Source organism: Enoplosus armatus, chromosome 9 (genome assembly GCF_043641665.1).
Source record: "Enoplosus armatus isolate fEnoArm2 chromosome 9, fEnoArm2.hap1, whole genome shotgun sequence".
NCBI lineage: Eukaryota > Metazoa > Chordata > Actinopteri > Centrarchiformes > Enoplosidae > Enoplosus > Enoplosus armatus.
Window position 1 is genome coordinate 18,622,903 of NC_092188.1, and position 72,089 is coordinate 18,694,991.

Consider the following 72,089-nt stretch of genomic DNA (forward strand, 5'->3'; position numbering starts at 1 on the left):
GGAGACTGAATATGCGTTGCATTTTTTGACAATGCCTATATTTTGGGATATCAAACTGTTGAGTCCATAGGTGAAACACTCTGTGCCTCTGCCAAATGAAGATTTGGAGAAAATAAATCCAACAGGACCAATGAGGCCATGATGTAGGAGAAATGTAATGAATCCAAAGGCTCTATGACTGCACTCATGATTACTTTTCATCTGGCACCACCTGCAGGTTTTCACTTATCCTGTGAAATATCTCAATATCTACAAAACTGCGCAACCAAGAGGCTGACCATTTGTGGTTTTAAGTGAGATGTCTCAACAACTATTGGATGGATGGCCATGATATTTGTTTCAGACATGGATGTTCTCCACAGGATAAATTGTAATAACTTCAGTGATTCCTGAGCTTTCCATCCTAGTTAAATTTTAATTTATCCAATACTGGTTAATTATCTGAAAAACGAATGACATTCCCATCAGCCTCATGTGTACTTTGTGTTTAGTGCTAATTAGGAAATGTTAGAATGCTATTACACTAAACTAAGATAGGGAACAGTACACCTGCTAAACATCAGCATGTTAGCATCTTAGCTCAAAGCACTAGGTTCATTTTAGTCTCTACAGACCTGGAACAAGCTTTCAATTTGCCCAATTCACACATTTCTGGAGAATTAATTCCACTGGGTTTGTTTTTTGCTTTTTTCTTCCTGACTGACGTCAGTCCTCTGACGATGGTTCAGAACAAGTTCTGCCTCTGAAGATTCACTTGATCGATTATCTTGGTCACTTTCTTTCTCTTTGAAACCCACACAGGCACCCACATATACTCACACACCACACACACACACACACACACACACGTGCACACACAGACCAGCTGTAGGGTTTAAAGTGCAGCCATTAGAGGTTTTCTAGTCCAGTGTAAACATATGAAACATATGTTCTCTGGACAGCTGGAAGTAATAAATCCATGAGAGTGAATGTTTAAGATAAACAGTGATCCTAATGATTCCCTTCAAGTGCATAGTTTATTCATACCTGTAAGTGTGTTACTGAGAGTGAATGTATGTATATCATACTTAACACCATAGTTGACAATTTGTCACTAGGCATTTATGCATGTATGAAAATATGATCAAATGGTTGTATTGTATAACTATTTAGAAAAATGTGAGCTAACTTATGGTTAAACAAGTAACTAGATATTTAGGTTGAATTAAGACACTGTAACATTGTATTTTATTTTATTTCTATTCTCTTTAAGAAAACTGTTTGCTTCATTCAAGTATTTTTATTGAAGCTTGCATTAATCCTGATCACACGTTTTTACTGCTCATTTATTATCTCTTTATCTGCGTGTCTTTTTGCAGAGTCTCTATAGATCAGTCAGTCAGATTCCATTATACACTTCCAAATTTTAACATTTTGAAGATGGCACACAAATGCATAGTCTGCTATGGAGCTCATGAACTGAATGCTTGAGTGTTATGTCATCAAACTTTTCTCCCCTCGCTGCTACTTAAGTAAGGAAAACACAGAAACCTGGTAATCTCCACACAGCCTGACTAAATGTTGATCAGTGACTTTGGGTGCTTTCAGCCTGACTCACTAAATGCACCACCTGACTCTGTGATGTCAGAGCAGATATTAAAAGTTTGAGATACTGTAGTTCAGGATTTTTTTTTTAAATAAGTCAATTTTAAAAACACAACATGCATTTACTTTTACTGCTCACCATGCATATCCGGATGTAATAGTAATCAAATCTCATGCTAATTAACCACAGTCAGAGCCTCTATCTCATTCATATTTATATTGTCACAATATGGACATGAATCTTTTATAGTTTTCATTCTATGCGTTTGAAGCAAGACTTCAAAACACTTGTGCAAGAAAGATTTAACTGTAAAAAGAATTATGAATTATCATCGAGTCTTCAAAAAGCTCTAACACACATGCAAGTGCGCACTGCTATGCTACACTGTGGGTTTACACACAGAAACAGTAATTCTGGAAGCAAAATAAACATTTACTGCCAACTTTTTCACCTTAAAATTGCCTAAACCCTGTCTGAAAGATGAGGGCCCTCCAGGCACTTGTCAAGTCATCAGCTGTGTGTGACACTTCTGCTGCTTCATCTCTGTCTGTTTATGAAGACTCTTCCAGGCTGCTAATTGGCTGGTGCTGCTACCAGTTGTCTTTATACTGCACACTAAGGAGACACAGACCATCAGTTATTTACAGGTGCTGTCATCACATTGAAGGTTACTGAGATGTTTAATTGGAATATAATCATATGATTGGTTTGTGCTTACATGAGCTAATATTTAGAGCACCTATTGAACAGATTAATGCAAGAGACAGTTACACATTTTATAGTCTTATAGTGACTCTATGTAACTTCAGCTGAACAGCAGCCACTGTGGCCAGAATTGATGATTACAGGAAATTGGTAAATGCTAAAACAATACAGCAGTAGCACAAGTAGAGAAGAGTCATGAATTCAGTAAAATGACAGATACACAACAAAATGTATCTAAGGTTTGCTAACATCAGCTAGCCACCATAAGCTACTGGTCATACCAGACCAGGCAAGACTGCTGCTTTGCAACAATTGTGAATGCAATGATTTAAATAATGTGGACATAATACAACCAACAATATTACAGAGCTGCATTCTGCCATTAGAGCGGGTTTTAATTCTCAGTTACATTCCACTGTATCACCCCCCTGCTGTATACGTACGTGAGCTAAGCTACTGCCTGTATGGATGTGTTTTGGGGTTTTTAACTGTGTTGCAAAGCAAACAACATAATGGCTACATGGCAACCTCCACCTCCTTTATTTTCATTTTCAGTCCAAAGTCTGATGTGCTTTTCATTCAGTCTAAAACGGGTTACTGTAACTCTGTCAAGTGATTATTGTGTATTAGGTAGGTATTGTATATTCCCCTCTCTGCATTTTAAGCCATTATACAGATCTGAGTTCATTCTTATTCATTTATTACACATATCAAGTGTCATACATAAGATACCTTGAATCCACCAGTTTACTCATGTTTTACAAGGAAAAGTGTGACTTCAATATGATCATGTGCATCAGTTGCTGATTGTGAAAAGCAAAACATAAGCCATTTTCCAAAATACTGTTGGATCTTTAGGGATCATTTCTCACACTTTTATGTAATCACTGTAATATTGTGATCGAGTGTTCGAGACAATATGAGCACAAGATAACTATCTCCAATTTATCCATCAGCAGCAGGTCCTGAAGGAACAACATAATGAGAGTTAATGTCTTCCGCTGCTGTGGCCTCTGAGTGTGAAATGTGTGAGGCGGCGCCACTCATTACAGTTTCATTGTGACATTTGTAACAATATTTACATTAGATTATTAGAATTTGCCAGACAGCAAATTGAATCAAGTCAAATGAAGTAGAATTGCATTTCTCTCAGTCTGCCTGGGAAACAAGCATTAGCCGACATCAGATGCTGTCAGCTTTCTCAGGGTAAAGCCATTTTGTTTTCCTTGTGATAAATCCTGACAGCTTGTGTGGAAAAAAACCTGATACTAATCTGAATGACAACATAACACCTAAAACATAATAAAATCCCACCATTTGTGCCATGTTGCAGCTTTTCTCTGCCACTACAGAGAGGAATAATTGAATCTGATTAAACATGATTATACATGAAATCCTGGTAAATTAACCTGAAAGTGAACAGCACAGAATGAGAACAAGACAGAGAAGACTCCCCCTGATATGGCATGCTAATCTCCTTGCTGCAGTCAGACCTTTTTTCCCCCCATTTTCTGGAAAAGAAAGTCGGAGCAGGTCTTCACTGGCTGCATACCAATGTGCTGCCAAACAATGTCTGTAACAGTCCTGTCATGTGTATACAGAGTATACATGGCACATTTGTATAGTGGAGAGTTATATTTAAATCCAAACCCAAGCATTGCTGGAACCCAGCAAAGAAAGAGGATTAATTAATTGCCTGAGTCAAGATGTTTTGCCCACACAGTCGTCCTTCTTTCCCTGTGTGTGTCCTTCTCTGATCTGGGGTCACATTACAACCGCCAACCCTGGCCCTAGATATGAAAACATCACTTTTATCAAGGTATGCCTTGGTTTCTGTGCTCATCCATGCCAGAAAGTATAAAATCTCACTTATAAAGTATATTTTTTATTATCATATCGTACAAGAGATGTGACAAAGAACCTGTCTTGTCTTTGTTTTTCTATCTTTGAAATGTTTTGGATTGCTCACTACTGAATGTGTTAAATAAATGGTACTCATAGTCATAACCTCAAATTTTCTGTTAATTGTTCAGAGAAGAATCAAATGATGTGATTTGATGTAGGCAGAGACAGAGAGCAGAAGGTGGAGACTGCGAGACAGGTGATAATGGTGATGGTGGGGATGATGATGATGACAGTTGGATTCAAATCCAAAAGTTGACTTTGGGCCGCCATGATGTAACCAGCTTATATGTGAAGCTCCTGTTTTTATTAAGAATGTGACAGTGATGACATTTCCAGTGCAAGGTTATATTTAGCGGTCTCTGCTCGCATCACCTGCGTCATCAGAAGGATGTAGAACAAGATGACATGACATGGAGATGTGGCTGTTATTTGTTTGTGTGTGTGTGAGGGGGGGTTATGTTTGTCAGAATCAAGTATTTAGACATGTATTACATACAGTGCTAAATACACATTAAATGATTTAAGACTTGATCGAGTTAGAGCAAAAAGTGAGAGAAACGTTGTAACCGACGCTTCAGGTAACATTTAACATGGTTCTATGAATTCACCCGTTTTTGTTTATTCTCAAACAAACAGCCATGTATGCAGTTGATACTCTCAACAGTGAAGGAAACACACGAAAAAAGGTTTAGACTGACATGTCAATTTCATTTTTAAACTTTTTTATATCCTGTGTAAGACTGAGTGAAGCTGACAGAACAACTACTCAGAAATGTCAATACGGAATGGTTATCTGAAAAATCAACATAAACATAAACAAGGTTGTCTACTTTCAGTAGGGAAATAGTGTGTCTACCTTGCCATGGCAGATTTGTTATGCTGTTATACTACAACATTTTATTTTTGTGTGTTCAACTCCAGTTTTTGCATTTGCTTATGTGGCCAAAGAAGAAACGTAAGTATTTCTTTGTAAATCAGAGTCTTTAGGAGATATTTCATTTCCTGTATTAAGTAACAACCCCTATGTGAACACTGGTGAGGTTATTGTGGGGAGTGGGGATGGGAGACATAGTCACTGTGCTGTTATGACGACAGGGCTGCCAGGTCGCGTTGATGTCATTAAGGCAGCAGGTACACAAGTCTGTTTCGACAACAGGAGACTAAACACTAGAATCAGGTATAGATGCTGCACATCCGTCTATAGCACTGAAGACTATGTGCAATACTTTCTCTAGTTGCTGTAGTTCCTGAAATGTTGCTTGCTTATCATCAAATAAAGAAAGAGAGGGATGGACATATAATAAAAGTCCTTATAAATATGTTATAGTTACCAAGCCAAATGAGCCCTCGGGGTGGCTGTAGGTTGTTGTATAGTTTAATATCTTAAAGGTCTTTGTCTTCACCTGAAACAGACAAACCTTTCATCTTCTAAATGGCCAATGTCACTACTTGTTGGGCCTAAAGACGCTGTGATTATCCCACAGTGCATAATGTTTCACAGTTATGTAAATTGGTGTCGTCCATTTAGCTGCTGAGACCACTCACAGCATCAGATGCAAATGTAAATGGACTCAAGAACCACAAAAGCTTCATATTGTGTTTATCATCATCACCACTGTGTCAAAAACTGGCTTCGTGTTTGAGATTCTACGCAAGAGATAAACCTGCACATCAATGATTTGAACCTAAATAAACAACAGGCTGTGGAAATAAGTATCGTTAGGGATGAAAACATGCAAGGATTTGTGGAGGTGCAAAATTAAGATGCAGGGTGGATGCCAGCTGGCAAAGAGAGTGAATGAGCCCAGACTGACCAATCAGAACAACCCACCAGAAATAGTGGGAGAGACATCCCAACCACTATCACTACAAATTAGCCTTTACTCCTCAAATATCATGGTAACATAAAAACAAATCACAATTTTAACAAGGAAAGAGGTTAAAATGGGCAGTAAAAGGGCCCATATAAAATCCTATAAAAAATCTGCAATGCCCAATGAAATCTGCACATTATATACTATGTTTATTACAGTATCCACAACAAACTTTATTTGTCATCATGGAAAATTAATTTTTGTCCTGTTTAATAAGTCAATATAATCAAACTGTTAATGACTACAGCTTTTGTACGTTGGGAGTAAACAAGTGAAGTTTTCTGGTGGTAACACTGCGACGCCATGATCGCATTCAATAAATCCTAATTTTGCCAATTAATAATGACAATGTGATATTTTTATTGTGTATTAAACACACACAGATTTTCATGTCTGCCATCTACATTTCATGTGGTAATAACTGAAGCTTGTTGGCTTTCTTATCTGCCCTCCTCTCTGGCCAGGTGGCTCCTGCTGATCTGTGTACTTTATACACATTAGAGTCACATTTTACTCTGTATGTGTGCATGTTTTATGGCGCCTATCTCCTGTGGTTGTGTCCTAATGTCTTAATGGCTGTTTGCAATGGTCAACAACAGAGGAAAGGGAAGCAAAGAAAGATGGACAGGAGAAGACAGAAGAAGAGAGAGTGCTTTATGTGTTCACAGTAACTTCGCTCTGGTGTCTGGAGTGTGTAACAGTTTACGTAACATTTGTGGGGTTAAAATTTCAGCATTTGCCCGTGCAGAACCTGCGTATACAGTAACAAATCAGACCATCCCAGTCTGATGAGCAAATGCTGACAACAACTGACTGCAGGAGCAGCTCACGCTTACTGTATCTATAGCAGGAGATGCATGTAACCTACAGAGAGCTGTCAGGCAGCCTGACAGGAGTGACAACCTGAAGTAAACAATGTCAGAAAACGCTCTACAAACAAACAACTTTATTTATCTATTTATTTATTTATTTATTTATTTTCTGTTGCAGTTGTGCTGCCATAACCACTAAACCCCTCAGAAACCATTTTATAGAAATGTTACCAATGTTACATTGTGTAATTTCTTTTTTTGGCAAAATGGGAACAGAAAAGAAGCTGTAAAAGAAAAATACTGGCATATTATCACCTTATAAAGGTTGCTATGACAAAGGTGTTAGCAAACAGTGGCTTCTTTACACATCCCGTAGAAGCCAGTAGAGCCACATTAGCATTCATTTGGCCACCTGATGAATGTAAGTTCAATATTTACTGTCATCTTGTGTTATTTTGGGAAATAACTGGCTGTTTCGCAGCTAAATGCTCCATTATGTTCAGGTTGCTCATTTTGTCTGCCATTTGGTGCTGAGCATGTAGTCTACAGCTGGAGTTAGCTTAGAGTTTTTTTTGTTTTCTTTTTACTGAAAACAGCTGTCTGCTACATCTGGAAATGATGCTGATGAGAGCGGTGAAAGTTGAAAGCTGCGAGCTGTAAAACCAAAGCTGGAAGTTGCTAAACTGCTCTGCAGAGCTGAGGGGAACTGCACAGGGTTCAACCCTACGAGGGATACACTACTTTCATAGTCGATATATACATTGTTGATAATAATCTTGATTAGTGCAGCTTTAAACATTGCTTTTACTGAGCTAATAACAATAATAATATAAGTTGAAATATAAGAAAAAACAGTGATATTAATGCATGATCTGCTGAGGGCTTAAAATACATTGAAATACAACCTTCTGTTCTTTTTGTCAATGAGAACATGCTGTCTTCTTTTATCCATCTTTTATGCAAACAGTTATATACACAGACACTGAACCATTATCCTCTGTTTTATAATACCAGGTTGAGATGTCGGTCTGAATCTGTGTGTGTGTGTGTGTGTGTGTGTGTGTGTGTGTGTCCCAGACAATAGCTCTGAGGCCTTGCACGATGATTCTAATTGTTGAGAGCTGGAGACGTTATTGGACTGTTTGCATGATGACTTTTGGCGTCATGATTACCATTTTCAGGATGTGCGACACCAACCTAATGTGGCATTCTAATAAGAAATGTCCACCCTGTAACTATTGAGCAACGTTAAAACCAATACCCCACCATCAATTTAAAGCCTCCAACTGAAAGAAATACCACTTTGTCTGAGAGAGATATAAAAAATAATACTGGCTGTGTTTCAAAATGATGTCAAACCACTGAGGAAATGTATTTATCTTACTGTTTAGACTGCACCATATTAAACATTAAGAACACACACATTTCAAGGTATGAACATAGGAAAGATTTTGAATGTTTCATAGAGACAAAATGACAAAATAAAATAGATGTACTTATCTGAATGTGTGTGTGTGTGTGTGTGTGTGTGTGTGTGTGTGTGTGTGTGTGTGTCCTAACCCTCATAGTGAAAAAAGTATGACATAATCTGCTACGTAAGTTCATGAGCACCGCTCTGACGCCAACACACTCACCCCCCGGCCTTACATAGACAGATACATACAACAGCACTGCAACACACAAACACTTCAGTTCACACCGTTATAGACGGATAGAAACATATAAAAGAAACTGACCGACACACACACATAAAAACACACATGCATTCGGCTGCTTGTTTTGTGCGGCCACTTGACTTGGAGTTCATGGCAGTTGTTAGCATGCACAGGCACACTGCTTTGCTAATCAGGACTGCTCACATCATGAGTACACTCTCTTCCTCTCCATCTGTCTTTGTAAAAACAGGCTGGGTCACAACCACAGCCTACACCTGTCTCTCTCATTACAGTATGTCTCTTTTGCTTTGTAGCAAAATGTCAGAAAGATGAGAGACGATGCTTACGGCTGCCTTCGTAGCCTTCATTGCTGTTTTACACTCATGTTTTTACACAAGAGCTTTAACATACTGGGTGCTGGAGCTAAAATTCTCAAACTTCCACTGCAGTTTTGTCCAAAAGCCACCATGGGCCAGCAGTACGAAGCTTCATGACTTTCAGTCGAGAGGATTAATCAAACAGGGTCCTCAGTGTAATGTTCGGGGCATCTGCATTTTCATGGCCGCTGCTATTAAATCAGAAGTGGCTTCCACTTTAACTGCCCCGATACATCCCATGAATAAAAGAGTATTTGAATTTTGAGAGGTTGGTTAAATCATGATATGATAATTCAAAAATGAATCTTTAAAAAGATACACCACAGATACAGAGGTGAATTAGCAAAGATGAACAGTGGATGTGTTTGCACACAGTATCCAACTGAATCAGGGAGGGAGTGAATTCATATCCACCCTTTTTGTCAAAATTGTAATTTGTTTTAAGAACCTTCAAAAATGTTACCCAAGTTGAGAAACAGCTGTGGTGGAGGGCTCATAATGAATAAAACTATTTATATTCTGAAATTATTGATTTGACATTAATCTGAGCCCTGTGCTTCAAACTGTCCTGTGCTAATATTTATGTAGCTGATTTGAAATGTTCTGTGAATTCTGTAAATGGCATTATCAGCATATAATTCAACATTTACATAGCAATGAAAAAAATCATTGTTGAACAAATGTGTGTCCTTATTCTCGTGCTCGATGCTATGGTGGAGACATGCGATAGATGCACAACAGTTTCATAACCTTACAGCAGGTAGAGGCAAAGAGCCCCATGTGGATATGATTAAGATATCTTTTACACTAGATGTAGTCAAAACACAGCAGGGTTACATAAGCTGCAAAAATAATCAAAACAGTTGTTGATGTTTGATTTTGGAGCACGTTTTGGGGGGAAAATAATTTTGCTCTTCCTTCCTTTAACATTGTCTGTATCGTACATGTGCAGGTTGAGTGTCAGCCCCCCAAGATTTTATTACGTCAGTTTTTTTCCCCTTTTGTCTTGCGGAGACGTGCGATTAAAGATCAGAAAACAAACCTGTCATCTCCTCTTTAGCTCACATTCAGCTGACATCTTTGTTGGATTTACAGCATGTTGCATAAGTAGACGCATGCAGTCTGGTATTGATCTTTTGTGTGTGCGGTTGTCATTAATGAAAAGTTCAACAGTGTTAAATGTGATTTATGATCCCACCTGTGCCACTAATGACCCCTACCCATCATGCTGCTCAGCATTCTCACAGGAAACCATTATGGTAATAATCATAGGAAACAGCAGGAAGTGTGTGTAAACTTGTGTGTGTGCTAGACACGAGTGTGTGTTCCCATTGATGTGTAGGTCCGTCTTTGTCAGCAGAGCAGTCATTGGGATTATAGATGGAGCTCATTATTCATATGTACAAATAAAGGGCAAAGATACAATTTTGTCCCTGTTTTGTGAATATTAGTGATTAATAGTGATTGATTAGTTATCTATGTATACTTGTGTGTGTGTATGTGTGTGTACGGTGTGCTCTCTGTTGGAGGCAGCTTGATAAGAGGCTCCTGGCTGTATTTACCGACCAACAGAAGAGCTATTGATTATTATTTGATGATTCCCAGTCTTGGCTTTTGCTGTCCTCTTAAAAACAGTTCTTCAGCATTTAGAGTCAAAGTGATACACAGCTGCTGGTGATATCAAGTTATACTCTGGCTGGCTTGATCAGTTGTTAGATTGTGGGTTGGAAATTGAACCAGGTGGTAAATACAGCACTAATTTGCAGTTTGAGAAGCAGCAACATATGGTAATGAAACACCCCGAAACATTTTGTCTGGGACACAGAGAGTGTTGCTCTGTTAAATAAAGTCCTGATACTTGAGTCTGGGAAATGACATTGAACTAGAAATGCTCTTCTGTCCCTCTTGAACTATACATTTCTCTCATTCTGGTGACTAACGTCACTGCAGGGTTTCTCCTCTGCAATTTCTTAAGCCATCCAGATCCTGACACATCTCATCTTGTCATCAATTTAAGTAGATAAGGCCTTAACAATCCTAAAATACTAATAATACACCACTCATCAATACATTGCATTTGGTGTGAGACATGACATTTCGCCTCCTTTTCTTGAAGGTAATGTTTTATTTCATGAAAGTTTATACATATTCCTGATGTTATTTTCCTCATCCTAAAAGGACATAACATGGCCAACACACCATGAGGTTCACTGGTTTGCACTGGACCAAGAAAAGATGACCTCTCCATTGCCTCACAGTTTAATCTGATCCGTCTTGTAAATATTAATTAAATGTTTCTATAATAGTTTTCACAGCTGTGAAAGTTTCAGTTTCAGCAGATTTGTTGCTATGGCGATCTGACTGGTGATTATGATTATGTAAAGCCTTGCTTTCCTGTGTTTTTTTCTTCAGTCTCATGGTATAGATTTGAAAGAATAGATTTGGCACAATTAAGGCTATTTTTACTGACATGGATTATAGTCCTGGTTTAATAAGATTAAATGGTTAATCCCCACAGAGACTTTACAGAGAGAAACTGTACCCCCAATCAGCCTGTGTGTCTAAACCCGCCTGCAGAGATCAGGAATTAAAACATTATGAAATCAGTTTTTTTTATGGTGTCCTGGTGATGAATTAGTTCTCCACTCTCAGGTCAAAAGGTGCTTGTACTGCAAGTGAAATAAACTCCACCTGTGTTGGGCTGAAGAATTGAATTCTGAACTGATAGCATTCAGCACATCAAACATCATAGTTTTGAACGGTGCTTCGGTCAGTTTCTCATCATCTCTCATTTGCTTAAAATGTATGCAGTAAATCTATTTGGAACATTATACTATTATTATTTCTTCTGTCAGTGAGGTTCTGCACACTAAAATGTTTAAGGCAGTCACAAATGTTAAAGCCTCAGTTATGTTAAACTCATTATAACTTGTCTTTAGTATCATGTAAAGGATTTTACAAAAACAAAACAAACTGACATGAAGCACTTTGTTTTCTCAGATGTGATCATATCGTGACAGCCTAAAACTAGCAGCTATAAGATGGATGGACGGATCCGCTTGAAGTGACCAATGGATGATGATTAGAATAAGAGATAGAAACATTTGGGTGCACGGATGATGAAGATTAGTTCCACACAGATGGCCTAGAAGAGTAAATTTACAATTTGATAAGGAACACTGCCTTGATTCTTTACTCTAGGGTAATGAATTTTCAGCTTAAAATTTACAACAGCTGAGTGGAAGAAAACAATTAATCAAAAACGTATTTAAAATACAAAAACATCATATATTATGGAGTTTTAGCCACAGAGGTTAAGTGTCATTACTGTACTCTTTTTTATGTATATCATGTGAAAAAATTGCAAGTCACACTTTAACTGGAAGTGTTTTGTCCTGTCAGGCGCCAACAGCATTGTGACTAATCACTACTTAGTGGGTAGGACTCTTAATGATTTCTGTGCAAAGACAACTACATAGTCGGATAACAGCCTGTTAGTTGCTAATGGTGAATCACAATATGTCATGGAAGATGGCAGGTGGTAAGAGCAGAATGGTGGAGCAACAATTATTTGCAATTTTCTGCTGAACATCAAGTAGAAGTAAAACAGAAACTGCAAAACTGAAAACCACGCACAGTGAGAAGTGACTACTAATGTCCTTGTTTTGATGGCCTCTGTTTAGCCAGCAACACACTCACTTCTGGTTCAGTTAAAACAAAACGTCCTTAAATTTTCTCTGGTGGTCTGAAATCATTCCTGTTTTCCTGTTTAAGGGCTTCTGTTCAGAGGTTAAGAGAGTTGTGGAGGGGGAGACGTGAGGGAAAGACACTGCATGAGGTGAAAGGTACAGGAGCCCGCTCATCATCACACGCAAGAATTAAGGTAAGTCTACTTTACAACCCTTCGCGCTCAATCACTGCAATTTATGTCAAAAATCGTACTCCTTCTCGGAATCATAACTGAGGCAAATAAGAAAACAAAGACATGATACACATATTTTTAGATTCAGTATGATTTACACTTTCTGAGGATATGCTGTATATTACTTATACTGGATATACTTTGTCGAACATCAGTGTAAATATAATGAATATAATTTTCATGTGTTTCAAAAACCTATTGATGAAATAAATAAAATAAATTCCTTGCAATGAATGTTGCTGTTGACAGCTGGACCAGGATGTTGGTGGCACAACATTCATTTCAGGTCAGGCCATTTCATCTATCCATTTTTGTACAGGACCTGTACCTCAGACCTGCAGTTCTTTGCTGACAAGCTGTGTACTTTCTCTTCCTCTGTTTCCCCCCTAGCTGCTCTGTTTGTCTCCTGACAAGGTAAAACCCTAATGCTTCACTGAAACAGCTGGTGCACAGAATTAAAAAGACTATGAACACTATAACTAAAAACCTGCTGAGAATGTCATGTGGGTTTGGGACACATTGTCTTGTTTTCTAGCAGTCTCTTGTGGTATTCTCTCTTGTTATCTTTTTTATGTCCTCTGTCTCTCTGTAAATTATTTTGTAATGAGCATGTGCTCAAAACACACTAAAAACGTGACTTTTTTTGGCATAAAAAACACATTGGGGCATGTTTGATATGTTGATTGATTTGCTATACTGTACATACACTTTGTCACTTTACCCCCAGGAACGATTGTAATTCATGTCCATGTATTGTCTGTAAAGAACTGTGGTACTACCCTCGCCTTATTGATTTGCTGCACAACATACACACGATGGTTTTTTTCCAAGACATTTTGCCTTCCATATTGTATTCTATCTTCCAATAACCTTGACTGTACCGAGTTCCCTCTCTTCCTCTGTTTCTCCCTCGCTGCTCCGTCTGTCTCCTCTACATCAGTTATCAGCTAATTGGTCGCGGATTATATGAATGAAATAACAATCTGACCCAAAATACTGGAAGCACCATTTTTGGGCTTTCTGTTCCCCAAGGGTAATTCTCAGTCAAATTGTATTAACACACAGAGAGATTGTTAGTCAAACTGAAAGACAGACAAGGTCAACATACAACACTTCAGCCTAATGTGGCAGCACAGTGATTATACCACAGTGTGTGTGTGTGTGTGTGTGTGTGTGTGTGTGTGTGTGTGTGTCTTTTAAATGACTATCACTGTCAGTGTCAGATGAGTGTTTGTTGTTCTTAATGAATGACAAGTGACTCTGCAGAGTGACTCAGACCCAATTAAACCTCTCTCCTTCTCACTGTGCCTTTCTTCCTCGAGCCTCCCCAATCATCCGTCTCATCCACCACAACCTGATGCCGTGTGCTTCAAATCCTCTGCACTTGGACCAGCAATCCTCCCTCTCTTTGACCCTCATTAGCAAATGTGTGTGGAAAATAACAGACCTTGAAAATAAAAGACCATCTCAGTCTATAACAAGGTTACATTAAAGGTGTGATTAAGTTAGCCTTTGGTCAACAGTGAGAACAAGGGTCACATGAAGTTTAGGAAACACACCAGCCAAATGTTTGATGCCCACGCATGTCTGAAGATCAAACCCACTCAGTCGTGACAGAAATATGTAAATCTGTTTTGTTCCAGTGACTGAAAGCCAGATGCTGTCAATTTGAGTCCAGAACGGTCCACATTTCTGTGTCCTCAGTTTGTTTTCTCTCTAATTAACAAATTATCTCGAGGGTGTATAAAGTTATTAGGAGACTGTTCACAACAGCCACTCTCAAGTACAACTGAGATGTGTGATCATCACATATGTGACGTTATGAGATCACTGGTGGGCAATTAACTAACTTTAGCTAAAACAGCTATTCGCATTATGACAGGAATTTCATCCTTCTCAGACCTTTCCTGGGGGAACGGACATTAAAACCTGCTTCACGCAATTCAGCCTGCAGAACTGCTGTGTTCGTCCAGTGTCTACTTTATTTCAATCTACCATGAAAAGGATCCATTATATTATGACTAAACACTTTACACTTTTGCAATCTCAAATTGAATTTAGCCTTTAAATTGAAGGAAACTGAACCATTATAAAATTAATTAAAGAATTAAATACTTCAATTCTCTATTCTGCTGAGAAGAACAGGATATTGACCAAATCAGTTGTCTCTGATGATGAGAGATTGTATTTCAGAAGATTGTGAGGAGTTCTGTAAGTAAAGCAATGGTAATCCTCTTTTCTTCTGTCAGTGTCAAGTGATCAAACTGCCGTCCGATGTATGGACAAAACCGTGATGTCAGTTCAGTTGAAACTAATGATCATTTACATTATTAGATTATTTTCTCAATAAAACGTTTGGTTTGTAATGATGGTGACAAGCTCAGCACAACAGTGCCTGGCTAAGAAGTAGTCTGGCACATAACCCCCACACCACAACTTGTACTGATTAAATAAACAACATACAACACATTGATTAGTGCGCTTTACAGGTTCTTTGTACAGATCCTAGCTAGCGGTTTCCCCTTGCTTCAAGACTTTGTGCTGTGATATGCTAAGCTAACTAGCTGTAGCCTCATGTTCACCAAACAAATATGAGAGGGGTATCAATCTTCCCATATAATTCTAAGCAACACAGCGAATAAGTGTATTTCCCAAAATGTTGAACTGTTCCTATAAATGTGCATGTCCTAATGCTGTAACACTGTCTGGCTTGCAGAGCTGCTGTCGGTCAGTGAACAGCGAGCTGGATTATATGAGTACAACACAGCTACGAGGTAAGCAAACTTGAAGCCCCCGTCTATCTGAATATTTGACTGAATATAATGCTATGATAAATAACACTTTAAGAAAACCGTTAAGAAAACCAATCCATCGTGAGAGAGCGGGATCATTGAGGAATATTCGTGCTGCTCATCCAGCTGCTCTCTATCAAATTACATAGAGAGCAGAGTAACAATAGCTTGTTGATCCAGTCATTCACATACAACGGTCGTCAGCATTATGATGACTGATCACCAAACCCACACTAATGACAACTCCATCTGAGATGTGTGTGTGTGTGTGTGAGAGTGTGTTTATATATACAATGAATGTATGACTAAGTGCACTGTGTCTACAGTACTTACGTGCATGAGCATATCTCATCCTAGTGGTTATACAAAGGTCATTGAGTGTGTGTGTGTGTGTGTTCACCATTCTAAAAGTAAAACTAAGGCCATATATAAGACGGATAGCTCATGAGAGAGTGTATGTGCAGACATCATCAGACTACAGGCTCTGTTGAATGTAAACTCAACATCTGTGGAAGTTATTGTGCTTTCCTCATCCTACTTGCAACACAAATACCCCTGTGTAAGCATGTGTGTGCACATGTTTAAACAGCAAAGCTACTGTGAAAACATGAAAAGTGTGTTATTCATGACCTCAACGTCTCTTCTCTGTAACAGTGATTCACAGGCACATCTTTATATTATAAACATTATACATTATATTATATTCATCACTAAGGAACCCACCAGAGCTTTTCAATCACTGGCTGGAGACACATAAACATGGCATACACCAGGGCTGTGACGATGCAGTCAACTCACGATTCGGTTCAATAGAAAAAAGTAAGCATGAAATCAAACTAAGATCTCAGAGTTCTTATTTATTCCTCCATGTAATATTGTGCCATGTTGGGTTGTTATTGTTTTTTTTGTCTTTTGCATAAGTACAATGTTGACCAAATGAGTCAAAACAAACAACAAGGATATAGGGATTTCTTAGTGTAAATGAATGTTCATTTCAGTTCAGCTTCTTAACGTAGCCACACATGATGTATATCACCTCAACTTTTCACCACAGTCGCTCTGATGCTACATGCTGTATGAAACTGCTCCAACCATGACCTCAACCGCTCAATCTCATATGTCCATATGAACAATTTCACGCTCATTCTTACTGCATACACCAACACTGAGCAATGTCTTACTGCTAATTTAACTCCCTCCAGCTCCCCAGCCACCTCCTGTATTAGCATTTAGATTTTTATTTAGTTTGAGTATTTCTTTCAACATGTGTACATGTTCATCAAATTATATGAATTTGGGGGTCTGTGAGCTTTTTTTTCTGGAGCTTCCCATGAAAAGAGCCTGTCAAAAGCCAAACTCATGTATATTATTGTTGCAATAAATGGTTAAAAACTTGACGTGAACATCCTGACTCAGCTGTGAATCAACAACAGTTAAACGATGAGATGAACATGATTCTAATTGGAACGTGTTCCTCAACTGAACAAGGTCTCAGCCCCCGACTGCCACTGGAGGCACCTTAAAAAAAAGAAAGAAAAAGAGGGCATCACCTTGCATTTGTAACAAAGTGCAGCAATAACGTCATACCTCTTTCTCTCCAAGCCCTTTGTGATATTACATGCATCTCTTTCTCTCTCACTCCCTGTGGCTGGTCTCTAAGGTGTCATGTCTTCATTTCCCCTTTTCAGTCCATCTTTTGAATGGTGCGTCTCTTGTCACCTCTTTATTGGTGCCATGCTGCCTGGAGGAACACACACAGTGTTCAGGTGCAGATACAGACGGACCCACACACAGTGACACTTCACACACCTTGTGGGAGGTGAACAATATAGCCAGTCCCTGCCGGTTAATCACAGGATGGAGAGGGAGTCGCTCTCCCCTGCACCTTTTGGTGGGCGTTAGGGCTCGTATTGATTTCAGCCATAAGGACAGATAGAAAGCTGTGAGTAACAAAGTATGTGTGTGTGTGTGTGTGTGTGTGTGTGAGTCAGTGATCTGTCCTCGCTCTTATTTCATTATCCATGTGATGATGGATCACATACCAACCAGCCTACAGAAACCAATCTATCCTGCAGTGTTGCTACCAGACTCCATGAAGCAATCATTTTATCATATCAAGTAGCATTTTTTACTGTTTGCTAACAGTATAGGCAGACAATACAGCAAAAAATGCAATGCTTTAATATGAGTCACTTATTCAACAGTACATGCAAACATTTTGATGGAAAATAAGATTGGGTTCATCAAGGCACCACTGGAGAACGAACATTCTCACTCTCAAAATGGCAAAAAATATAATCATATTTGTACATACACTGGAAAAATGATAAGTGCATAGGACGAACAACATTAAAGCATCATCATCATCATCAGTGAAGCATTACAGCAGGTGGGAGACAGTTATGGGTAAATGATGACAAAAGGTCAGGAAGGGCAATTCTCATATTGTTGCTATAGGTGAAACATCAAATGTCACATTTTCAGGATAAACAACCTTGTTTAGAGCTTTTCCACCTTCACTGAAGCTAAAACAGGCTCACTTACATTCATGTTTTTCATTTGATACATTGTTCAGTTTCGTATCGTTGTTAAGGTAAAAATGAGGAAAAAAAGGGCGTCAATCAGAATTAAAATTCTATTTTTGCCAATATTTTACTTTTAAATTAAACTTTAAAGTGACCCAATAAACCTCAAAAATCTGCAAGGAATTGGCCCCAAAGACATTTTTAGGGAACTGGTTCTCATAAACCTAAATTTTTCTGTCTGTATGATCAAGAGTATTTTAGCCATCCACTTGAAAACATGGCGTTGAGGAGGATATCCACAACATTAAAATGTGTTGCAAGGATGTAGGTTAATCAAAGGTAAATTGAAGCTCCTTTTTTTGTAAATGCAAGAAAATCTACTTCTATTCCACATCACAAGTTACCTTCAATGTCTATTGAAATTGTAAAGGAATAGTTAGTTTCAAAGTACCTTTAAACTGCAAGCAGATGTGAAAAATGTATCCATGTCAGACCTTTTATCTATACACAAGAGATTTGTCTGACTGTGGGCTGTTTTTTTAGAAAACATGATTTTTAATGCTGTTTGAGAGAATAAACAACTGCCTCATTAGCCTGTTTAAGACCAGAGAGAAGCTGCAGCAGAGTGATACTTCTCTCATAGCCAAGGCTACCAGTGAAGTTGTGCTGTGCCAAATAATAAATGATGGAAATGATGGGGAACAACATAATAAGCACCTCCCTAATCACCTCACCATAAAATTATTTATTTAGATAACCAGGTTTCACTGTTTTCCATTCAAACCAGAGACTTGAAGTTCTTGTCACACTGGTACTTTATTCAGGGCAGGTCACCAGTCTTTTCATTACACGGCTCATCTATCAAAGCTATTTCCCTGATTTTCCCCCACTGCATTGCATACAAAACAACAAGTGTTTTCCAGGCAAACTGTCTCTAAATTAATTCACATGTGTGTTCAGTGTAACGTTGCCTCACTTAGCTCTGTTTCTCTTGGTTTCTGTCTTGTGTTTCTCAGTATATGTGTAAGTAGTTGCGTCAGTGTGTGTGTGTGTGTGTGTGTGTGTGTGTGTGCAGCCTCTCATCTCTCTCTCTCTCTCTCTCTCTCTCTCTCACACACACACACACACACACACACACACACACACACACAGCTTCCAACACATATTCTTCAATCAAGCAACAAAACTGCTCTATTTCCTGCCAGTGACAGACTGCCTCAGGCTGGCAATATAACTGTCTAAACTAGCTGTCAAAATAAAAGGAGAAAATAGAAGAGAGGAGAGGAAAGATCTCTCTCTCTTTTCTCTGCCTCCATCTCTAGTATCTCTATCTTTGTGAGACACAGAAATGAGAATGAAGGATTGAGGATGTACACTGTAAACAGGGTGGGGCCTCTGAAGTAATTCAAAATCTGTCACAGATAAAAGTAGCCCAGAAAAGGTGACATTGATCTGAACTCTGGCATTGATTGCCATTACGCTCAGAAACATTTGAGGCTGACTTCCCAAAAGTGCCTTAATTCAACAGGCTGGCAAGACTCACTGCACCCGGATGATGCACCTGGAGAGGGTTTGTTGGCTCAAACCCCTACATTTGGATCCACTTCAGAACATCGCCTGCATCATGTACAGGTAAAGGGTTGGGGAATCACTCTTAAATCCATAATACATCTGATCAAAGTCAGTTTGAGCCCCTTCGATTGAAGTACCAAACACTGCACTCCGATATCAAACAAGCAAGGATCATTTTGGCCTTTGACCCCAGGCAAAGACAAGGTAGCCATGTTGCGCTCCTTCTCCATTCCTGCCGCTTTATCAAGTAATGATTGATTTTGGAGAATATTCTGGTCAGATCTCTCAATTCTTAACATTCCTTCAGGATGTTTTATAAAAAAATGTATAATGTGAGTTTTCTTTGAATGCAATGAAAGTCATCAGTCAGTAATCACAAAATCTGTTTTTTTAAAGTGTATTTTCCCTTTACTCTATAAATTATGTTCTATTTTCAGTTCATTTGTTTGTCAGTGTGTTAGATTGCAGCATGTTTGAATAGCTTTTTTTTTTTTTTACAGATTGTAATGAAATCTAGCGGAAATGTCTTCAACAACAAATCAACGACTAGTTTCTGTTGTAGATTATAGATTTTTTTTTAAATGAGGTGATTACGGGATCAACAAAGAAAAGACTTTGATTAGATTGTATGAATGTACCTAATAAACTGATAACTCAGTGTAAGCCACACATTATAATGTATGATATATGTGATTGCAAACCAAGCAGAATATGAATATGCATTAGGAGCACATGACACACACTTATACCCTTTCTGACCAACAGTACATGGAAACACATACAGCAGTAACACTACACTTTTTAATTTTAGGTGTAAAGAGATTTTAGTTTAAATGTATTCATGCACTCTATGTGATGCTTTGGAGCACATAATCATCTTGTTCTTTCTGCTTTTTTTCAGGTTTATTATAAGTTATGCAAGACAAAATCAGTTGGACCCCAGGACAGCATTTTGTAGCTAATAATTCAGAACAGTTCAGGATGTTTCCGCAGACATCCAGGAACATTTAATAACATTTCAGAATGAATATTTCTCCTAATAACGACCAAGAGCCACAGAACTCTCTATCATTACTGCTGTCTCTCACACACAGAGACACAGATAAAGACACACATGCAACTGATATTGCGAAGGTTTCACACACAAAACACACACTGTTTTCATGGCCCGGAGAGAAGCATTAGTACTGATGAAAGGATCTATTAGAAAAAGCAGTTGAACGTAGTCTCACGTTATTTCCCCTGAGACACTCATGCATCAATAAGGCCGCGCAGTTCTGCACAGCAGGCCTGAACTTCCAGATTATAATTATTATTACTTCTCAAAATAGTGATAAAATGTAAACATATCTCGTTACTGTAAGCTTTTTTCCAGACTTTGATAATCCTGCATCCTATGACAAATTAGGTTTACTGGTTAGTTAGAAAGTTTCATTGCAAACTGTAGAAAGTCAGAGAGAGCAGCAAAGTTCAGTAACATTATTTCCTCTGAGTTCAACAAGCAATATCACACAGCAACACGTGTGGACAAAGTCTGTTCATTGGAGTCATGAATGTTTAAGAAGACATCAAACACAAAACTGTCATGTGTGGTCTAATCTCTTTGAGGCTTCTACCTGCCATTTACCTTCAGACTAAAATTGACCAGATATTTACTCACTTTCTCAGCTTTCCTTCAGGCTGCTGAGCTGCCTCACAGAAAGACACCTGAGAGAAAATGTTGTATATTAACACATCAATATGATTCTAATATCAAACTAATTAATCATCTGCTCCATGAAGTTATTAAGATATGAGTGGAAAGTCCAAAACCAGAAATTAATTTGGATGAATAATGTCTTTTTAAACTTTAGGCTTGGACCAAAGTCTGTGATGTTCCTTTTTAGAAAAAACTTGCAAACCTTTCTGTGAGGCCACCAAACCCAGAAACAGGTCCACCTCGAGGCTTTTGTCCATCAGATTCTCATTCAGCTGAGAGACTTCAGAGGTAATATCTGCACTCAAAACAATCCATATGATGAAAGACGATTAGAAAATCATGATAATTCTATTATTAAATTACAGCTAAATAAGCTTTTGGTGTTGCCTGAGGCAGTCTGCCACAGATTATTCAGTGTGCTAAAGCACTTGGTAACCGTTTTCACAAGTGACAAACATGTTTTTTAAGATGATTTGATTAATGTTTTTATCATCATTTCTGTCCCGCCCACTTTCCCCTTCCCCTCGTGTCTGACAATACAGGGCGAGCCAGTTGATTAGAGCAGAAAAGAGGGTCCATCTACTGAAGAGGTTTCTGTCCCACACAACAACAACGCCACAATTAACTCAAGTACCATGACTCACTACTGGGAGGGAGAGAGACAGAGAGAATAAACATGAGCACATTCCTTAAAAAACTGTGTGTGTCTATGCATGTTTTCCTTCATGACAGCAGCGATGCCATTATGACTCACAGGCCTGTGTTTAATGCTTCATGTGGACATTTTCAGATTGACAGAGACAGATTGCTCATTCCAGAGGGCCAACTTTATGTTGTATGTCAACATGAGTCCTACATAATCAACTTGGCATAAAGATAAATCACATAAATACACTGAAAAGAGCCATTAACCATGTTAATGGTAAGACAAGCAGCAAATACTTAGCTTGTTGAAGTGAAGCAGTAGTCCTCCTCGGCATCACAGGGGAGGGTGAATCCTTCAGACAGACTTGAGGTGTGATTGATGTGCAGCAGATGATCTGACAAACAGCTAACAGTCTGCAGCTATGGCAAAAGATTCTAAATTTGAGATATCTTCAATCTCCAATTACATACTGAGTACTAGCCAGAATACAACTGCAAATATCTTGAATTATAGTTTTCACAGCAGACATTTTGACTTGACATAGCACAGGTGGAAAAGCACAGGTGTCACTAATAACATTAATCATGGCTCTGCTCTATTCAAGTGTCCCAGTGAGCCATGACAGCGTTACACAATACCAGGACCCTGAAACTGAGGCAGCTAAATGGAATTTAGCCGTATTATTATTATTCATATATATATATATATATATATATATATATATATATATTATTATTATTATTTACACCTGTGCTTTTCCTACTGTTACTGTAAAAATGTCCTCTGTGAAAAAGGCCAATAACCCCAAGAGGCCGTACAGGAGACAGACTCACTGTGTGTGGTTTGTGTGAATTTGAATAAACGCCATTTTGAAGGGGAATTTGTATGATATTTCATCACAGCGTCAACCACAATAGGTGCGAGATACTAGCTTTGTATCATATGTAGCTCGTCGGTAGAGTGGGTCAGATCAATGGAAGGGTTGGGACATGGGAAAAAATGTAAGTAGCTTTGGACAGAAGCGTGTAAATATCTATTCAGTGTATAAATATAATGATGTTGATTGCAGGTGGGGGTTGGACAGGGATGGAGAGGACACTGGTATTTGGCCCTGTGGCCCCCTAGTGGTTTAATGTGAACATGAGAGGAGGGATGTGAGAAAGCAGCTAATAGAGAAGTGTGAGATAGATAAGTAAACAGAGACTGTAGCTTCATCACATCTGTTATTAATTTTATACTCTAGACTCTTCTCCCCAAACGACAGGCAGAAGCTGTCTGGTGAGGCTTACAGCTGCACTTCTGTAATGAACTCCGCTGGGAGGAGAGTGTCATTTGTTCAGGAGTCCGTTTGCCCAAAAGCACACTCGATATATCTCAGACAGCACAGATTAGATTTTGAAAAATGGTGGAAGAGTTAAAATAGGAGACATGTAGTGGAGCAAGAAAAAGGAAATGGTTTACTTTATTTTCTCAACAGTGCGCAGCAGGGAGGAGCAGGTGTCACTCAGCAGATATTATTCGTGAAGTAAACACAGTTAAATGATGTGGTGCACAGCATCAGCCAATCAGGAGGTTTGAAAATGGTGAACAATTTCAAAATGCTGTGGTTGAGCACGTGTCTGTTACAAGTTAGACAGGTGCCGGTGACAGTGTTTAGGTGAATGCCCCGTCAAAAGTTAAACAGCTGCTAATGACAGTGTTAGGAAATAGGCTATTGTTAGCCTCATTAACATACTGGAGTAGAGCTAAAAACACACAAGGCACAGACCCAGATAGTCCACCAATACAGTCACTCATTCTCACAAACACACACACCCACACTCTCTCTCTTTCTCTGTCTTTCACATATTCACAGATAAAACACTAACTGTGGCTAGTAACTACATCTTTTATAACGTGTGGCTGATGAAATGCACACTGAAATATCCTTCTCAATTTTGAAAATATCACATCACAGTCATGTTTTGTGACAGCAGTATTGTTCAATACTGGCTGATGACGCAGTTTCAGTTTTATACTTTTCTCTTCTACTTCAAACTGAAGGTATTCAAGGACATCTCTAAACAAGGATAAAATAGACCCACATAATATAACTTTATTCAATTAAACCCGACTGCCAGCAAAGAGTTTCAGGTCCTGAACAACACAAAGCATGAAAAGAGTGAAAATGTTTTTCAAAAATGCTTTAGAGCCTTCCTGTGACCTCGCCAGCAGCAGAACAACTGAAGAATTTTAAATGATTCGGACAAGTCCTGCAAGCAAATCAGCATTTAAATAAACACAACAGGAACAATGACTGAACCCTGGCAAGTGAAGGCAGCACAGCTGTGTGTCTTCGCTCTTCATGACCTGCTGCGTGGCTAAAGCTCTTTTTGATGGATGAAGATAATATAATATATTTTTTCTCAAACAGCTTTATGTTTTAATGTTGCAGTTAGACACTACAGAGGTAATGATAAACCATGTGAACAAAGAAGTCAATCACTGATCAATTGATGCTTTTGAACAGTGAGTTAAAAGCTAAAGCCAGCCCTTACAGTTTTAATGAACCTTTTAAAAACCAGTTGCACTACCACTTCATGTTATTACTCCAGTCTGCGGCTCATACCATTTAATGAATGAATACCAGTCAGTCTTTTTCCACAAAGCACACTCATGCTGTTACTTTTTCTTTCCAAGCCACTTTCTGACATAAAAGAACTGAATGTCCGTTTTAAAAATGTCTTTTAGCTAACTTTGACATGTGGTACTTTGCAACATTTTATTGTTGGTTGTTCAAAGAAACCTTTAACCTGTTGAAAACATGCTTTTAACAACATTTCTTAAACATTTTAAGACAATTTCCATCTTGTTCTATTAGAAAATGAAAACCTTCACCTACACTATTATACCATTATATTCAGTGGATCTGTATTTTGTGTATGTTAGAAGTTACAGAAAGATACATGAAAGATATAAAAAGTGTCGCCATACATAAAAGATCATGAATGTTTGTTATGATTAATATCCAGAATAGTTATAATCACATCATCATGTATTTGACTGATTATTCTGTCCTGAGCTTTGGACGCATCTTTCAGGGCTGAAAAATGATTCTTTCAGCAGTATCTCTCTTCCAACATGCCAGTGGCTGCACATGCATCAGACACAATAAAGCTTTACTAAAAGTTTCAGAATTACACTGTGACCCACTTCGGACTCATTTTGTCAGAACTACAGCAGTAATCATCGGTGGTATGAAGAAAACTAAGCACCAGGCAGAAATGTATTTCCTTTGAGAGACTGCAATGGCCTGTCATACCTAAACAAAGCCGGAGTCATTTCGCCCTCGCTGAAATTGGAAGGGCACTGAACAGCATGTTGCTTCTGGTCTCTTAGAAAGAAAGACTTAATCACAGTGATAGAGTGGAAATATTTTCCATCCTTGAGCTGCAGACATATTTTATTTTGCTTTTCATATTCTACATTCTACATTCTCTATCTCATCTACATATATGAATACACATTCACGACAGATGTTCCTTCTCTCTCTTGACTTTTTCCTCTTTGGTCCATCTTTCTTTAAAGTCTCTCCACCTCCCTGTCTCAGTATGTTCATATCCCACCTGTCTGTGTGTTTGTGTGTGTGTGCGTGCGTGTGTGTGTGTCACTTAAATGCTCAGACACGCAGCAGTGCAGTCTACTTCATTTTGAAGAGCCTTTCAGCTTCTCTTCACTGGAAACCACTGATTCAAACCGCCAGTGTGTGAGGGTGTGTATGTGTTCCTCTTTTTGTTTCTCACTCAGGTTGAGCGATGAGGTGACACAATTAAAGTTGTCACCTTTGTCCCGACACTGTTTTCATTGAACTTAGTATGTGTGAGCGTGAATGCACTTGAGCATCCACAGTATGTGTGCACTTTTGCGTCCTCAGTTGCGTCAATGCTGTCAGTTTCTTCGCCAGCAACAGGCCCCTCCCATCTGTCCAGGCCCCTCCCCCTTCCTGTGTGTCAGTATAAGACATGGTCTCCTCTCCGTCTCACATTCACTCACAGCCTGAACACTGCAGGAGCAAAGCTCAACATCTTCAGACTTGTCCTCTTGTGGTCCACGCCAACAACTGCAGGTAAGAATTCAAAACTGTGTGTCTCCAGTTTTTCTGTTACAGCAGTTCTGTTTCTGTTTTTTTTTTTGTAAAGGGGACTGCTTCTTTAAAGGAGTATATATATTTTGTTGTTTTTCACAATACAGATTCAGTAATTGTATACTTAATCTAAAAAGTTGAGAGTAAGGAGTCATTGTAAGGGGTAATTTTTCAAAATGTGGCTTTCACATTTAGTTGTATTCAAACTGATTTATGAGACACAACTGAGTGTTGAAAGTATGTGAAGGACAGTACAGTTAAAATGTGTAATAATGAATCAGTGAATAATCAACAGGGGCCGATTTGTTGCAGGATAATCAAGCTGTTTAAGGGCATGTTTTATTTTACGGTGTGAGTGTGCAAATAATCAGATCATGACACTGGAGTCTTTCCTGGAGACAAAATTTTGTATATATAATATTTATATACGTTACATCATATTTTCTATGAATGTTAGGTAGTTATTATTGCAGCAAATATCATAGGCAGGATTGTGATCATAAAAGTCAGAAAAATGTGCAAATGAGTATCCAAAAAAGGCTAGATATTCATCTCTGTGCAGTAACTGAGCACAAGGGTGTTTTAAATAAAATAAAAAAGTCCCCCTTTCATTTTTTTCTGAGGTGGAGAGGGCTTTCACACACATTACAGTAGCCCATCATTACCAGCCCATTGAATAATGAGTTAGAGACAATGACCAGCTGCTAACAAGAATTACATTAGCATCAAGAGAATGACTATTTACACCACCACTGTGTCAATTTAAACACAATTATTCAAATGGACTGTTGTATTGAGGTACAGTGATAACACATTGTTTAAAACGACAGTTACAAGGTTTCATTTTGAAGATGCTGTACCGTATGTTAATGAAGAGAGCTGATCATGTATGTAATCATCATGTCCAGTGAACAATAACTAGAGGAAGCTCTGGACTCTGACTCACTGTACCAGTATTATCCAGGGTGCTGAAGGCTGTACACACTCTGCTTGGAGTACAGTTTTGATTCTGTGTTATTTGTTGAAATATTCACTTCAACAAATAAGTGAAAGTCTTTAAAACGTAAAACTAGGTGCCACGGGACTCCTCCTGGTTGAGATCAGGGTATAATACCCTCCTGTGTGCTCCAGTGCAGCAAAGGGACAATTCTTTGACTTGGTAAAGAAAAAGAAAATTAAAGAAGTGAGTAAAGATGCTGTAAGAGTAAACTAATGTATCCACAGAGAGCACTGCTGTAATAGAAACATTGAGACAGAGGGAGTGGGCTTTAAATGATTGGAGATTGAAAGCCTCAGAGCGACCAGCGTTGTTGGTTTTATTTAATTGGATGATTTCCTCTGGAAGAATGTTCTTGCATAAAGCATTCATCACAACTAATGTGCTGCTTCGCAGGGCTCCAAGGCAAATACACTGTTAGAAAATGAGCAAATGACGTGACGTCAAATCTGCAACAGACGACAACAGATTGTCAGAAAAGATTTCGATTTCACTCCCTTTTTATTACTATTTTTTAAATATATTAATGAGTTTTGAACCCTTTGTGAGCAAGAGAACGAAGAAAAGAGAAGAACTGATGTCATTTATTCTCTCAGTGCTGTCACGTTGATATTGACTCTCATGTGAACCCTGTTCAAAAAACAGCACAGTGAGCAAATTAAGGTTTGGTGATAATTGGTGTGTTTTCTTTGGGATTCTGCAGATGCTGACAGTGTACATTCATTTCAACTACACCACACACCAACTCTGCCTGAGTGTGTGTTAAATATGAAATTGTTCTGCCACTCTGTGACAAAGCGACGGAGTGTCTAAGAAAGACCGATGTTTGCCTGAGGTTCCAGCTGAACCATCAAAGGTTAATCTCTCCTTCCACTGCTGCGCTTCAACGACTTTCTGCAAAAACCCACACTGAATGTGATTTTTTCAGAAGCAAATATTTAACAAGCGGAAGGGAGACAATAAAGGAGAACAGAGCGTAGTGGAGAGACAGTAAACAGCGAGTGACCTAACTTCTGTCCCCCTTTCTCTCCCGTCAGTCATGAATGTAGGCATCTGTGTGTGTGTTCTCCTGGCTGCTGTGTCCAGCGGCTCCCTGAGTCTGCCCTCACACTCCATGGTAAGACACACACACACACACACACACACGTCCTGAAATCTCTGCATGGATTTGCTAAAAATATTTTCTCTGAGATAATCAACATCCATCACACCAAAAGAATTAGGTGAAGACAACAACACTTGCATTACACAGTCCATGAAACATGAATTCATTCCTTTATATACAGCAGATCCACTAAGGAAAGTGGAATATATTTCACTCCCACTCTGTTCATTGAGTACTAAGCAAGAGTTGTGTTTTCCAGACTCACACAGTCCAGAAAAATGTCTTCTTATTCTTAATTGGAAGAGATTTTTGCTTGAAAGTTACAGTTAAAGTTAAGTGTCAAAATGTCAGGTTTTGATTTTACATCTATTCCTTATTGTTCTTCTTGCTTCCTCTAGCCACAGAGAGCTGAGGGTGAGGCTCTCCTGACAGACAGCCTGCCTCCCCCCTTACCCAACCACACACGCCACGCCCGCTCAGCTCCTGCGCCCCCCTCAGGGCAGCTGGCCAACTACAACCAACCCCGGGAGGATGCGGATGCTCGAAACAGCCTGAGCCAGCTGCTGGCCAGAATCATCTCCAGGAAAGGTGAGCGGCTGGACGCACAGCATGACTGCTGTCAGGATGGAGAGAAGGACAGAAAGTGTAACTGGAGTGAAAGTCTTCCCCTTTAGTCATCTCATCTCATTGCACACAGAACGTTCCTCTCGTCTTATTTCGCTCCTGGTCTCGTTATTTCTCTCTTCTGTAATGTGCCGTCACTCATGCTGTGTCTCAGTCCCACCATCTGGCATTTCCCGCCTCCCTCTAGCTTTCTCTCTCCTCCTTCCATCTTCCCATACCTCCTCCCTGTCCCCCCTTCTGTTTTTTCCATTTCTGTTTCCTACGTTTCCCTCTACAGTTCCTCCTTCCCTCGTCTCCTTACCTCCTGACCCCTCTGCTCTCTCTCTGTCACTGTGGATCTCTGTTTCTCTCTCAAGTCAACGCTGTGTGACTGGGAGACCTGCTGAGCTCACTTGTCTTACAGAACACACCAAGACAGGAATAGAAACAAAACAAGTCAGCAATTCCTCAGTCAGAGTTATACACTTTCATTATTCAGTCAGTATAGGTAGAAAAATGTGCACTGCAATCATATTTTGGCCAGCCTCCTGTCCTCATCCCATCATCAGTGTGATGAGTGTTGTTCTGTTCCTGTCTCTGTCCCCTCCAGGCTCTCCCTACCAGACCAGATCCTCCCTCACCAGCAGAGCCAGTGGTCTAGCCCCCGGCCACAGGATAAAGGACAGAGATTACCTCGGCTGGATGGACTTTGGACGACGCAGTGCAGAGGAGTATGAATACTCCTCCTAAAAGGCATGGCTTGCTTTCGCCAAAACCTGAGTTACAACCCCCAACCAATAAAAGCCCCCCCAAAATAAAGAGCCCTTTTCACACTGCACTTATTGTAACCAAGGGCTGACTTGACTGGATCCTAGAATGAGTTTAGCATCATCATATATAAGCAGAGAGAAGAAAAACATGTCCAAAGGGCATACCCTGCAATCTGTGGACCCTGAATCTCCATTCTGAAGTTAAGAGCACTTTCCACACCGCTCCCCACAGTATGTCAGAATTATATTTAAACACAATATTAAAGGCTAAGGCTGAAAAAAGTCTATATTGTTGTTATTGTCGGGAAATCCTGTGAAAAAAATCAAAACCAATAACTTTCTGACTTCCCTGCCTCAAGCCCATTTGTTCCTATTGAACACATAAATCATTCAAAGCTGCTAACAAATATATAGTTTCATCTTTACAAACACTCACTAATTTAGTCACAGCCGGGCACTGTAGTTTTCAGCAAACGTTACTCAAACAGGGGGAAATATTGCATTTGTTGGGCACTATTTTGACAACATTCGTTGACAATAATATAAAGATAGAATATCACCAGGCTGATCCTTTAAGGCCAACAGGAGTCAAACACAAGGTAAAGTTAGCTTTTACTGGTATTAACAGCTCAACAGACATTTGCTCTTGCTCAACACTGAACAATATCATGATTTTTTTTATTTCATTTCGAGAGACTTCGAACATCGAAGAGAAAAAAATGACTGATTTGAAAAACCCATTCCTTTAAATATAAATTTCAGCCTCATTCCAGTGAGAAACTACTGTCTTAGGACTCAAATTTATATCACAAGCTATAAGTAGTTTAAAGTGTCTCATTTTACTGACAATTGGAGAATGTATTGAAGGCCTTCTATTGGACCTTAAAGAGCCACTTAGGTGTCAAACTGAACCAAAAGTGGGATTTAAGTATTGTATTTTTGATTGGTACCTTAATGCACTCTGGTGCTAACTGCCACCCTGTGCTTCAGTTCACTTCAACTTTACACAGTAAAAGTTCACTGTAAAAAAAGTATTTTCATATGATACCATCACAGTTACAGTATCACACACCATTACAGTACCAGTATGGAGTCAGTGAGAGCATCTCTGCAGTGGAAGGAAAGGGGCTAAAACAGCACCAACTTTTCACCTCCCACCCTGCCTGCTGAAGGTAACCCTGGGCTAAAAATGTGCAGTGTGAAAAGCACAAGGTGTCGTCTGCTGTATGTGAGATGCTCGGGAGTCTCCCAGTCATTGCATAATGGACCTCGGTGGCAGATCAGGATCAGATCAGGATTACATGTACTGTAGATGTGAATAGAAGAGTGTTTTCGTTCTTTTTTTTGAAAGATTATTATATATGTATGTATGCACTCTTAAAGGTTAAGCCTCGTGTAATAAATAATATGTTTCTACCAACTTTCAGATTCAATAAAATTCAAAACAAAGCTCCATTTTCCTCTGATGTCAGCAAGAAATGCAAATGCATTTGTTTGGGATTATGATGTTATTATGTCTGGAGGACACAGTGGGCTGATCCCAAGCATTTCATGTGGCCGCTGCCTGCGTTGTTCAGTGTCATTCAGCGCCGAGGCAGTCTGGTGTCCTTCCACATGAGCATTTGGTGTAATTCACCAGGGCTTCTTAGATTACATAAAAGCCAGGACATTATCATTACTTTCTATTGTGATCAGGCTTTCCCAGGATTAGCACTTGGAAGAATGAGCAAGTTTCCTGAACACGGTATAAATTTAACTCGGTATAATCCTGTCATAGAAGTGGCTCCGAAATAGATCTTAAATTTCTGTTAGTTCTATAACAAAAAATTGTGTTAGTCCTTATCATTAGTGAGAGTTTGCATATCGAGAGTGTTCAGCTGTTGACTGAACAACAAGATATTTGTCGTCCTTGGAAAAGAAACTAAGCTTCTGTACACTTACAGAGTGAGGGAACACTTAGATCTTAGCTTTTACAGTGGACTTCAACTATGATACCAGATTTTGACATTTGATTTTATGCCTCCAGGTGAATTCAATCAAATGCTCATGAGACAAATGGTGGACATCAAGTGGAAGTGAAAGGATTCTCTGCCACACAGCTGAACATAAACCTCAATGCACCCATTTGTAGAGAAAATGTCATAAAATCAAGCTTCTAGTTTGGAAATACACTTCTCCAGAAAATAGATGATCCTGTATCTGATGTAAATTTGTTTGTAAAACAGATATGAAGCAATATAAATGTATGTGTATATGATTTTTGAACATGAGAAGAGAAAGTCCTTTCTGTTGGGTTTTGAAGTGAAGCAAAGATAGGTCTTGATTTATCGATCACTCTGACTGGGAATGAATCAAATGCGATAATGACTTATGAATAAAGCTCAACTGCCTTCACTCACACGTCCTGCTGCATACTGTCCACACCCATCAGGCAAACACACAAACATTCCAGGTTTCTCTTCACCTATCAAATTTACCAGCATCATGTTATAAGTTAGTCCCTTCTTCCACTGAGTGTACTATCAGACTGGTTTACAGACAGGAGATCTCTCAAGCTCCGTAACCCAGAGAGACACGACATGAAAAATACTTTACTACTCACACTATGCATGGACATGAGATACAACAGACAAATGAAGGTCATGTCTCTCACACAAACAAAGACACAGACAAAACCTGACATACAGCTCAAAGAATGATGTCTGTCAATGCTCTTCTCCTGTCTGAAAGACACAATAGCCTTGTTTACTGTCCGTCTGTCGGCGAGGCTCTCACACCAGAGCTCAAGTGGTTCATATTTACTCTGCCGCTGTTACAGCAAACAGAGAACAGTTGCATATTCCCACTGTGTCACTTTGATGATGAGTAAAGCCAGAGGGACCCAATGGCTCCAATATGACATCATATGAAAAACATGACACACAGCTGATCACAGAATAAACTCCCCAAAACATGACGGTGACACTTTGGTGGAGCATTTACATTGCATAGAGAACCTGATGAAGGAGCGGACAGACAACAATAATAAAGAGCGGTGAGGGAAATATGCTGCAATTAGGCCGGTAGCGCTGTTCCACTCATTATTACACCTTTGTGTTTAAACTCAGTCTGATCTATTCTGTTGTTGCACTAAGACAAACTGCATTTAAGGTACTCACAGGAGCACTGTGACATGAAAAAGAAGGAACATCAAGAGGTTTAATCTCAAACATTTTATTTTCTCAACAATACTTTGCTCTTTACTGTCCCCATCTGGATACAGAGAGAAGTGCACTCACATCAGACAGGAAATAAAACCAGTTATATTTTGATAGATCTGTTTATTTCTTCATTTCAAATACATTGATTGCCATCATCCACTCTCTCTTCTGGTCCAGTAACACATGAGAAGTGACATGCACCCATTCACACATCGAGCGATACCTCCGTGTGTCGTACATACATTAACAAAACTCAACATGTTAAAAAAAACAACACATAGATGACATGAAAAATTATATCAGCGGTATAAAGTTCATTACAGCTTTTAAAACACAGAACTCTGCTGATTAATATTTACCATTCACTCCAAACCAAGCCATAGTGTTAGAAAGTGCTAGAAGCCATGAGTCCCTGTTTGTAGAACAACTAATACAACACAACAGATCCGGGAGCAGCCTTTTACATTTCATTGATATATTTATGGTATGAATGAAGGCTTTTTTCTACCTAGAACTTGTCACATTAAGGAAAACATCTGCCTTCCTGTTACACTTGAAAAAGCCAAAAGCCAATAGCTGAAAGCAGCTTTCTTCAGTTATCTAGGTGCAAAAATATAAAAATGTTCTCCACATGTGATTCGTGTCAGGTGAAGGAAATTAAAAATCAGGATTCAATGAGAATGGAGTAAATATATCAAACAGGTTCAGCTCCTAGGTCAGTTCTTAAATCAGGGACTACATGACAGAGCAGAAAAGTGCAACAGAAAGGTCGACATACATATTATCATTTATTCTAGAACAAACAATGTATTGCTTTCACCTGACTCTCTATTTCTTTTGTCAACAAATTAATTCAAAGGAAGACACATAATGGATTATTCTGCGTCCCCCCCTTGTTGGCATTTGAGTGAATTCATTTGGAGACATAAAAGTTACATGTACAGACATCCGTACATAATACAACACTCACACATATATTTACATGATAATAAGAGGCCTGCTGTACCATTATACTGTACAAACTCAACAATTTAAAGGAATGACGACATGAACATTAAGTGCATTCAAAGTGAGAGAGAGAACATCATTAAAAGCATCTCTGTAGTGTATTAGAATATATGCTATTAATGAACATTTGGCACTGTTTTTAGCATGGCTACACTGCTCTGTCGTGCCTAGCAACACTGGTAAGAAAAGGTTTTATTGGCTGGAACAGGCTGGCTCAGAGAAGAGTTAGGTCTGCAAGTTTAGCCTGGCTAACACAAAATAATATTCACCTATCAGAATGATGTGTTATGTGGTGACGTAAAGCATGACAGAAAAGAAAAGTGTCAGTAAAATGACTGAACTGTGACTTGTCTGCTGCGTTCATGATGGCTGCCACAGGATGCCTGGCAATGCTCTGGTGGCAATTAATGTCTGTACAGAGCATGGCTGAACACTCATGTACCGTCATGTGAAAATGAATCCTAAACTATGTGCAGATGAAGCACACAGTGGTCAAAGCAGCCGGCTGACGTGGACCAAAGAAATTATTGTTACACCAGGAAGTGTCCAGTGTGGCGGTGATTCATAAACAGCGTCATTTATGGCTTAGAAATGGAGGCGACCTTAAAACCTTAAAACAAAGTGAGGTCCTGCTGTATGCATTTTTAGGAGGTTTCTATTACAGACGTCCCATGAATGTACTCTTGGTACCGCACACTTAACTGACCTAAAATGTTTCGTTGGATCTTCACAGAGGGCAGGGACAGGAGGAGGTGTAAAGAAGGATACCAAGTTAATCAGAGGGAGGGTCCACAACACTATCACGAAATGCTGGTATGACTACACAGACAGACACACAGACACACACACACCAGCCAGAGTCATGGGAAATTGTCATTTACATTAAAATGTGCATTATTGTTATCATTTGCACATAAATATTTGAAGAAACTATATTAATTCTAAAAAACCTTTTACTCAAATGTGTTTTAACCCTTGCATTAGAAACCTCTCGACGCATGGTATGTTTCATTGATGGAACACAGTTTATCTCTGACAGAACGCTAAACACTACAGACCACGTCCATCTATATAGAACAACACAGTCTTTGGTCACTAAAATATCATTAAGAATTAACACTTCCTTTCAAGTACCTTTCAAGTAGTTAAGTGTCAAAAGAAGCAAAACAAAGCTGCTAACGGCTAAATATATGTGCACTTGGATGTATGAGTGTGTTTGATCAGTTTTCATTTTCTATGACTTTGTAACGTTGGTAAATCTGTTTGGCTTCTGGCTCCTCATTTGTTCCTGTTTTGGTCCCTGTTTTGGTGACTGTTATAATGAGAGCACATTTCTAAATGTTTTTTATAAACTGCAGGCCAAATCATAGACATTCTTCATCTTTTCATTTTATGTTGTGGCGATCTACCCACGTGTGACTAAAGGAAACGCTGAGATTTGTATGTAGGTCTTTGTCTTTGTGTGTGTGTGTGTGTGTGTGTGTGTCAGTGGAAACGTCCCATGGCCTCAGCAGCCTTCACTCTCACCACAGGATCTGGATCTTGGAGCAGCATCACTAAACCTGAGGATGAACACACACACACACACAAAACACAGTCAATACCAGATGACACACATAATGAGTTTAAATATTTGAAGAAAAGACAGTCGTGGCAGTGCATCACCTTTAGTGATGGTCCCCATGTTGAGGTGGGAGAGATGCTCCTCTGGAAGATTCCCCAGCAGAAACCCTGATGAAAACACACACACACACAGTCACATACACCTTATGATCAGGCCACATAATATAAGAACACACTGTGTTCACTGGTTTCATTTTCATTAATAATGTGAGTATAATTATTATTAATGTCAAAGGTTATGTGGAAAAACGGAACTTCTTGCATTTTAAACCTCTGATTACGCCCCAGGAGGTTTTAAACATGCAGCAAGGTTACAGTTGAGTGTTATAGCCAGTCATACCTATAAACATGGCAGCTCCTGCTCTGACCTCAGGCCAGTTGCTCTTGAAGAACTGGATGACTGAGATGTGATAAAAGTTCAACATGCCTGGGAAGTCCTGAATCTAGGAACCACAAAACATGCACTGAACATCAAAAAAGAGCAACTATCTCTTATGTAGTTCAACAATATAATATATCCTGACTTTGCAAAGAATCTTTTCATAACATTGTTTCACAATTTTCCCTTATTCGGCCACATGTTTGTTTGACTGTGTGTCTCACCAGGTACTTAGTGAGGTCATTAATGAACTCTCCGTAGTGCAAGCTCTTGTCATCGTGGAGGTGGTTCTGAAACATGGCTGTGATCGGCTCTGATCCCACCACAGGAGCACACACTCGCATTGCATACTTACACGCCTGGACAGATGCAAAAACAAAACCACATTTGTGTGAAAAAATGTAACAGTTTGCCCTGTAGGTCTAAGATTTGTGTGTGTGTGTGTGTGTGTGTGTGTGTGTGCGTGTGTGTGCGTGCGTGTGTGTGCGTGTGCATGCACATGTCCTACTGTACCTTGACCACCTGTGGGTTTGGGTCAACCAGGTGTAACAGCAGGCTGACCAGAACATTGTGGATCTGGTCTTTGAACACTGGCTCTCCTGAGCCAAACTTGGACAGGTTCCCCATTAGATGGATGGAAGCACAGCGGATCTCGTCATTCTCCTGGATGAGCACAGAGCCAGAAGGTACTGTCAGCGCTACATGTGTCCGTATGTGTGGAAACAACCTCAGTGCTACAGAAGACTAACCGACCTCAGTTAAAAGACACTAAATACCATATGTTGTATTATGGGTCAACACTGAAATAATAACTAAATAACTCCAGCACTGTTAATATAAAATACACAAACTTGGATACTTGATTATTCTGAGAGTTATCATACAGTATATATCATCATACAACATCTTGAAAGATGTAAAGGAAACTTACACTTTCCAAGAATGGTTTAATCTTCATGAAGATATAGACCACTAGTAAGTGGACATTCTTCTTGTCCAGGTAGAGGAGGACTTTAGAAAGACCCGACATGGCTTCAAGCGTAATCAGCTTACCTGCAGGAAGACAAGAGGCAAGAAATGAAAAAGAAGTTTTCTGCTAATGACAACCGATCCAGGATGAGTGGCTGAACATGTCGTATGATAAACATGATGGATGTGGTGAAGGAAAGTGAAACCCGAACCAGTAGACTGTAAGCTTTAGGAATTACTGCAATAAATCAAGGGAGCCAGACTACAGATTACTGTGACTTTACTTTTTCCAGCATAGGAAACGACTTTGCTGTCAACTTACCTGGGTCGTCTTTCTCCTCCATGCCTGAACTCATAGCTGCTAACAGCTCCTTGGCATATTTATTCACCTGGTGGGAGAAGGAAGTCAGTGATCTAACAGCTAGTTTGCATATGGTAGCACACAGTATATGCTTTAGCGTGTGTGTGTGTGTGTGTGTGGGTGAACAATGTACCTTTTCAGGGGATCCCACGGCTATATTGCCCAGCCCCCGCACAGACAACATGCGGACAGTGCAACAGGGATCTGATATCCTCTCCATCATGTTGTTCATTAACACGTCTATCAACATCAACTCCGTCACCACGTGATGGTTTAAGAGCTGGACAAAAAATCATGTCATGTCATTCATGTTCTCCATCTGCTGCTCAATAACAGCTGATCGGTGGGTGGGGGCATTTATTGTTCATTTCACTTAGCTCAACGAAACACTGGGCCCCCTCCTCACACAGAGAATAGTGAGAGAGATAATAATGCAATATTTCATGGAGTATCACCTCAGAGAAGAAAGCAGTGACAGTGATTCTCTGGCATTCGTAGATGTTGTTCAAGGAGGGACACAGACACTCCACAATGGCAGGCAACCTGGGACCAGCATGCTTAGCCATTGCCCTACAAACAAGACAAACATAGCCAACTTTAGCCAGACTGATGTGTAGATGAATTATTGAAACCACAGATCTACTAGTTATGAGAGACAGAAAACAGGAGAGGAATTATATTTTAATCATTGATTAAAGAATAGTGCAAAAAGCATAAGGATGTTGTTTGTGTTGCGTTTACTTTTTAATATATTCCTTCATGAAAGGGATTTAAAAGGTTTTGGACTCCCGATAAATGTGTTGAGCTTCACACATTTAGTTTCTGATTACCTTAAACATAGACGTCACCTGTTTCACATACACATTGATGAGCAGTTTGGCAGAAATTTGTTGGAACTTCAAGCTACATTTTTACTGATTTCTGATTGAGATCTCAAACTGAACCCACACAGCTCAGTGTGTGTGTGTGTGTGTGTGTGTGTGTGTATACATGCCTTGCCAGTAGCGTAACTCCAGTAATGTGTGTATTCAGTTCCCTTATTGCATCCCAGGCCTTATCTTCATCCAGTCTTTTCATCACCTCATCTAACTGGGCCCGCGCTAACAAGATACGCAGGGCATCAGCTGCTACCCTGAAGGAAAGAAAAATACAATTACACCAAATAGTTAGTCCACACAGATACACCTGAAATTAACCCTTTATAGAGCTACCACGTAGGTACCTCAACTCCATTTTACTAGCTATAAAGAGAAGAAGATTCCCACCCTGCTACGTGTACAGAGGCAGTGTGTTTATTGTTGTTGTCCTTTGGTGCTGAGACTCCGACACTTGCTCCCAGTCTGACAGTGAGACAGGAGAAAAGCCGAGGGAACAGGCTGACTGCCGGCTCCTGACTCTGGCCATTTAATAACAGTTCTTTGAGACCACATGTCATCTGGAAACAAAGAACACACAGAAACATGTGGACACGTTAACACATGACAATCATCTCCTTCTGCAGTTTCTGTTTGGTATGAAGTTGCTACTGGTGTGTAATGGTGTGTCTACACAGGCTGCATAACGGCCCATGTTTCACTGACGCTGCGCTCAAGTCTATTTTCTTCCTTTTTACGCGTAACTACAGTGATTGTGTATTGGCCTCTCAGTGCTGCCAAAATGCAAGGGGTCCTACTCCCAATACTGTCCCTGAAGGCATCCTGTGTAGACACATACGTAGGACTAAAGCTGCTGCTGCCCTGCTATGTGCTGCATTCATTACGTGGGCTGTGTAGACATTGTGTAACTTCAGACAATGGCGAATGATCAGTAAAACTACCAAGTTCAACAACAGTAGCTAGCCAAAGGACATAAAACTGTGTAAGTTTGAAATAAATGTAATCATGTATGAATATCATAATGTTAATCTAGAACTTAATAGATAGTATGGTCAGTAACATGTCTGTGATAAGTGACATGTGTGAGACATGTGAGTGTTTGTGACTTACAGCCAGTGGCTGATTGGTGGCCATCTTTGTTGTCCCTCCCCTGATCATGGACTCCTTCCTGTCTACGTAGGGGGCCATGATGACAAGCTTCTCCATCACCATCTCAATGATCTGATTGGCTACGATGGGGTCTGCTCCCAAGGCCATCCACATCTCACTGGTCCAGCTGGACAGAGAGACAGAAACACTTCATGTTTAAGCGTCTTCCATTGAAGAAAAAAATAAATGTGAGAAATTCTGTCCAAAGAAGACAAAAAACTGATAATCTAAAGAATTTGGTAATCAAATTTACTTGATGAAACATTTTGTGGCCAAGCTGAGGTAGAGTAGTTTATATAATTATAAGTTCTGTATTTATACCTGTCAAAAGGAAGTGGCTGGTTAACTAGGGTATTGATAACAGTCTGTAGATGCTGAGAGGCCAGGATTAGTACCGTCTGTCCCGCTGCCACTCTCACCTACACACAGGTACAACAAAACAGTTCTTTCAGTTCAGTGGGTATAGATGAAAAACAAATAATTAAATAAGATATAATTGCATTGTGAGCTGACCATTATTGCAAAATAAGTCACAAAAGGCTGAATCAAGTCTGCATGGCTATTGAATAATACATATTTATGCTGAATATTGTGGTACTGATCTGTTCTTACCTGCTCCTCTGTGATGCTCTGCAGACGCACATGTAGCACCTCCATCATCTCAGGGACCTAACACACACACACACACACACACACACACACACACACACACACACACACACACACACACACACACACACACACACACACACACACACACACACACACACACACACACACACACACACACCATACAACACAGACAAAGAAAGAAGGGGCAACACAAAAAAGCACTGTCTTTGGTAATCCAGTACAGCACGAGTGTGTGTCAAATAATGGTCAACAACGGGCTGTGTGAGAGAAGTGTGTGTGTGTGTGTGTGTGTGTGTGTGTTACCAGGTCTTGTAGTCCCCCTCCTCTGTTCTTCAGCAGAGTATTTAGGATGACAGATGCAGCTCTGCAGCAGTTTGTCTGACTGTCGACCAGCCCTTCAAACAACATGAATACCAACGTCGTCAGCTGCTGCTGAGGCAGACGCTTACTCATCACCTGACACACACAGGAAAAGACCCGGTTACACAGTTTTACTGTATAAGTTACGACTCTGCCTACTTACTTGACACAAACATTAAAAAACACTGATTGTATGACCATATCATGGTGGACAGAGTTAAGCAGAATAAAGGCAAAATAACTGAAGTTTGGAGTATTGCTGAGTGGTACAAAGTGTGCAGTACCTTGGTGAGGTCGGAGCAGGTCTTATATAGAACTGAGTGGTCAGGGTTTTCTAGTTGGTCTTTTAGGGACAACAGACTGTCCACAGCTTCATCTTTATAATCTAAGGAGAAACCTACACACAGAGAACAATGGAAAAAATAGCAAATAGTGATAATAGGAGCAAAACTTAACAAAAACTAGTCCTTGTATGTCAACATAAAAAGTTTAGCTGGACTGTGTAGGTTGAGTCAGAAATAACAGTTGTTTAAATAATTATGATGTGACTGTAAATCAAATCAAATCAAATGACAAAGTAAAAGGTAGGGGCTCTGTGGCTCTGTACCTTCATAGCGTAGCTGTATATAAAGCAGTGTGTATATACAGTCCATAGCAGCTGTGCGTACAGCAGGGTGAGGGTCAGAACATCGTGGAGACAGGCGACCAAGCAGAGCGCCAAGGTTGTGGAAAGACACCATGTTCTAGAGACAAAGTCAAATACAAAGAAATTAAAGAAAGGAGAGGCACAAAATGGCTGCCACATCAAACTCAAGCTATCATTTAGTGACCTTCAATGGCTACATACTTTAGATCATTGATTGAGTTTGAATGATTTACAAGAATTATACACTCATGGTTGTCAGGACCATCATCAAAAGTACCATCTGTGGTGCGTTCAGGATAGTTATGCTCTCAGAAATCAAACCCACAAGACAAACAGAAAAAATGTGTGTGTGTGTGTGTGCGTGTGTACCTTGACAGTCAGGTTATCCAGGTAGTAAGCCAGTATATGAGCAGTAGCTGCGACAGCTCTCTCTCTCTCGTGGTCCTGCCCGGAGCTCAACCATGACTCAATGTGCTGCACAGGACAATAATACACGTCACGCCAGACAACACAGACCTACAGTATCATACAACCAGGAAAGTTACTTCCTGATGTATGGCAGTTTATTGAAGCCAATTATTTGTTTTAATTAGACAGTTGAACAACAAGGAAAATGGATTTGCTGTTGTTCCGCAATGGGCTGAGGACAACAGCTGCCACCATTTGTATCCATAGTAACAACTACTCAGTTTTTAAAAATGTACAGTTAGAATACAACAGCATAATGCAATCATACAACTATTACTGGTACTTAATACTATGTTTAGCTAAAGATGAGAAGAGCTGATCAGTCTGAAACAGCACGCTTCACCTTGAAGACACTCTGCAGGCCATCAGGTGTGGGATCCTTGGCCACAACACTTCTCAGCAGCTCCTGCAGTGCAGCCTGTGTGTCTTTATACAATGCCTGTACATATTTACCACGACATGTTAGTTTGACATCAAGGCAGCATTTGAAACATGTTACACAAAATGTTTAATGAAGTATACATGTTTCAAAGGTTTGTGCGTCTCTCTACACGAGAATGGATGTTAACAGTGGGTTAATAAGATTTACTGAAGGACAAGGTTTGGTATCAAGTTGGAAGCGTTAAAATCAGTGGAGGCACTAATATACAGCAGATTTGTGAAGTAGCACCGATACTGTATGTGTGTGCACACATCTCTGTCTGCTTTATTTCACCTTTCTCTGCTTGGGGTCCAGCATCTCCTCTTCTTTAGTCTTCTCTGGAGTGTGTGTCTCAGGCGGCAGAGAGAACACGCTGTTCACACACACCTTTAGCAGGTCAAAGCTCTCGTTCTCACTCAGTGCAGGGTCCAGAGGCCTGAAGCGCTAAAGGTCAAAGATAAAACACTGGGAAATGACAGAACCTCAAGTGCAAGAATGCAGGGATACCACAGATTTTGTGATTAACACAGTCATTGTTTTTATTTCTAACACAGTTCAGTTTGGGCTCATATCTGTATTCTGCTGAGTTCCTTTAAGTTGCAATTCTGTGATTTTGATTTAAGTTTCATCAAAGAAAATCACTGTAATGCAAATTTTACTTAATAATTAACTAAGCATGATCTCAAGGGCATACTAATGTCAATATCAAACTAATAGAATCGCCAGTACCATAAAAGCCAAAGTGGGTTCACATAAAGTGATCTACTTGTACATAGACATGTACTGTTGCAATTATTCCAACTGTGTTTTTCAGCTGAAGGATACATTAGGTTGGCACAGGTGGTCATCACAAGATGGCGTACTGGAGTCCTCATTGAATCAGCCGGCTCAGCCTTGATAAAATCCTGACCAGGGTAGACATAACAGCGGGAGGGCAGATCAGAAAACCATTGTTGTTCTATCAGCAATCAAACATTCATGACTTGTTTTGACAAACTGAAATGACAGACTACTGACCAGCATAACAGTAATGAGCTCCTGTTTGCGAGAGAAGATGTAGCCTTGCTTCTTCACACACTCACTGATGGCTTTGGCTATGAGCCCAACACTCTGGATCAAACTGAGCTTCATAGTCAGGTCCTGAAATGTGGGAAAGACACACAAACGCATGTCGACAAAACACAGAGAGACGCACAGAGAGACAACCGAATAAATGGAAGGATATACACAGATCAAAAGATTCAGGTCAAGAGGAAAAGTAGGCTAAATATGAAGGAAAATTGGATAATTGCACTTTCCAAATGGTCAGGAATGCAAATAAGGCGAACTGCAGCCCCCTTCAGCAGATGCAACTCTACAAGTGAGCATAAGCGACAATCCAAAATCATTCCAGCAATATTAAAACGAATCAGTCAGTCAATCAACTCAGTTCATCAATCAATCAAATCAATCCAGTAAAGGTATTGTAGATTGATCCTCCATGCCTACGATGGAGAGAAGTTTGAAATCAGAGTTGATTAGAGGAGATTGGTGTAACAGCACACCAGCTGCAGGGTCTGGTCAAAGAAGTGACAGAGGAGCTCAAGACCTAGAGACACAACAAGCTGTTAAGATTCAGCAAGAAATTACAAAAGCCCCTTTACATTGAGCGTGAGTCATTGGTGAGCATTTAAAGTACAATCCACCATTAAGCAAAGAAGGAAAGAAAGCGACAACCTAGTGTGTAGATCATGGGGAGATGGATCTGAAAGTGAAGGTATCATTTTATGGGATTTACAAATTTCACTTGAACTCTAGCTTGAGAGGAATCAAAAGCTCAATGTAAAAGCAGCTTGTGGCAGTGTACAGTATTTTTGCCAAACTATTTGCATCCCACAAAACAAAATATTAAAAAACAGAAACAGCAGAAATATTGCAGCGGAGTTGTAAACCAGCATGAGAACCATAAAAAGGGTTATTTAACAAGAAGCTTTCCTTTTTAAATGCATTTAAACAGACACAAGTAACATAGTGGGAATGTTCTTTCCAAGCTGCTTTCAAAACTCAAAGTACTTTGGATGCAAGGTTGGAAACACTATCCAGTAACCATGTCACTGGTTTTAATTTTTTAGATAATCCACCCCAAATCTAGCTCAGAGTATCAAACACTCTCCGCAGGCCATACAGGGGATTGTAAAAAGTGTGTAGTTTGATGGTGTGATTTAAGATGTTTTGACACTTTTACTTGGTGAAAATTGGTCACGACTGCAATCAATTCAAGCTGATAACAGCTGCTGTTCTCCATCATTGTGGAAACTTTTAAACAGCCTAGAAAGCCTTCATGGGGTGTTTGATACTTTTGTTTTGGTGGTATCACTTCAAGCTACATTTCATGGAGGTAGAGCATTTTCACTTGCAATGAGCACAATTGCAACATTAGCACTGGTCTGTGTTTTCTAATCAACATTGTTCCAAACCGACCAATTTCACCGCTTAAGCAATTTTTAAATATGACTCGAGTTGGTATTAGCTGTACACGTTTGAGAAGTAAAATACAGTCCTCAAACTAAACTGCATTTTCAAAATCAACATTACTCTTAATGATGCATCGTTCATGAATGCCTTCAAGATACGGGTACTAAAATCTGGTGCTCTACCATTGTGAAATATAACTGTGATACAGCAAAGTAACAGCATAAAGAACAAGTAGTATTATTGTACCAAGCTGTGTTTTCTTGACTTGAAGACTTTCAGTAAAGATTTTAGTGACGATATCAAGTGTGCGGAACAGAGGTAAAAATACAAAGAAGAGAAAGGAAGGAGAGCAAGATGAAAGAGCCCTGATATCCCTGTGACGATACCTTTGTCTCTACTTTAATCCCCAGAACCTGTATGAAATAGAGGTGATAAAGTCATGAGTGCACACACAAAGAGTTAATTAGTAGTACTGATGTAAGAAACAAATAATTAAAGAAATTGTTAGGTGAAGCCGATAATATAATCCAATCCAACGCTATTTCAGTCGGAATTCTGCTGTTTGTCATGTTTGCAAATGGTCACATTATACCTTAAAATATCTTAAATATATAAATTATATCACAGTAGCAATAGCTTCTAAACGCATTTCAAAAATAAAACATGAACAGCTGATCTTTTTTTGTTGGAAAGGAGGCTGTGAGTCACAGGATATGAGACCTGGTAATCCGACATCTTTGCATACACAGGCAGAATACTGAGTTATACCTGACCAGTCTGATGTGTGTGGAGATGCGTATGAAGGTGTGTGTGGTTGGAGAGTTTTTAATTAAATTTATTTTAAATTGATTTACATTTTAAGCATTATTCCGTTATTGTCATGCATTTATTTAGAGTGACGCCAGATGTGGTTCTGAGTCGTCTATTCTCAGCTCAAAATCTACGACCCAATTTCCACAAAAATACCAACATCTTGCTTTGCACCGCCTCATTTGAATGAACCTCTCACGTGTTTGCGCCTCTCCTCCCACCTGTGCACCGTGCACTGAGCATCAAAATGCCACACAGAGGGTCAAATCAAGCCTCAGGTCAGGAAAATAACGGTCGGAGCGCTGCTTGCACTGGCCATTGCACCACTATGAAAATAGGGCCCTATATGTTTAATATGCTGCTGACTCAACAAAGAAAGACAAATGGCTTGATGACAAAACACTGACAAAACAGCTGCATCACACACAAGGAGTGTTACAAGCAACTATATATGACCACTGAGTAGGCTGAAGTCATACATGGTACAAGACAATGGATTCAGTTGGATTTAGTTTGAATACAGTAAACTACTGTAATTCTAACTGGAATATCTTTTATTACATACTGCAGCCCTCGTTTCTCCTTTTCATCAGTGGCATTTTTCTCAAATTATTTGTCTAAAATCCCATCTTTAATAACAAAGTCATGTTGCCTTAGTATTTACATTACCTTGGTATTGAAGTGTTTACTGATGCAGCGAAGGATGTCTTGATCAATGCGGTTCAGTATCTTCTCTGGAGGTGCATTCAGAGCTACTTGACCATAACACAGGATTAATGTGCTTTTTACCTTCTCTACCTCAACATCATTACGCTCCTGAGGGCAGGAAAGAAAGGAGAGGCAAAGACAGACAACTGAAGCTCTCTGAACATTAATAGCAACACAACCAGATCTAAAGAGACCAAGTGATATCTATGGTAAAATTCTCCTTTCGGAAATATCATAAAAGGTTCTTGTACTTTGAGAAGGTTGAAGATGCTCGGTGACTTCTTGAAGGCGTCTGACTTGCCAAACTCATCCAGCTTGGCCAGAGTTCCCTCTAAGTGGCTGTTGGCACACAGACCAACGCCCATTGCAACTCCCTGTTAGATACAGATAAACCATAAGTTAGACCTTAAACCTGTGCAGGTGTGAAACACACAATACTAATCATTGAGACATTCTTTCAAATTTTCTCACAACCACAACAGCAGCGAAATCATCATGTGAAAACAGTGTTTTCAGGTACCTCTCTCTCCACGGCATCATTGTGTCGTGCTGTAAGGAGGATTTCCTGCAGCTGTTTTTTAACCACCTCCTTATTGAAACACTGTTGGAGAGTCACTCCTATACATCGATACAGGAAGTTCTAGAGAGTGAAAAATGAAAATTACATTGCCATATATGTACTTGACTGTACTAAATACTGTTTTCCGTTTACTGTTTACTATGTTCCTCATCAATGGTTCTCATCCTACAGGTTGGGCCCCCTCATTGGGTTGCAAATCATGTTAGGCTGTCATGAAATGACCACTAACAGAAATAACATTTGTACTATACAAACTTCATTTCTACAAACTATTGATAAATAAACAGCATAAAGTCTCTACACTTGGAGGTGGGGCTCTGTGGCTGTTGGGTCATGAGGAGGTCATGAGCCCCAAACGATGAGAACCACTGTTCAACAGTCAGCTTTTTGAATTATGACAAACATGAGGCTCTACATTAGGCTTGCTGTGGGGGTTTAGCAACCAAACAAACCACAAGCATATGTCTCGTCATTTAATGTCACTGGACAAACGTTGGTAACTATACCAAAGCACTCTTGCTCTCACACTTACCTTCTCCTCTAGGGCGTTGTTATATGTAGAGAGGTATCTTGTTGCCTCAGCTCCCAAGTGACACACCCACTTGTCATCGTCAATAGTAGCCAGGGTTTTAGACAAGAGCTGAAGACAATTTTATCATGTTTAGGCATTTCAGATTTGAATATTTCTGTATCAATGTAAACAAACAAAGCAGACAGCATACTCTCCCTCTATGAAAACGGGCCTTTTCATACATTAATGCAAAAATAAAATACATTTCTACCTATTATCATTGCATTTTAGTTTCATTAAAATGCAAAACACTGACACATTATAATGTAAATTAGATAACAAGCCCATATACAGTAGATAAGCACACCTTTAGCAACTTTTCATCCCAGTGTTTCTTATCCAGGCTCTCTGCCGTTGACTCTGGAAACAACAAAACACGGTCAGACCACTCTACTATGGAGGAGAAAACTACTGTACATAAATAGTGAAAAGGAAAAATGACCCAATACACCATGCACCCTACAAACGCCTAGATGCTGTAAACTAAGTAGAGCAGACTCAAGTGTCAACTATGGTGTCACTACAGGAAAGCAAGGCTTCCTCTAAAGCTATTACATTCTATGAAGAAATATACAGAAAATCTTATGTCCACATATCTCCATACCCTCTAGCACTGAAAGCAGAGGAGGTATCTCTTTCTCCCAGAGTATCTCGATGTTGGGGTGAATGTTGAGACTGAGGATTTGAAGGAGTGAGAGGGATGGAGCTCCATGACCTCTGCTATTGAACGGGAACGCTGCGTTCACCTGGGACACAAGAGGGCACAAACACGTGTAGACAAACACCAGTCAAGAATGTTATAAATGACTACCTACTACCTTTTACCTATGGAAGCAAAATAGCAGTACAACTCCTTTCATCCCTGCTCCACGTTAAATATACAGTAAGAGCAGCTCTTAATATTAATATAATATAGTCACAGATTGTGACTGAAACATTAAAGGGAAAATCAGACTTGACAAGTGATAAGGATTATTTAGCATGACAAATAATTTGTCAAAACCAGGTGCTGCACTAATTATAATCAATTACAATCTGTTGCTCCAGCCAGTTTTTAGACTGGATGTTCAGTGAGCCTTTGTTTTATACTTTGGCTCCATATGAAGTCACCAGAGTTTATAAAAGTGTTATAGAGTTGGATTTACGTACCAGCAGTCTGACCATTAGTGTTTGAGGAGAGGGCAGATTGACTGAAGGAGAGAGACACATTTAGCTTGGAGTGGATTTCACAGAACAAGAATGGTAACTTTCATATTGCCAAATTTCAATGCATAGCAGGTAACCGTGAGTAAATATTCCTCCTACCTTCCTGTGTGAAGTCTATGTTGAAGCTGGGCTCCTGGTTATTTTTCTTCTTGTTGCCCAGCACTATCAAACTCTTACACAGAGGAGTGGTGGCATTGCTGAACTGTGAAGGGGTCAGATAGTACAGCAGCTTTGGCCACAGCACCTACAAACAACAAAAACACACATGTTAATCTGTCTTAACACACACAGTGGACAACAACTGCTATTACTGGTCATACATTTAACTCCATCTAATTCATTATAAAGCACAAGCTTCATAAACATCTGCACCAACATGAGCCGTTTAATGATTTTGGGAACACAGATGGATCAGTCACCAACAGATCAGAAAGTTGGATGAAGTAGATAGTCGACATACGTCAGCTAGTCGTCCAACAGTGGTGGTCAGGAGATGAAGGGTGTTGTCACACATGGTCCTCAGTGCCTCATTGGTCACCTCCTCTGGATCTGTGGGCCTATGGCCTCGCTGGAGACACACAGACACAATCACACATGGATAAATGTTTCATATTCCATCCCCTCAGACTTTCTCCTGTAATGCAAACATTTTCAAGTTTAAAAAACTAGTTGTTTGATTTGCAAGCCCCATCTACAACTTCTTATAATAGGCTTCAGCAGATACAGTATGACACACCTGTGCACATCATCTGTTGCATTGATAACTTACTGGCTGTGGTGTGTGCCTTCCATATTGTCCATTGACCTCACATATGTACGCATATGTTTGTTTGCTTAATTGTTTTCTTAAACTTGTCGTTTATTAGCTTTATTGAACATAAGGTGGAATATTTTCGAAATTACTTGAGCAGTAATTCTCTTTCTGGAAGATTCATCAAGTAATAAAGTAATAGTAGTAAACTACCACAATCCCACAAGCCACATACATGAATATTCATAAATGAATAAAATTGTTATGAGAAACAACTTCCACACAAACCCGTTCATAAAAGTGAAATCCAACAGAAGTTGTACCTGATAGGTGTCATGTAAGGCACAGTGTTGAACTATGAATCGAACCAGTAACTCCCCTCCGTCTAACTCCAGGTAGCCATGATGAGCCATCGCACTGATCACCTGGACCACACGCTTCTTGACCTGGTACATAGAGAGAGTCAGTGTGAGACATAACAATGTACTAATATCAACAAAAAAACTTCTTCTGGAAAAAAGGTTAAAGAGAAAAACCTACTTTTTATGATAAAGGTAAATAGTCACAGAGACTGTGTGTGTTACCTTGTTGCTGTGGTCAGCCATTGGTTGTCTGATGCTGCCCAGAATCAGCAGCTTCTTACCCTCCATTGTGGAAGCTGCAACACACACACACATGAACACATTAAGACACACACACAAATAGATAAAGAACAGATAAGAACAGATAAATAAAGGAGGATTACATGTAGTCTACGACTGTGCTCACATATAAATTAATACTTTGATATAATTCACAATGAATGACTTTCAACTGCCCTCCTTATGCCGAACAATCAGTGATGTGTGTGGAGTAACAGATAAGATATAGGATGAGTTGGGGGATGCACGTGTCACTTGTGCACTGTATTTTCTCACTGGTGGAGTTGATGAGGTGGCGAAGGACAGCCAGGGAGCCCATCCTGCTGCGCTCATTACTGTTTTCCAACTTCTGGAGGACAAACATAACCAGCCGATCTGGGAAGGAGTTAGCTAGAGGGGGAGAAGTGGAAGTAGAAAGAAAGAAATTAAAATGGGAGATTCATAAACTGCCACAGAAATACAAACACAAGAGCAAAACAGAGGAAAGACAAGAGAGAGGGGAAGAGAAGTAGACCAACTACTTCACCGTCAATATGATTATCTTGTGGTCGACACTGAGTCCGACACACTAATGGATGATCTCATTACTGTTCTTGTGACTCCATAGAACTAAAACAGATGGAAAGTCCTGATGCTGTTGGACAACATTCAGCTGTTTCTCCACACTTAACAAGGTCACCACAAACTTTCTTATGTAATCGTCTTAGAAATTAGAATTATTTAATGAAGTGGCAACAACACTCAAATTCAACATACAGATTCACACATAATCATGAGCACCAACTGAAGAGCTTTAGTACCTAGTAAGCTGAAGCAGCGCAGGGCCTCGTTGTGGTTCTTGACAGTAGGGGAGTTACTGTAATCAACAGGGGCGGACACCTGGGGGAGACAAAGGAAATGTTAAACTGTTCTCTGTAACATGTGCACCCTCAAACACCTTCATACGCCATGAAGCTCTGGTGAGCACTGACATTTTGGTTACATGGGAAAATAAACTCACTTCAAACTCAATGAAAAGATCTTTCTGTAACACATGATTTCTATCCATTTAGTAGTAATAATAATAATAATAATAAGGAAAATAAGAGTATAAATGGTAATGACAGTTTGCAGTTTGCACCAGGTCACACATGAGAAGTTACATTTACAAACACAGTCTCCCACTTGGGGAACATTTTTGAACTGTAAATAAGAACTGAGAGTAACTGAGACTAAATTCAGCTTGTGTTTTTCAAGCAGCTAATTTTGGCTTAACTTCTGTCACCTTATAGTTACACACATGTACATGTTCAGTTTAGCATTTACAAACACAGCTGCGATTTTGTGCAAGATTGCGATAGGAATGATGACTGTAACTGTTGTAACAGGTACTGCTGCTGCAACATTATAGTGAAATACAACCCAGATCATATACACATGTCATTGGCAGAGTCATTGTGGTAAAATGTTGCAACATCAAGGCATCAGGCCGAGCGTCAGCTGAGTCACAAGGTTATGAAAACATCTGGGAGCAGCAATTCTCTGACAGTCACTTGACACATCTAAAAGAAAGCAGCATCGGGGTGAATATAAGAGGCAACAGGGGAAATCCAGTCTGCCCTCTATGTAGCCACAGATTTGTAGTTTCAATGTGGTGAACCGTTCTGTCACTAAGCAGGAAGACTGAGCCACAACCTAGTCTTGTGATAGGAACTGCTACACAGATTGTTGGCAACCAGCAACTGTCAGAAGTCAGACCAGACAGATCCAGGAGCAGCTGATATAATGTAGTAGTGTTGGTAAGTGTTGGTAATGCTTTTATGCTTGCACAAGGTTACTGGGCACTCCCACTGATTTTTCAGTTTTTCAGTTCCGACTTGAAAACAACTCCAAAAGCAAAAGCCCATGCTGCTACAACAGTGATGCCTTAATGGGACTTTTTTGATAATGTTATTTATTGTACAGTGTCAAAAAACAGTGTATTACAAGTAAAGCTGTCAAGATTATGGCAATTCTTATTTGAAAATATGTTCCAAAATGGTGTGGAGAGGTCCTGACCAACATTTATATGATTCAGAACATTTAACCTTCAAACAGAGTAAATGATAGGTACCCTGTCTCTTGCAACTAAACACATCAAAATAAGGTTCCTCTATTCTCATCAGTTCTTAAGAATTCACTTTAACTGTCGGTTTTCAAGATGATAAAAAAAAACAGGTAATCAAGGAAATAGCTGAAAGTTAGAACATTTCTGCTTTTATTTGTCAGTTTATTAAATTCATGTAAAAGAGTCTAAAAGTCTGTTCAAATATACCTGGTTTGGATCTATGGATATAGGCGGAGCACAATCTCTCTGAGTTTTCTGCCTAGCTCCACCTTTTTATGAGCATCTGTATCATGTGTCACCTGGTTCACTCAAGGTTAAAGCTGCAGTATATATTTTAGTATTTACTTAATGTGTACCTGTTGATGCAGTGCAAAGAGCAGGCCGTCCAGTTGTGTCTCCAGCACCCTGCTGCCCATGTTGACTGAAGCATCAAGCACTTGGCACAGACTCTGAGTGGAGGCAGAAGAAAGAAAAGAAACACTCACCCTCTGAAAAAGCTAAATCAATTGTGTAATGTTGCAGTTACTAGTGTCACGTTACACACACTGTGATTGGAAACATGTTTTAAACCACAAGCACTGCTAAGGACACAGTGACAGAAACAAGAGATGAATCCCTGTTAACACAAATTATCCACGTCACAAAATCCATAATAAACAGTCCACTGCACTCGCGCTTCAGTCCATACCTACCTTGCTAATGACATAGTGCTCGTTGTTTTTCTTGTACAGGGGCAGAATAGCAGGAATGAGTTTAGGAATCTGCTCCTCCAGTTTCTCACTGGCCATCAGATGGCACATAGAGCCCACTGCCTCAGCTACTGTTAGCCTCAACTACAACGCACAGAGACAGACAGACAGACAGACAGGATGTCAGGTGACAGACATGACACGGATTAGCTGAAATAGATTCACTCACTCCCATCATCAACTAGGTGTGTGTAGATAGGGAACAAATAAAAAGGGGAACTCTATAAACAAATATATATAAAAGATAATGCACTGAACTCTTTGTTTGCATATTAAGTCCCCTTTTGAACAGAGTTGTGAATGTTGTTCAAGTGAACCATAATTAGCTCTAATAGGTTCCCTGCCTTCTGTAATGCAGCACGAAGGCATAGAGGTGAAATTGTTAGACTGAGTTAACATGGCCAAGTATAGGCTCAATACAAATGCAAACAAGAACTTGTATGGTTACTATACTGTTAAGATCACATAGACCACCGTGCTCTAACAGATCAAAACTATGACCAAGATGCTAGTGGTTACCGTGTTGTTTCACTAATTTGGGAACAGTTAATTACACCAGTAAAATGTTCTCACAGTGCATAATAATTCTGTTGTAAGAAAGAATCCCTGCTTACTCAACTTGAAGTCACTGAACTTACCTTAGACTCTCTGCTTTGTAACCAATTATTGAAGAGGATGTCGAAAGCAGCATAGATTTCACTGGAGAATGTGTCTTTTCTGACTGTGGGATCTGGAGCCTTGTCCAGGTTGGCGAGGTACTCCAAGATGCTGTCACTGAAATGACGTAGAGCTGGAGGGAGAGAAGGAAAACAATGTGATGAGAAGAAGAGAAGAGGCATATTTTGAGGCATAAGTTTCACCTTTTTGGAGGTGAAGGTTCTGAGGTTCTCACCAAAAGAGAAGACCCACTTCATGTTGTCCTGTTTGGCCATGCTCAGCATGGGTAGCATGGTACCCAGAATAGCATTCAGGAAGGGTACCATGCCATAAACTAGAGAATAAGGAGAAGAGTACAGCATTAATGGCACAATACTACTTAACACTTCCTCTGTAAGGCAGGGACAAATACACTGGTGATCAGTGCTAAATAAGGCAGAATGTACAAAACTGAAAACAAAAGCAAGAGCAAAATTTTAGTAGTCCCTGGTGAAATCTATCTTTGCACATTGCAAATTCATAATCAATATAATAGCAAACAACATGTTAGAATCCCATTATGTATCAAAATAAATGCAATTTCAATGTATCTCTGTATTGGTCAATGATTTACAGCTACTAAAATTTCAGTTTGTACTTCCTCTAAAAATTCTATGCTATGCAACATCAATCCACAAGCAAATGCAGACACAAAGGTCAGCCACTCAGACGCTGGACATATACAATGAACAGGGATTGTTTAGCCGCTGATCCAGATCCCAGTCATTTCATATCATTTAGTATTAATGTTCATGTCGAATCTTGATTCGATATTGATACATCATAAAGATGCAAACGCACATTTACTATAAAGTAGACCTGTATTAAAATGTGAAAAGCAAGCCAAATGTTTGACAGCTTCCTAGTGTGTCAGTCTGGAACTGTTTAATTACACCAGCGGCACTTTAAATGCATGGTACACCGACAAAATGTGGCAGAAACAGAGCATTTCTTTTCAACTCACAGTGTCTGTTCTTGCTGCATCAGTGTGGATGTCATCAATTGAAACTGCTCAGTGATATTTATTTGTTCATGCCATCTCCTGCAGTTCATTCCACCCTAGTGCTTTGGTAATAGGCTGGAGTGTTTTAAATGACTGCACCTGGGCAACTTTGGCAGCAGGATTGGAAATAAATCAGGCTTTATATACCCATTACAAATCGATTATAGATGTCTTGATCAGTTCAGTGACTCTGGACATCCCTAACTGCAGCAGGTGGGAATGCTAGAGCTCGGCAATCAATTGACAAAAGCTTCTTATAATTTCTTCTCCAAAACAAAACATATTCCAGTGGTGTGCAAAATCTTTGGCCTGCAAATGCTGTTTTTGGACAGGTTTTACAGGTTCATGTCTTTCTCAACAACCTCTGAATGCCTGTCTTGTGAGTTCTGATTTCCTGGTGTGTGTGTGTGTGTGTGTGTGTGTGTGTGTGTGTGTGTGTGTGTGTGTGTGTGTGTGTGGTCTTCCTTATGGCCTTAAGGAATGGCCTATGTGCAGTTTCTTTGTGTTTTCGTGTGTAAATAGTTTACTTACCATTGGAATCAGAAAGGTTGGCAAGCGTCTGGACCACAAAGAAGTGAGGTAGGAGCCCCGGTTGAAATTTGCTGAGTATCTCCTCCATGATGTCATTGATGTGCTTGTTACCTACAGCAACCAAGATATTACTGGCTGCCTGCTGCCAATCAGGGATGACCTCCTAAGTGAAGCAGGAAGATTAAGAAAAAAGTAAGGAAAAACATAAATCATCTGCCCGCATGCAACAAACAAAAAAATGAAAAATTAACGTCTCATATTTGACCTTTGATCGTGTCATCTCATCTGAGGCCAGGGAGATGATACTCTTTATCTTGGGGTAACTGATCTCCTCTATCCTGCAACCCACAATCAGCTCAATAGTCTGAAGAATCACAACTCTGTGGGTCACTACCAACTAGAGGAGGAGGAGGAGGAGAATAACAGCAAAGAGCACATTTAAAATACAATATCAAAACAAAACGGAATACTAATTAATGACACAGCATGTATTTGTCTGTATAAATCAGCAGCATGCAAAGTAAATGTTAGCAACTGGCCTTAATGTAGACAAAGTAAAGTGTGATACAGCACGTTCAACACCGTGTCAACAACAAAGGACAACCTTTCCTCAGTGTAATGATGCCATCATCTGATAATCACAAAGTTAAGAGTTGCGACAGTATGATAAGATGTTGCAGCATCATACGGACACAAGCTGATTCAGAGACTTTTCTTAATTGTGTCCAAATGTGTTACAAGTAAAAACAAGAACAGGAAAATCATTTTTAAGGGATGTTTTCCCTTTATCATCAAGCTCCATTAGTGATTGTTTTTCACTTTTGTAGGTAGACTGGTTCTAATCTATTCTATAGGCCCATCCAAGTAAAATGTTAGTCGTGTAGATACTGCAAATTAGGTTTGGGCAGTATGTGTCTGTGGAGGTGGGCGTGGTTGGCATTCAGCTGCAGGAGAGAGGTGTGGGGATGGCTCATGAGAGCAGAGCTAGGTGAGTTGATTGGTACAGCTGGTAATCTGTGTCTGTGTTTGTGCTGGCTGAACCCCCGGTGGAAACGAAATTTGCCACAAGGTAATTTTTATATCTCAACAGTAATGTAGTACATTTTCTGGAAATTAAATCAGCAAAATGTTTACAGATTCAAAACTAATTTTTTATTTAAAAAACATAAATGACAGAATCTGTCTGTCTGATTTTGGCAAATCCAGTGAATTTAACACAAATGAACTTCATCACCAGAGCTGAAGTTGATTAATCATTTGGTTCATCGACAGAATTGGAAACTATTTTGCTAATTTGATAATTAATCATTTAAGTAATGATTCATGCTCCTTGACTGACATCTGTAAAATCTGAAAACGTCAGACTCTCTCTGTGACAGGAATGCACATACAACCACTTATTGCAATGTTTACATCTTGTTACATGTGTGAAACCTCTATCAGGAAATCTTGACTTGCCTGCTGTCTGTAACAGGCCGGCAAACCACATGCTAGAGGATCTGGGAGGCCTTTTAAGGGTGACTGGGTTTAACAGATTAGCAGCAGACTTTTGGAGTAACTGGAGTCAATACGAATCTTTTATAAAACCACAGACATTTCCATCATGTAAGTACCACTTTTTGTGCTTGCTGCAATCCAGCTTAATGTGTAACAGGCTAAAAGAATATTTAGCCTTATCAGACATCAATGGCATGTCTCTGTGCCCCGTCCACTCTTGATGCGTACAGTGTAATCACACTGTATGCAACTGGGAAGTGTTCTTAGCTAGTTTTGACACATGATACCAATAACACCAGCACTAGAGACAGAGTCAAATGGTAGTATTAGCATGCTCATGTGATCAATGGCTACAAAAGTGTGTGTGTGATAGGAATAGGTTACTGATAGTTCCAGGTTCAGCTGGAATGTTTTCTTAGGTAGTCCTTAGACTAAAACTGTCATAATAGAGGTGTATTCTTTACCTTTGGGTGTTTCAGAAGGTAGTCCTGACACATGGCTAACACTTTGTCCGGCTGCTGTTTTCCCAGGGTCAACATAGACTTTCTGACCTGTTCCTGGACCTCCAAGTCTTTATCGGTGGCCGCATCTAGTAGAGCCAGGGTCACCTCTACAGGGAAAACACAACAGAACAGAGACTGAGACGAAGGATTAAAATGTAGAAATCAGAGAGAAAAGGAGTAAACACAAATGGCATGACCAAAGATTGATACACCTGAGCAGCAAAACCATTGGCTACCTGAAAGAAATCTGAGGGAAATATGCATGGCTTAGCTTTCTGTGTCTAGCAAATTAATTACTGTAGCTGAAAAGAGGCAGACATAATAACAAGTTGAGAGAGAAGAGAAAGGGCTCACGTTCCACATCTGTCTCCTCCATGGTGGAGAGCAAGAGGGCTGGCTTCCTGGAGCCTGTGGCCGAGGATGTATCGTCCCTCCTGTGGTACAGATGGGCAGAGCCTTCCCAGAACAGAATATGAAGTGTGGATATAAAGTGACTATTCATGTGATATATCTTGGTAGTAAGTCAAGGCTCAACAAAGTGCATTGTTCTTATTTTCATTGGAAATATTTTATGATCTCTCTTAAAATGTGAATCTTCCCAAGCCCGGCGCACATGATGCCTGTATAGTGGTAAATATCTATCCAGAGTAAGTGATTTGCTGGTAACGTCAAAGCACAGGGGCTTTCTGAAGACAACCTTGACAACGTTTCACATTGCTTCACATGACTGATACCGAGAGGCAGCGGCTGGATGACTGACATGACAGCAGACAAGCCAGATGATGACGGGTTACATCTGCCCCTGACCTCCGTGACAGCTAACATTGAGACGACGCTACTGTCTTCAACCAAAAGCTATCGTAGTCTATTTGGATAAAGTGAATTCACTTTCAGGTCTAACAGTCACTCTCTACGCTTAACGTTAAGCTTACCACTTCTTTAGCTACTATTACGACCACCAACTATCACAAATACGAAGTAGCTATCTCGAACAATAACTTTTAATATTACGAAGCTACATAAAGATGACATTAAAAAAAAACACACACACACACACACACACACACACACACACACACACACACACACACAGTTAGCGGGGTTAGCTACGTAAAACGCTTAGCCCCATGTGTTTTAGCTGGTGTTACCTAGCTTTAACCTGTTTTGGTGGTGGTGATGCTGCAGCAGCGAGCTAGCCCATTGAGACACGTTAGCATGCTAACCTAACATAGCAGCTACTGCTACGGAAGAGACAACAGTGTCCCCACATCACAGACTGAAGGAAAAAGCCTTGCTATTGAAGAAATTGACAACACTATTAAAGCTAACTTACCAAGTCCCAGTGAGCGTCCGCTAAACAATGGCCTCTCACGACAACGCTGCTTCTTATCTCGGTTTAAACAATAGGCTTCCCTGTCAGTGACACAGTTAAGAGTTAGCGTTGTGTGTCTTTCTGTCACTGCAGGTGTAAACACGCCTGGTCATGTGCTTCCAGTCAGCAGGAACATATCAGGGAGGGGGCGTACACAAACTGTCACAGCACCGAGGCAGATAGAGCTGCACTGCTCGACGTATATTACTGCCTTTACAGTCTGTTTTGCACAAGACTGCTGTATGGAGACTCAGCTTTTATAATCAAATTCATATTTCTCGTCTTATGTGTGTCTCATTTTTGTATGTCTCTGTGTATCACCCATTACCGTTTCATCCAGTTTTCACTGGCATAATGAAGCAGAGGTGAAAGAAGTATTGAGATTCTACCAGAAGTACCAGAATGTAAAAATATGAATATCCAAAGGTGAAAGGTAGCGCACACAGAGCTTCCGGAAAAAACTGACTGGAGACAATTTCACCCAATTTATTTTGGAAACAAAAATGCTAATGCTAATCAGAGCATGTCTGATGAAGGCCACATTGTCCTGAAGATCTGTGTGCTACTTTATATTGTGTTAGGTTGTTTAATCTGTAACGATCCATCATTATTTATATATTATATTACATGAAGATTGTTAGAAGCAAAGTAATAGAAAGGAAGGGAGGAACAAAAAAAGTACAATATTCCCTCTGTTTGAATTAGCTTAAAATGGTACAGTACAGTACAAGTATCACAAAGTTGTCCTGTCATATCAAGTCATGCTTTTCAATGTGCAGTTCAGTCTTATTCAAACCGATCTTTCATAAAGGTATTGAGAAATAAAATGTGTTGTGCATTCCTCAGCACCTTCAGAGTCTTGATTGCCACATCTTTTAGCAGTCAGTCTCTGATGACGGTTGGACTCAGCTTTGACTCAGCCACCCCTTCCACTCCCTCCCAATACTCATGTCAGTGGCAACCAAGACCAAACCTCAGCAAACATTTGTTGCAGGAATTCTACAACTTTAGAGTTCAGGTTCTGTGTGAATTATGCAAATACAGGTACACAAAACAACCCTAGTCCACTGTCATCATTTGCAGCTTGTCTCACTGTTTCAAGGTCAGTCAACCAGGGCATTTACATGACCTGATGAAATACTGTACATTGACAGCATACAAAACAGTTTGTGGACAGCCTAAACATTTCATGTAAGAGAAAACATGATTTAGTTTCTGGGTTTAGTCACCAGCAGGATACATTTTATACTATATACTAAAAAAATATATTTTTTCCACACATCTGACCTTACTGTATTGGATTTGGTGAGCACTATAGGGACCCCCACCCACCACCTTCCCATGGCAGCTTGACAAAACCTCTTGCCACACCATGCAAAATGTTTCACCTCTATGAATCATTTAGTTAATTCCTTAAGATTTAGATCTAATTTTGCTCTTGCTATTTTAATTAGATAAACAAAAGAACAATGGACTCACAATCCTTAGTGAAGATGGTTGTCAGTCCCAAACTCTGCAGTAGTTTTGAGTTTATTCAACCTCTTTCTCCATTACTGGCTACACGCCTATTTTGGGGCATGTGACATTTGTGACCTCCCTCCTATGTGTTAGCGGATTTTTGTCCCATTCCTACAGCAGCAGTTCTGTAGAATCATTCTTTCAGCAGCAAGGCCTCGACTTTCCTGCAGCATCAGTAAGTAACAGTTTTATAAAATATATAAATAACAATGATAACAATTTGTAAGTTGTGAAAACAGTATGGTGGCCTTGTGAACAATGCCCTTGTGTACATATCAGGGTTTGTTGTTCGACAGATTTTTAGAAGGCTGTCCTGTGATGTGTATACTGTTATGCCCTGACTGTCAATGTACTTGAGACGAAACTGCACTGTTTTTTTTATTTAACCTTTATTTAAACAGGTAATCTCATTGAGACACGGGGCCTCATTCTCAAGAGAGACCTGTCTGTAACACAAAGTTACTATATTAAATCTGCTACATAAAAAGAAACCTCAAATATCTGTTACTTAGTATCACACTGACATGCAGACACCGGTTGTTTCCTATCCACCTAAGTCAACCATGACAGAGAGAGGGTCTGTGTCAGAGGTTATAGAGGGCCACAAGAGCAGTGGAGTACATTCTGTAGAAACCCCCAATGACAGAAGACAAAGATACAAACATATAGGAAATGCACTGCAGTAACACAACTATAATAAATATATGATAATGACAACTAAAAGGTAGGCCTAATTCTTGGGAAGATAAGGAATAATAATAATACAATACCTGAATACAATATCTGAATTTCATAACAGAAAAAGGGGGGCACAAAGAGTTGTAGTTTTGTGTTTGTTAAAACTAAACTTGATCATGACGTTCAAAGAACTGTGAAACCACTGTATCTAAAAAGCTGGTTACAGTGGTATTGGTTGGAAGGGGTAAATGAGTTTGTGAAGTGGCCTACAGAACAGTTCGTGGAAAGCCTCATTAAAATATTTGATATGATGAGAGAAAATTTATTTCTGCTGTTTTTAGTCACCTGCAGGATCGTTTCAGCCTGCCCAAGCATAAAAACAAAAACTAAAATGTATTAAACCACCTGTTTAAGTCGTATGGCTCTCTGAATACATACTATACATGTAGGTATTTCTGATTTTCAGAATTTGTGCTGCCATTAAAAACCAACACATTTTCCATTCTGTAGTAATGATTTTACTGTATGTGATGGGGATGCTACTAAAATGAGAAAACAAACATTCATCTGGTGAGCACAAAGGACATAAAGCTGTTGTACAGTCCATGTTTTTATCAATCACAAAGATGTCACAACATGTGTATGTACAACCGTGTACAGTGTTCAATACACTTCAACAATATCAAAACCCTTCAGGTAATTTGCAAACATGACATACTTATGTCAAAGTATCTTCTAAACAAAAAAGCTGCAACAGAGTTAAATATCTGACATTTGATTACTGTAAATACTATGAATACAAAATAACTTTCAACATTAGATGATTTTGTTGGTGTGTATATATGTTTTAGATGTTGCCTATTATTACTATATAGAAGGTTCTCTTTATAAAAGTTGCTTTTAATTACAGGTCCCCTATGTGGCCGGTGTTAGTTGCCGACCATATAAAATCATTTCACAAAAAAGAGCTTAACAGTAAAAGGTGGCTACTCAGATATGGCTTTAAGTTCAAAGCCAAATTAATATATGGTTTAAAAACAATAAATATCAGTGCATAATAATTACATTAAGGTTAGTTAGTTTAATTTAAGCTGATATGCCCTTTAAATAGTTCAAAATACTGGTCAATATCAGGATACAATGTTATCTAATATAAAAAAATAAGATGGTAAGCCTGACATATCCATCCGAAGAGCAGCCACAATTTCAATGTTAAATAAAAAGTTAAAAACATTAAAAAGATATATGAAAAAAACATCATTAATAGAAACAAATATATTTAAATGGCAGCCATGGTACAATTCAGAGATTAAAGATAAAATAAGACCTTGTGTCTGTGTACAACATTCAGAATGCAGTAGGTAAACATTTGTTGTTACGGTTGAGAAAAATGTACAATTTGAAATAACAATTTGAAGTTTAACTTATAACACCAACAATTTTACCCTGTAAAACACAGACATCAAGGTTACCCTGTAAAAATGAGATTTTGTCTTTTGTATCTTGAACTAATCCAAATCACAGCAGACAGAACAACAGAAAGACTGCAAAATGACATCATCCCCTGCCTGTCAGTCTTCATGTCAGCTGGAAGCTGGAAGATTGTCAAGCTGAGAGGAGGACAGTGTTGCCAGGAGATGCTCAACACAGGCCTGCTGTCCTTTCATTCCAACAGCACAGACGTCTGAAACAGCCCAGTTTTAACAAACCTCAACAACATCAGTGTCTCCCCAGCAGTCTGTCTGTATGTATGCTTGACCTTTCCCATGGCAGCTGTATCCAATGTAGAGATCACTGGCTGCTGTGAGTCAGCTGTTAAGACTGAGGGATTTGTTTGATATCTTTTCTTGTTGTCTATACGTTGCCACTTGTGGGTTCACACTTCTTATTTGTTGTTTCTCCCGTTTCCGGCCTCATGCATCTGCAGTGGGCAGGTCTCTACCTGGCTGTGTTTTCCTGTGGGAAGGAAATAATTCATCAATGAGATATTGGTAAAAAACAAACAAACATATAACTGTACAGAAGTGGCGTTAAAAATGTGTTCTGTGGTATAGATTTGATCTAAATACTGTTATTTCCAGAGCAAATCTGTCTTGCACACAGATCTAGCAGATGTTCATGGTGATAGTTTGCTCATAACTAAACATAGACTTCAACATGAAAGTCTTCAATACTTTTTTCTGTTCCATTGCACAATTTTATTTATTAATAATTTAGCCAACAGCTCTGTATATATGGGGTGGGCACTGACACAAATTGTGTCGGACTGACTTTGGAAATTTTAGGGAAGCATATAATTTGGTTCGACTATGGATAGAGCTTGCTTTTATGGACTAGTAGGTTTGCTGTATATGCAATAAATGAACATACTCGTGTTTGGTAAGGGGGACTTTGTCGCAGGTGACCTCCGTGAGTCGCCCCCCGTCCTTAGTAAGTGTCTGAACCCCCGTCTGTTGGATACTGCCTCTCGGAGTGGATATACCCTTGAGCTTCACTTCTCTGTGGCCACAACACATGCAAAGATTTGAAATGTGATAACAACTTGATGGACATTTTGTGGAAATATACAGGAATGATATGTGAATACACACATGCTCCCTCACAGGCTTTTCCAACACCTGCTTACCCATTAGTGGTTCCCTCTCCTTCCTCAAGCATTTTGAGGCCTGGGACTTTCTGTCCAAAGAGCCTCACGGCGATGGACATGAGCAGGCCGCAGCGATTTCTGTAGCAGCAGGTGACGTCTACCACCAGGAACACCACCAGGAAGATCACCATGACGATGCCAACCACGCTGCCTTTGGTCATGCTGCGGCTGTTCGCTTTGACTGCAGGGAGAGAGGACAAAGTCAATATGACCTAACTGAAAGTATGGCAAACATCTTCATAGTGGCAAGCAACAGATTGGTGTCAGTGGATCTGTCGCACCACGATATTGAGGTGTAGTTAATCTCAGAGCTGTTTGTGTCAGCACTGCCAGTTCATAGTTTAAACCACATTTCCTGGCAAACAGGCTGAAGTGTATGGTGTAGGGAGCAGGAGGCCACATACCAGGCTCTTCTGCGATGGTGAAGTTGAACGTGGCCGGGATAGAGGAACCATTAGCATTGACTGCTGTGACTTCCAGTTGATAGTCAGATCCGAAAGACAGGTCTTGAAGGGAAATGGAGTCAGCATCGGACGACAGCCGCATCTCTTTCCACCCAGTCACCTCTTTATCCTGAGAGAGCATAAAGGGAGAGCTTAGGAGAGGGCTGGAGGATGACAGTGAGGAAAGAAAAGGAGCAAAGAAGAGTAATACATTGAGAAAGGCACATGCAAAGACAGACTGGCACCGTTTCTTACCTGTCTGTATCGTACGCTGAAGTGCAGCAGAGGAGTTCCACCATCATCAATCTGTTTAAGAGGGACAGAGAAGGAGGTGCCCTCTACTTTCATCTCATCAGACGACAAAACTGGACTGTCTGGTTCACCTACAGACAGGAGGGAGAGAAAAAGGAAAGAATATATGATCAACTGATGACCATGCATCCGCATTTAAGAGTCATGAATAATAATTAACACCTAATCATTGGATTTATATAGGCTACATACAGATTGACTGAGCATGTCAGTCTATTATACTAAGTTTAGTAGATCACTGTGTGTACTTTACCCTCTGAGGATGGATTACATGGTGTCATCAGGCAGTAGATGATGATGTCATGGAAATGTTATGATGATGGTCGGATGAAAGATGAACAAGAAAAATTAGTGATGGAAGATGAGGATGAGGAGGAAAGACCTCATACACACTAGCATGCATGAATACTTGCACTTAATATACATTGTGCATCAATAAATGTGCATAATTTATACATTAATACAAATGTATGAACATGGAAATATGTACACACACACACACGCGCACACACGCTGCATATCCAAGTAATGCTCCACACATAACATGAAATATGGATTTGGTGTGTGTTGCTAATGTGTTGTGAGTGTGTGTAGCACTTACGTCTTCCCTGGGTGCGGACAGTGTTTGTGTCTGAGAACTGTCCCACTCCCACTGCATTCAAGGCAGCCAAACGTACTGTGTACAACGTGTACGGCTTGAGGGTAGTGATAACTAGGGGATCTACAAACACAGGAAGACACAATATCAGCTAATGTGCATAATGTTATTTAGGTATTTATGGTAGAATAGTATATGGTATAAGCAGTTTAAAGTATAAATGATTCACTGACTGATTTTCCTCTGAGAGTCGTGATACACAACTGCAAAGCCCCTTCGAAGAGCAGATGTTTTACCTGAAGCTGGGACTGTGATCTCCTTCCACTGTTCTGCTGCACTTTGCCTCCACTGCAAAACCAAACTAGTGATTGGTGTTCCTCCACTGATGGGTGGGGCTTTGAGGGAGAAGAGGACTGAGGTTGGTCCAGGTGAGACTGACAGGTAGTGAGGGGGACCGGGCTGGGCTGCGGGTCAGGAGGCAGGTTGGAGGAGGGAAAGAGAATGAAAGATGATAAAAGCAAATATTAGAAAATTGTAAAATGTATGTCAGTGGCATGTTTATTTACTTTTTTCTTGAACACAAAGACAGACATTAAACTCTTACTGTGTATTGCAACATCTCTGGATGCATTTCCAGAGGCGCTGACAGCCATGCAGGAATACAGTCCACCATCAGAGGGCACTACCTCATCAATCACCAACGCACTGTCAACCACACGGACACGACCTGAGGTAGAGTCCTGACAGAGGACATATACAATCACATATTAGACCAAAACATACGTCTGTACGTGCTCAAATCTCATGTTGTTGGAGTTCCTGGACAGTGGTAAAAGTGTGTGTGAGATATGCGTCCATACACTCTTACCAGTGTGCGTCCATTGTGCTTGTTGAGCCAGTGTAGCTCAGGCTGAGGATGGCCAGAGACATTGCAGGACACAGACACATGCTCACCCACTGATGCACTCTGCTGCTCCACTGACACAAACACTTCTGGGGCCTCTGAAATGAAACATCTGCATCATCATCACAGTAACCACCTCACCACAACTCAAAGAAACGCTGGGCAACACGTATCCAAGTGTCATTAGAGTTCAACAGGATAAAGTAACATATCAGCAGGTTCATGTTTAGTGTACAATCGTAAAACATGAACCTGCTGATATGGTACTTTATCCTGGTTCCTCTATCTTTGTACCTTTCTACTGTAATGACACTTGGACACTCCAAGTGCTATTACAGTACAACAGGATAAAGCAACATATCAGCAGGTTCATGTTTAGTGTACAATCGTAAAACATGAACCTGCTGATATGGTACTTTATCCTGGTTCCTCTATCTTTGTACCTTTCTACTGTAATGACACTTGGACACTCCAAGTGCTATTACAGTACAACAGGATAAAGCAACATATCAGCAGGTTCATGTTTTGTGAGTTATAATTTCATTTTTATGTTATGTTGTTGTCATGTTTTTTGTGTTTTAGTGATCTCATGGAGTTATCAGAGGTGGAAAATAAAGAATATAAAATTGAACTAACCAAAAACATGAAGCATAATGGTAGCACTGCTCTCAGCTATCTTGTTGGTGGCGGTGCAAATGTACCGTCCGTAGTCGGCCCTGGCAACCGACCTTATAGTCAACTGGCTGCGATCTGAGTTAAACTGATGATGTGAAGGGTCTAATGTCACCGGCCTGTAGAAGGACAATGCAGAGCGACATACACACTGAGTGATGTTGTGGGGATTTGTTATTCATACAATCTGTTCAAAAGACAGTGTTATGCCATCCAGATATGTACAGACACAACTTAATGGAGGACAGGAGAAAGAAAGAGGCCAGAAGAGGGAGAGACGATGCCACACAACAAAGCTGATAAGGAAATACACACACACACACACCCACACACACACACACAGACTCTGCTCCACCCACTGGCATAGAGACAAGATGTTATGCTACATTAGCAATACTGAGAGTCAGGGGCACTCGTCTAAATATCAACACAAAATGACCCAGTTTTGTTGCTGATGGTTAGATTGTCCTACGCTAAGGTTGTAATTTGACTTTGGTAAGTCAACAGAAATGAAGGAAAGCAATGAACTGAAATGCAAAAGGTAACTGAAAAAACACATGTATTGTAAGTCATTAGACTTGTTGTTGAAAACTGCTAAATTCACTCCATGTTAAACTCGTACATTATCAACATACTGATGCATAATGTGCCTTTCAGAACAAAATTTACAAAGATCCTATAAAGACGTAACCAACTCTCCACAAGTCTGGACTCACATGGTCCAGGTGATGTTGGGTTTTGGTAGGCCGTCCACCAAACACAGCAAGGAAACGTTGGTTTCTGGTCCGGCAATCACTTTTTTCACCTCTTCTCTCAAACGCACAGTTGGAGGAGCTGCAGGTGGGAATCATATTTTAGTCAAAATGATGCTTCTTTTACACTTCAAATGTATTATGGCATCATTTTGACTTACAGTAAAGTACAAAATGTGTTTGTCAAGGAAAGTGCCTAACCACCAAAGCATCACTAACCCTAACACACAATGTTACATACATCAGGTTTTGCAAGAGCCAGAAATGGTCTTTGTTTCAGAAATGATCTTTCAAATCCGTGGCCACTATTTAATCCTGATGTGAAAAAGATACTGACCATTGATGACAACAGAGACGGAGAGTTGCTGATAGATTGGCCTTCCTCTGATCTGGGCCCGGCACATGTATGTCCCAGCATCCTCTCTCTTCACTTTTTCAATACAGAGTCTGTTATCAGGCAGCTGACGCACACGGCTTCCTTCTGAAGTGAGAGGCAGCAGCAGAGAAATGTAGAGAGAGACAGTCAGAGGCACAGTGATGGAGGTAAAGGCAGAGACAAACACAAAAACAAAAACAAAAAAATTATGTTTCAGGATGAAAGTCTATTACTCTGTCATATAACTACAGCTGGGCAAAGCAATAGCACTGCAGAGCTCTTTCTGCTGCACTGTAGCGACAGCGTGGTAATTCGCAAAAGGAAAGCTGAACTCTGTAAAGCAATAATATTAGTTATAGTAGACACAAATGCAACAAGCTCTAAACACAAGTTGATAATGCAAACAGTTGCCTATTTACATATCCAGCAGATATGGAGCAACGTAAGCATTTATTTGGAGTCGTTCAATATTCACTGCCCTGTGAGCTCTGATTTGGGCTCCACAACTTCGTAGAAACACTGTCTCTTTAGCTGCTAAGTGCTCCACAAGTTAGTGGTCATGAACTTTGTCTGTCATCAGGTGCCAATTAAATAGCGTACATTTGGATTTTAGAGCTTTTTTTTTTTTACTAAAAACAGCTGCCTGCTGCGTCTGAAAACGACATTGAAAGAAGTGAGAGCGAATCAAAACAGTAAAATTTTGGCTGGAATATTAAAACAATAAGCTAAAAAGATGCTAAAAAAAGCTCCATAGAGCTGAGGGGGACTACTGAGTTGGGTGATAATTCATTGTGGGTTTGTCATTACTAGAGACTCCTTTTACATTCGTTATTTGACAAATTGTTAATGTAAAAAAATAGATTAGAGCTGCTTTAAAAACACCTAGCATAGAATACCAGACTTTATTTGAATCATATTGTATACGGAGGAGTTTATCTACTTCAACTGTATGCAAATTAAGTATTTCATGTGCCACTGCAGTTGCATATCAAACTGATACTGGCAGCTGCAAATCTAAAGGTGCTGGTCCTACCATGAAAAGGGAGTTCTTGCTTGTCTCTGAGCCAGTGAACATCCACCGCTGGCTTGCCAGTCACCTGGCATGGCACCATCCCGTCTGTGCCCTCCAGAAACTCATGGTAGGTGGTGGTGCTTATAAATGATGGACCCTCTGACAAAACAGGAGAAGGTAAGGAAGTGTACTTTCTGTGCAATAAAGCAACAAAATGGGGTTTGGTTTGTAAAACAATATGCTGAACATTACCAACTCTATTTTCTACGTAAATAAAAGATGTTGCACTGGACAGTTTCAGCAACAACTGACCATATGTGTGTGCAGCCAGTTGTTACATACCATAAACATACAGCGGTGTTGTAATGTCATCTTTGTGTCCGCTGTCGAATTCACACAGACAGGAATACCTGCCCGAATCCTCCATCGTAGCCTTCTTAATCACCAATTTAGAGGAGGTCTCATCCACCATGAACACCTTTTCTTCATCATCGATTTCTTCCCCATCCTTCTTCCATGTTATCTCTCCCTCTCCCCCAGCTGGGACAGAGGAGACGAAGGTAAGCGTGAAGAGACAGAGAGAAAATAAACGTCAATAAACTGAAAAAATTGAATTCACATGGGCAAGTGTCATTAGTCATCAAATGAAAGTGAAATGACTCACCTTTACACAGCAGTAAGATCTCTTCTCCCACCAGAACATCTTGCTTACTGGTGATGATGTCCATCTTTGCATCTACAGGAGGAGAGAAGAAGAATTTTGTTTTTCTTTTGTATCTGTTTCTGCATTTTACAAAAGGCATTTCGAGAACCACAAAAGCAAAACTGACTAATGTAACATCCACATCATTTATTCATCACTGAACTAACAGAATTGGCAAAATGAATAACAGAAATATATTGGAGTCAGAGTAGTGATTATTACTATTTGTCATTTTTAAAAAATAAATAAATATTGGACTGACATAACAAATGTATCCAACACCTGTCTTCACAATGACATAAAGCTCTGTTGTAAAATAACAAAGTAGTTCATGGTGCAAAAAGGACAGATGTGGTAAGATGCACCTGGCATTGGGATCATCTGAACTGATTCCAAAGTTTACATTTCTCAATGATATAAGTAATTTTTTTGTTAGTGTATTATGCTGCGTTATCACATTTTGTAGCCCACAAACATGTAAACCATCCAACTCATACAAAACAATTCATCAGCCTTTCCACCTGCAGAAAGATGTCAAATGTTTATAGGACTGTTTTGTATCTTTTTCTAACTGAAACTTGTATTTTCCCTACAGCCATGGAAACTTTAGATATGGGACAAAAGCAGTCAGATATTGGTTATTTCCTGCTTACACTTAACAACATTTACTTTTCCTCAATATTTCTACTTTTTCTCAATATTTCAGCCATGCGGTGTGTATTAAAGCGCATCATCAAAACACAACAATGAATGTCAGCAGATCTTACCTGTGCTGTACACTAGCAGCAGCAGCAGCAAGCCTATTCTTAGGGTGAGAGCTGATTGGTTCACCATGTTCTCCTGGCTTTGTCTGTTGAGTCTGATGGTTTGGGTTTTCCAGTCAGCACAGCTAGACAGAATTCTCAAATGCTCATCTAATAAAGTTCACAAAATTAACTAAAAATCTGCTACAAACAAAGAAACCTCAAATATCTGTAACTCTGTATCACACTGACATGCAGACAGCTGTTGCTTCCTGTCCACCTAACATGGCTTTGATAGAGGGGGTCTGCGTCAAAGGTTATATAGGGGCACAAGAGCAGTGGAGATGAGTGGAAACGAGAAAGGGGTGGGGAAAGACAGAGAGGGAAAGCGAGAGAGCATTGCTCTCTCATATCCTCCTTTAACCCCAACAGAGTCACTGCTGGTCATTCATGAAAACAAATGGGAGGTGATGACTGAGTGACAGCCGTCCCGCTCTCATTCCACTCCTCTTTCTCTCTTTCTTGACTCATAATCGTCTCTATTTTTCCATATTTTTTCCACTTTTTTTGTTTTCTTTCTCCCTCTTCTCCCTCTTCTCTCTCTCTCTCTCTCTCTCTCTCTCTCTCTCTCTCTCTCTCTCTCTCTCCACCCTGTTCCCTCTCTGTCCCTCCAGGCTACCGGATGAAAGTCGGGGAGGCAGCCCCTCAGGGGAAGAAGAGATGGGGAAAGATATTTTTATCATTCAATCATTTTTTCCTCTCTCATTTGAAAAGGGTCACATTCTTCTCAAGCACACGCACTAAACAGCATACAATATGCCAAATTTACCACACGGCCACCATTCACATTTGCTGAAAACGTGCATCCTTTAGAATGCTGAAATCAACAAACCTCAGTGACACCCATTCTTCTACGAAGAAAACTGAACTAAATCTATAACATTTCATCATCTTTGTCAAACACAAGCTTTTGTATAAGTAGTGAAAGTCAAATCAAAACAGGCTTTAATCAGAGTTAAACTTTGATTAAAGTTTATTTTGCTTCCTATTAAAACAAAAATAAAACAAAGTCTCAGTTCATTTAATTTCCCAGTAACCACATGGTCTCCCTGTAAAGTAAAACTTTGATTAAGGTCAGTGGTGTGTAGAAATATACCCAGGGCTATTGAAATGCTTTTTGGCATGAAAGGGTATATAAAATGTTATCATTATAGACCTTTGACAGGGGTAATTAATAAAATTAATGATAGCTCCATTTAGCTGCTTCAGTTTCAGGGTCCTGGTATTGTTCATGCTGTCACACTGTCATGGCCTACTGAGAGCCATGGTTAACGTTGTTAGTAACACCTGCGTTTGACGGGATGCCACAATGAGAAAGAACTTCTTCTATTGGTGACCAAGAGATTGATTGTCAACAGAGTATGTGAGCGTTCTCTATGAGTTGTGCAATACTGATTCACTTCAGGATATGGTCATCACAACTTCACTGGGAACACTCACAACAAACACACACACACACACACACACACACACACACACAAAGTAGCGTTGTCTTATCAGTCATCTCTCAACACTCAACATACCCATGATCATTTCATATTTTGACATTAAATTTAATTCCAATACTTTTTGGTCCAGTTACCACTGCACTGTAAGTAGTCAATGAAAAAAGCAAAAGCAAAAAGCCTTTTAAACAGCAGACATTTGGTATTGTCATAGTAAGAAAAGCACATTACTAATAACATGAACGATGGCTCTGGTGTATTCAAGTGTTCCAGTGAGCCATGACAGTTAGCCAGCATGCACAATACCAGGACCCTAGACTGAAGCAGCTAAATGGAATTCAAAATTAATTTTATTATTTACTTCTGTGCTTTTCCTACTGAAGAAATCCAGAACTCATCTGTGATACTGAAAAAAATCACAGTTCATCACAAAACTCTTGACGTCAATTTTGCTCATTACCCAAAGTTTGATGCCTGATTCTTTAACATGCCTGGGTTAAAAGTGTCAGCCAAATGAGCATCCTACACAGAAACACCCAAACACACAGTTTACGTCACTGCCCTTTCATCTATGTGGTGTTAGTACCCGCCGCCAGTCAAGTTTCGTTCCTCTGGGTCTCATCACTTCGATTGGCCAACAGCCAGCCTGCCCCTCCCACCTCCCCCTTGATAGCCTATCAGTGTATCCACACCGCCATCCAGCAGCCAATCAAAGGCTAGAGAGTCCAAAGGGGCCACCTATCAGGTTGATTATCAGGAGGTGCTATTATGGCTCATTAGAACGGAGTGTGCTCACAATGAGGGCTGTTAAGGAGGGCCATTAACAAGGGTGGGCACACATTGACAGCTGCTCTACATCATAACCGTTTGTGCAGCGGGTTTTTTTTTTTTTAATAAACTCTCATAATTGATGAAATTGGCAAAACTGTTTTAATTTATGCTTCTGTCCACATCAGGTTAGTGCAGGCACAGGACTCAACAACAAGAAAAGGTAAAGATCCTCAAACATCTTTATGTGGTGACAGAGAACACGGTTGCTTTATATTTTGAGATCATATTGCAGTCATTATGTGTAAAAATTATATTAATGCTCAACACAAAGCATTTTGCTTAACTGACATATCTACGTTCTTTAAACTTTAAAATAAGCTTTTAAATGGAACCGGTATGGCCAGCCATAAAGGTCCCAAGTAAGACAGAAGACCCTGTCTACACCAGCAACACAGTGAACACAGTTGCAGTCCTTCTTTAGTGTCTAAACTGGAAATGTTTACCCGTGCACTTGAGCATTTTGACAGAGCTCAAAGGG

The 72,089-nt window shown here is 39.8% G+C and overlaps 3 protein-coding genes across 3 annotated transcripts; 1 reads left to right on the top strand and 2 right to left on the bottom strand.

Annotated features, from left to right (window-relative positions):
- The first annotated feature begins 26,110 nt into the window (after positions 1–26,110).
- ccka (cholecystokinin a) lies at positions 26,111–29,647 on the top strand. Its single transcript, XM_070912234.1, has 4 exons — positions 26,111–26,174; positions 28,227–28,306; positions 28,699–28,882; positions 29,508–29,647. The coding sequence occupies exons 2-4, from the start codon at positions 28,229–28,231 to the stop codon at positions 29,645–29,647; spliced, it is 402 nt and encodes a 133-aa protein (XP_070768335.1). The 5' UTR covers positions 26,111–26,174; positions 28,227–28,228.
- Positions 29,648–32,967: 3,320 nt separating this feature from the next.
- mroh1 (maestro heat-like repeat family member 1) lies at positions 32,968–57,995 on the bottom strand. Its single transcript, XM_070911418.1, has 45 exons — positions 57,879–57,995; positions 56,900–57,001; positions 56,507–56,652; positions 54,811–54,942; positions 54,546–54,708; positions 53,208–53,306; positions 52,954–53,105; positions 52,259–52,399; positions 51,923–52,015; positions 50,281–50,359; positions 49,757–49,870; positions 49,424–49,497; positions 49,163–49,285; positions 48,549–48,656; positions 48,188–48,332; positions 48,032–48,072; positions 47,487–47,628; positions 47,190–47,242; positions 46,844–46,951; positions 46,252–46,371; positions 45,983–46,105; positions 45,693–45,839; positions 44,600–44,626; positions 42,777–42,899; positions 42,585–42,664; positions 42,054–42,195; positions 41,682–41,777; positions 41,240–41,344; positions 40,832–40,967; positions 40,509–40,621; positions 40,168–40,320; positions 39,844–39,900; positions 39,553–39,650; positions 39,193–39,358; positions 38,473–38,642; positions 38,202–38,339; positions 37,663–37,777; positions 37,341–37,487; positions 37,169–37,235; positions 36,809–36,930; positions 36,391–36,540; positions 36,102–36,236; positions 35,839–35,941; positions 35,541–35,606; positions 32,968–35,437 (listed from the first exon to the last, which is right to left on the bottom strand). The coding sequence occupies exons 2-45, from the start codon at positions 56,919–56,921 to the stop codon at positions 35,361–35,363; spliced, it is 4,911 nt and encodes a 1,636-aa protein (XP_070767519.1). The 5' UTR covers positions 56,922–57,001; positions 57,879–57,995; the 3' UTR covers positions 32,968–35,360.
- Positions 57,996–60,615: 2,620 nt separating this feature from the next.
- On the bottom strand, positions 60,616–69,522 carry ncam3 (neural cell adhesion molecule 3). Its single transcript, XM_070911970.1, has 17 exons — positions 69,300–69,522; positions 68,494–68,565; positions 68,172–68,369; positions 67,851–67,988; positions 66,779–66,922; positions 66,406–66,523; positions 65,654–65,808; positions 64,982–65,115; positions 64,718–64,853; positions 64,410–64,577; positions 64,117–64,236; positions 63,769–63,771; positions 63,459–63,586; positions 63,165–63,333; positions 62,740–62,935; positions 62,484–62,612; positions 60,616–62,069 (listed from the first exon to the last, which is right to left on the bottom strand). The coding sequence occupies exons 1-17, from the start codon at positions 69,364–69,366 to the stop codon at positions 62,027–62,029; spliced, it is 2,118 nt and encodes a 705-aa protein (XP_070768071.1). The 5' UTR covers positions 69,367–69,522; the 3' UTR covers positions 60,616–62,026.
- Positions 69,523–72,089: the final 2,567 nt, after the last annotated feature.

Bases quoted from the DNA above. Each gene is read 5' to 3' on its own strand.
- mroh1 (XM_070911418.1), bottom strand. From the start codon at position 56,921: ATGGAGGAGACAGATGTGGAAC. The intron at 40,321-40,508 runs GTACTGCACACT...TGTGTGTGTCAG, and splicing joins CCTGCTCCGACCTCACCAAG to GTGATGAGTAAGCGTCTGCC. The intron at 37,488-37,662 runs GTGATACTCCAT...TTTTTTGTCCAG, and splicing joins TCACTGCTTTCTTCTCTGAG to CTCTTAAACCATCACGTGGT.
- ncam3 (XM_070911970.1), bottom strand. From the start codon at position 69,366: ATGGTGAACCAATCAGCTCTCACCCTAAGAATAGGCTTGCTGCTGCTG. The intron at 65,809-66,405 runs GTGAGTCCAGAC...GTCCTTCTACAG, and splicing joins CCCAACATCACCTGGACCAT to GCCGGTGACATTAGACCCTT. The intron at 64,854-64,981 runs GTAAGAGTGTAT...GTCCTCTGTCAG, and splicing joins AGCACAATGGACGCACACTG to GACTCTACCTCAGGTCGTGT.
- ccka (XM_070912234.1), top strand. From the start codon at position 28,229: ATGAATGTAGGCATCTGTGTGTGTGTTCTCCTGGCTGCTGTGTCCAGC. The intron at 28,307-28,698 runs GTAAGACACACA...CTCTAGCCACAG, and splicing joins GTCTGCCCTCACACTCCATG to AGAGCTGAGGGTGAGGCTCT. The intron at 28,883-29,507 runs GTGAGCGGCTGG...TGTCCCCTCCAG, and splicing joins CAGAATCATCTCCAGGAAAG to GCTCTCCCTACCAGACCAGA.